The sequence below is a fragment of the Diceros bicornis genome, chromosome 17, assembly GCF_020826845.1.
Source record: "Diceros bicornis minor isolate mBicDic1 chromosome 17, mDicBic1.mat.cur, whole genome shotgun sequence".
NCBI lineage: Eukaryota > Metazoa > Chordata > Mammalia > Perissodactyla > Rhinocerotidae > Diceros > Diceros bicornis.
Window position 1 is genome coordinate 50,288,304 of NC_080756.1, and position 59,665 is coordinate 50,347,968.

Below are 59,665 nucleotides of genomic sequence, written 5' to 3' on the forward strand. Positions count from 1 at the left end.
AATTCATGGAGGATTTCATATGTGGGGTTCTAGGTGACTGGTGTCTCTATTACATGAACATGGCACCACTGGTAAAGGTCCCTCTCATCGTTTGGGAATAGTGTTTGTGTGTGGGTGTCTGTGTTTTATTACTTTAATAAATCCCTAAACTGTTTTCCAGAATGGATGTTAAAGGCTGAATTGTGTCGCTTTCAAATTCTTGTGTTAAAGTGCTAACCCTCCAGTACCTCAGAATGTAGCCGTATTTGAAGACAGGTCTTTAAAGAGGTAATTAAGTTAAAATGAGGCCGTGTGGAAAGACAGAAAGAGGGCTGCTGTCTGCAACCCAAGAGAGGGCTTAGAGAAACCAACACGGCTGATACCTTGACCTTGGACTTCCAGCTCCAGAACCACGAGAAAGTGAAGTTTTGTTGTTGAAGCCACCCAGTCGGTAGTATTTGATTATGGCAGCCCTAGCAAACTAATACGGTACCATCTGTACCATTTTACATTCACAGCAGCAATGTGTGAGAGTTCCCATTTCTCAACATCCTTGTCAGCATTTGGTATTATCACTGCTTACATTTTAGCTCTTCTATAATATGAGTATGGTGATATTTAATTGTGGTTTTAATTTATATTTCCCTAATGGCTAATGACGCTGAATATATTTTCATGTGCTTATTTGCTCTGTATATGTCCTCTCTGGTGAAATATTTGTTCATGACATAAATTTTTTGATTGGACTGTTTTTTTGGTTGTTTTTTACTTTTTGAATTTTGAGAGTTCTTTATGTGATCTAGACATGAGTCCTTTGTCAATAAGTGATTTGCAGATATTTTTCTCCCAGTTTGTGGCTTGTCTTTTCATCCTCAAGTCTTTTGTAGAGCAAATTTTTTTTTAATTTTGTGTCCAATTTATTGATTTGTTTTTTTCCTTTGTGAATTGTGCTTTTGTTGTCATGTCTAAGAACTCTCTACTTTGCCTAGGTCTTAAAGATTTTCTTCTCTGTTTTCCTCTGAGATAATTTTTGTATAAGATGTGAGGTTTAGGTTGTTCATTTTTTTGCCTGTGGATGTCCAATTATCCCAGCACCATTTCTTGAAAAGACTCCTTACTTAGTTGCATTGTTTTTATACCCTTGCTAAAATCTAGTTGGCCATACTCATGTGGATCTATTTCTGGGCTCTCTATTCTGTTCCATTGGTCTAGTTTGTCTATCCCTCCACCAATAACACATTGTCTTGATTACCACAAATCTTAAAATCAGGTAGAGTGGTTCCTCCCACTTTATTCTTTTTGAAAATATTTTTTAACTATTCTAGTTCTTTTGCCTTTCCGTGTGCATTTTGGAATAAGTTTGTCTATTCTACAAAAAATCGTGCTGGGATTTTGATAGGAAATGTGTTAATTCCATAGATCAATTTGGAGAGAATTGACATTTTGAGTCTTCACAGCCATGAATGCAGTATGTTGCTCCATTTATTCAGATCTTTGATTTCTTTCATCAGTATTTTAGTTTTCAGCATAGAAATCCTGTACATATTTCATTAGATTTATACCAAAGTATTTCATTTTGTTTTTAGTTATTGCAAATGGTATTATGTTTTTAATATCAGCTTCTACTTGCTCATTACTAGTATATAGAAATACAGTTGATTTTTGTATGTTGGCCTTGTAGCCTACAAATTTACTGAACTCACTTATCAATTCTAGGAATTTTTTTTGTTTTGATAGATTCTTCAGGATTTTCTCTGTAGTTAGAAAATAAGATTTTAATCCTGTTATCTGCAAATAGGGACAGTTTTATTTCTTCCTTTCCAATCTGTATGCCTTTTATTTCCTTTTCTTATTTTGCTGGCTGGCTAGGACTTCCAGAACTATATTGGCTAGGAATGATTAGTGAATATTCTTGCCTTGTTCCCAATATTAGGAGGAAAGCATTCAGTCTTTCATCACTAAATATGGTAGCTGTAGGTTTTTTTAAGATGCTCTTTACCAATTTGAGGGAGATATCTCTATTTCTATTTTGCTGGGAGTTTTTGTCTTGAATGGGTGTTGAATTTTGTCAGATGCTTTTTATGCATCAGTTGATATGATCATATGATTTTTCCTCTCTCTTTAGCCTGTTAATATGGTGGATTACAATGATTGCTTTTCAAATACTGAACCAGCCTAGCATCCCTGGAATAAATGCACTTGGTCATTGCTATGGTCGCTGCCCTCCCCACCCCCCCTGCAAAATTCATATATTGAAATTCTATTGCCAATGTGATGGTATTAGGAGGTGGGACCTTTGGGACATGCACAGATCATGAGGTAGAGCCCTCATTAATGGGATTAGTGATCTTATAGAAGAGGCCTAACAGAGATTCCTAGCCCTCTACCATGTGAGGACACAGTGAGAAGTTGCCCCCTATGAACCAGGAAGAGAGACTTTACTAGAACTCCACCATGCTAGTGCCTTAATCTTGGACTGTCAGCCTCCAGAACTGTGGGAAATAAAGTTCTACTGTTACAAGCTACCAGTCTGTGGTATTTTGTTATAGCATCCCAAACAGACTAAGATACTCATGCTGTAAAATTTTTCAAATATGTTATTAGATTTAGTTTGCTAATATTTCGTTGAAGATTGTTACATCTCTGTGCATGAGGGATGTATTTTACTTTTTTTTGTACTTTTTTTTTGTAGTTTTGATATCAGGGTAATACTGGCCTCATAAAATGAGCTGGGAAGTATTCCTCTTTTATTTTATGTAAGAAATAATGAGAATTGGTGTTAATTTTTCTTTAAATGTTTGGTAGAATTCTTCTGTAAAACCATCTGAGCCTAGAGATTTCCTTTTTGAGAATTTTTAATCAATAAATTTAATTTAATAGTTACAGGGCTGTTCAAATTATTTCATATTGGATGAGTTAGTTGTTTGTGTTTTTTGGGAAATTGGTCCATTTCATCTAAGTCATCAAATGTATGAGTGAAGAGTTATTCAGTTCTTTCTTTATTTTTCTTTTTTGTCTGCAGGAAAAGGTAGTGATATCTCTATTTTATTTCTGATATTCTCAATTTGGTCTTTTCTCTTTTTTTCTTTGTTAGTGTTACCAGAGGTTTTTGACTTTATTGATCTTTTCAAAGAACCAGCTTTTTGTTTCATTGATTTTTCTCTGGTTTTCTGTTTTTTATTTCATTGATTTCTGCTCTTTATTATTTCCTTCCTCTTGCTTTAGGTTTATTTTGCTCTTCTTTTTCTGGTTTCTTAAAATGGGAGCTTAGATTATTGATTTGAGACTTTTCTCCCATTCTACTATAAGCATTTAATGCTATAAATTTCCCTCCCAGCACTGCTGTACCTGTACCCCACATATTTCAAATGTATTTACATTTTCATATAGTTTAATATATTTTTTAATTTCTCTTGAGACTTTCTCATTGTCTCATTTATAAGTGTGGGTTTAATTTCCATGTGTTTGGTGATTTTCCTGTTATCTTTCCAATATTAATTTCTAATTTTATTCCATTCTAGTCAGAGAACACACTGTATGATTTTAATTCTTTAAAGTTTGTTGAGTATTATTTTGGTTTATGGCCCAGGATATGGTCTATCTTAGTGACTGTTCCATGGGATCTTAAAAATAATGCTGCTGTTGTTGTGTGGAGTGTTCCATAAATGTCAAGTAGATCCTGTTGATTGATGGTGCTCTTAAGTTCTTCTATATTCTTGCACCAATAGACCTTCTAAGAATGTAGATCCCGTGGTTTATGCTTCATGAACATGATACTGCTGAGTTTTGGGGGAGACCAAAGAAATCTTCAAGGTCATATACTGACTGAGTTTGTCAAAAGATCTAATTTGAGCCAGATTGTGTGAAGAAAGGGCAAGATCTTAGCACCTCCCTCAATTTGAAACTTGCGTTGTGGACTTGTGCAGACCTAACCTAAACCTATCTTAACTCCTTCAAAAGTTTAAGAAACTAGGTGGGGCAAAATGACAAAAAATTTGTGGAAAAAAAGTAAAGAAATATATCATTAACTTAGGAACGTTTTATCTTTAAAGTTTCTTGCATAAATTAAAAAAAAAAAAAACATGAAGTACCAACGTTCTTATTATTGTTTTAAACCTTCGCAGCAGTCCTGGCTGGTAGCTTTTGTTGCCATTTAGGAATTGAGAAAGTTGTGGATCCAGCTCACACAGATTCATTATGAGGCTCAAACTCACAGAAATGAAGGCTACAGAGAGAACAAGCCATGGAATCAGAAGATCTAGGTTCAAGCCCAAAGCTCTCACAATCTTTAACCTCAAGCTGTTCACGCAACATCCTGGTTTCAATGTCTTTGAAAGGAAAGGAGTTGTATGTATCAGTGGTTTCAACTTGGGGTCAGGGTGACGTCATTTCAGAAATATCCCCAACCCTCAACTCTAATGTGCCCCTATCTTTTTGTGTATGACTCTATGAAGGTCACACGTAAGGATGGCACCAGAGAATAATATTTTGCTGGCTGAGATTTGTAATCGATATCTGTACATAATTGTAGGGCAAAGGTTTGTGGAGACAACAGACAACATGTAGTGTGGCACTGTGTGGGTAACAACAACATTGTGCGGTAAGTACAACTAACTGAAACAGGTAAGGGAGAAGCCGAACGAGAATCAGACACTTTGCTCTCTGCTTGCTTACTGTCTGTTTGGAAAAGTCTGTTTAAACTGTGATACTAGACCCTTTTTGACAAGTCTGGTTTAAGATAACCCCGAAGTTGTTGAAAGTGAAATGTACTAGTAATGGTTAAGAATTACTTAAGTCATTTCCTTAACAGACTTTGAACCTCTCAGGCCTTTTCCTCCCACTGTTCCTCAGCTTAGTCCTTCTCCTCTTCTTCCCTCTTAGACATTCACTTTAAGGTTAAAATATTGCTGGTGCCATGTGAAATTGTTAATCATTTCCATCATCTCCAATAAGCAGCGATTGATGGATATTGAGATAGCTGTTCTTAATTATATCAACATCACCTTCCTTTACAGATGTGACTGCAGTTGGAAGGTTTTACATACGCCCAGGAAGAGTTTCTCAATGCTTTTAATTTGCACTTCCCAATCTCATTAATCACAATGGCCCAGCATGTGTACTTGTAATTTAGAGTGGTCAGAGGGTTTGTGGGGTTTTTTTTCCTACCACAACTCTCAGGGATAAATTCCCCAACGTGAATAAGGAAACAGGAGAAGACTCAGTTGTATAGTTTTTCTCCTGATGCTATGCTAGTGATTCCAAGTGAAGTTATTTAAATGTCAGGTAATATAGTTACCACTGAGAGCAGTCTTCTCTCTATTCTTTTAATCATTCATTCTAATTAAAAAATCAATTTAAATCAATTTTAAAAAGTGAGTACACACCCCTGATACATGCATATTTTTAATACATAAACTCCGTGTATGTATATATGAGTATGCACTCATAGCATATGTTATAAAACATAAAAAAGAAATTAAAGATGAAATATGTTGCAGAAAATGTTTATTAATGTAACAAACTTCTTACTAAGATATTTTAATAATTATCAGTAAGATGATTTAAAATGTTTCATTATTTGTAAAAGTATTGGCTTAATATTTTGTCATATGTGATTTGAAAATATGTTTCTCTGTTCAGTTTAATTTGATAGTTGATTTCAATGCTGTAATAAGTGAAAGAAAAATATGAGTCCAAATGGAAGAAAAGAATTTTGCCTCTACCAGGATATGTATATTTCAATTCCATCTACCAATTATTTAAGTGATTTGTTGAAATTTGTATAGAAAATTTCCATCTGCCTGGTATCAAAACAGTTTATGTAAACTAGTTAGAAATTGTTACATAACAATTGCTTTCAAAATAAATGGAAACTAATCATTCACATAATTTTTAAAAAGGTTAGAAAATTCTTTTAAGTTTTATAAATATTTAAATATGAGAGAATTTATAGGTGAGAAATTTATCATTTCACTGCCAAAACCCTAGATAATGAATTGTAACATTTCCAAAAACCCATTTTCAAGCCCCATAGCAAGAATTCTTTTTATTCAAAAAAGTTCCATTTTTACTCATTGTGAAAACATCATTTTTACCTTGAAGGTATTCAATTTTTCCAAAGCTACCTATTAGTAGCATGCTCCTGCCAGTCGCTTATCAGAGAAGAGATAGCAAATTCAGGAGACCTGCCTTTATATAAAAGGAAAATAAATAATATTTTAAATATGATGACTTGTTTAAGTATTTTAACAGATGATAAACAGTAAGTCTCTAGGACAAACAATTTTAGTTATTACTCTCCTTCTCATTCCAAGGTATTGCTAAGATTATACTATTTAGTTGTTTTGTTTTTATAAAATAAACCACATTGATATCATCATAGATTGCATTATGTTAAACATGCATGAACAAATGCATCTTGCGAATTATCAACCCCTTTATTTCAAGTAATTGCCCTTCTTTCCGCAGGATACTTCGTCTCCCAAACATGATACAGATCCTCTGACATATAGACTCAGAATGTGCCATCGTCACATCGTGCCTCTTTTTTTTTTGTTGTTGTTAATTTTTTGTTTATTGCAGTAACATTGGTTTATAACATTGTAAAAATTTCAGGTGTACATCATTGTACTTCTATTTATGCATAGATTACATCATGTTCACCACCAAAATACTAATTACAACCCATCACCACACACATGTACCAAATTATCCCTCTCACCCTCCTCCCACCCCCCTTCCCCTCTGGTAACCACCAGTCCAATCTCTGTCCCTATGTGTTTGTTTATTGTTGTTATTATCTACTACTTAATGAAGGAAATCATACGGTATTTGACCTTCTCCTTCTGACTTATTTCAGTTTGCATTATACCCTCAATGTCCATCCATGTTGTCACAAATGCCTGGATTTCATCGTTTCTTATGGCTGAGTAGTATTCCATTGTCCATTGTGTATATATACCACAGCATTTTTATCCATTCGTCCCTTGATGGGCACTTACGTTGCTTCCAAGTCTTGGCTATTGTGAATAATGCTGCAATGAACACAGGGGTGCATGTACCTTTACAAATTGGTGTTTTCAAGTTCGTGCCTCTTTTATATGAAAATTTAGTGAATTTTAATGAAAACTTACTTTCACATATTTCAAGATAAAAATATAAGCAAATCTTTGCATTTTCCTCCCAATTTACATATATATCACTAATGTAACCTAAGTACCAAGCATTGTAAATACATTATCTTTGACTTTTACTACAAGACATACTACTTCTCTTTTGTTGTGGTTATATGAAGCCAAGTTGGCTCCGACTCCTGGCGACCCCTATGAATGAGTGATGTCCTCAATGTCCTGTCCTCAGCAGCCCTACTCAGCTCCTGTTGACTCAGGCCTATGGCTTCCTTTACTGAGTCAATCCATTTCATATTTGATCTTCCTCTTTTCCTGCTGCCTTCTACTTTTCCAAGCATTATTGTCTTTTCTAAAGACTCCTGCCTTCTCATGTGTCCAAAGTAGGACAGCCTCAGTTTTATCCAGTGATAATTCAAGCTTTATTTGCTCTAGGAACCACTTGTTCGTCTTTCTGGCAGTGGAGTATCTACTGAGCTCTCCTCCAACACCAAATTTCAAATGAGTCCATTTTCTCCTGTCAGTGCTCTTCGCTGCCCAGCTTTTGCACCCGTACATAGTAATTGGGAAGATGAGAGTGTAGACAATCTTGGCCTTGGTCTCTAATGACACTTCCTTACACTTGATGATCGTTCCTAATTCTTTCATTTCTTCCCTTCCAAGTCTGTCATCTCTTGATTTCTTGGCTGCAGTCTTCATTTAAATTGATAACTGAACCGAAGTAAACAAAATATTTAACAATTTCATTGTCTTCATTGTCTACGTTAAAGTTGTGTGGTTCTTCTGTAGTCATGAGTTTTCTCTTCTTGATGTTCAAATGCAGTCCTGCTTTGGCACTTTCTTCTTTCACTTTCGTCAGAAGTCCTTTAAGTCATTGCTGCTTTCAGCCAGTGAGGTGGTACCATCAACTTCTTTATTACTGATGTGGAAAATAGTGGCTCTAAAAAATTAATATGCCTGCATTCTTCAAGCTAATTAATTCTAGCTACTTTAACAAACAATCTTAAATTTCAGTGGCGTAAATAATACATTTTTTTTTTCTTGTGGACGTGTTTGGTTGGGTGGTTCCCCTGGCAGTTTTCCTCCCAGTGGCTAGAGAGGAATAAAGTTTCCTTCCATGCTGTGGCTCTGTCATCTTTAACACATGGCTTCAGCTTCTCGTGCTGTCACCCAGCCAGTAGATGGCGATATGAGAGGGCAAGTCTGCTTCAGACCAGAAGTGACACATCACTAATGCTCATGATCCGTGGGTGGGAGCTAATTACATGATTGTACTTAGATTTAAGAGGGCTAAGAAAGTAGTTTAATTGTGCCTAGAGAGAAGAAATAGGTTAGATGAGCAGAACCTACCACAGTCTCTGCCATAATTCCAAAGCACGAACTGTTAAGAGGTGAATCTGGGTTTCAATCATGGTCTGTCTGACTATAATATCTATACTTTTCCTTTATGCTACATTGTAGTGCAAGGCAAAAGGAAGCACCTACAAAAAGGCTCGCTGGCTCTTCATGATGCACTTTGTAGGGGCACAGCCATGACGGAAACAGGATCCTCCACTTTGCTCATTCATAAAATTTACTATTTATTAGTTCACCAAGGGTTGTTTAATGCTAAGTTTACAAATGTGATTGGTTAGAAATGATATTTTAATAATCTAAACTTGAAAATTCCCTGAGTTTATTGATATTTTTCTCCTCCCTATTCTAGAATGATTTAAGATGACTTACAACAATATGTGTGACACAAAAAAGATAAAATAAGTGAAAAATCAATAAGAGAATGTGGTAAAAGGCAAATAAAGTAAAAACTGAAATAGAACACAATATGTTAGCCATGAAATCCTATACATAGTAGAGTGAGCAATGAATTTGGTTCTGAGATCTGTAGCAAGTTTGGTTCTAAGGGGGAAATATAGCTATAAGGTGCATTGCACCTATAAGAAGAATCAAACAATTTGCTTCAAAAACATGTACAACTGCACCTCATACTTAAACCAGAAGGAAATATAACCCATGGATCATTGATTCATTTGTTCATCTATTTCACAAATATTTATTGAGTGACTATTGTATTCCCGATACTGTTTTAGGTTCCAGAAACACATCTGCAGACAAAACAAAATCCTGTCCTTATGTGGTTAAGGAAGAGAGACGATAAATTAACAAGTAATTTTTCAGTATGTTTGGGGCTGACAAGTCCTAACAGGAAAAAAACAGTAAGGGTGACAGATGCGCTGAAATGCAGTGGGTGGAGTGGTAAGGAAAGGCTTCACTGCTAAAATGACATTTGAGCAGAGAACTGAAGAAGTGAGGGGTTAGCTGCGCAGAAATCTGGAGTGTTCCAGGAGCAGTAAATGGCAAGGGCACTGGCCTGGGAACATGTTAAGAGTTTTTGAAAGACATTAAGAAGCCAGGGAGATGTGGTCAGAGAGGTCCTGGGGATCTTGTGTGATGTAATAATAACAACACAACGTGTTCGCCTCATCTGATAAAGGCATATTTTCCCCTGGGTGATGCTGAATGCAGTTGACAAATTTCACTCTTTTGTTTTTCTTTTTCTGGACTCCGTTTAGACCACTGCATTGTTGTAACATAAATGAGTCCTTAATGGGATTTGGGTTTCCTAATCTCAATGCATTTCTTAATCACTTCTTAGAGAATTGACTTATATATATATATATATTTTATATTTGTATTTATAGAATATATAGACTATATATAGAGAGACTTTAGTTATATATATTTTTTAAAGTTGATTTTTACTAGCAAGTTTTAGAAATTTGGATACAAATATGTATTTAATAAAGCATTTAATTTGGAAAGAGAAGACCTTGATACAAGTCTTGACCCTGCAGCCTACTTTCTGTGTGACCATGGACAAGCCACAACCACTGAGTCTCAATTTCCCCATAGTACAATAAAAAATACAGGTTCTTCACACTATCTGTCCTTTCTGCCTCATAAAGCTGTTACAGGGATCAAACAAGATGATGAGTCTGAAAGTATTTTAAGATTTCAGTTTAAGACCATTACTTTTTCTGATCTTCCCATATTTGACAAACCTGTTCCAGGCTCTTTGATAGGGTCTAGATATAGTGATAAATTGTGGTCTCTGCCCTCGGGGAGAGCATAGCCTAATAGAAGAAACAGACAAACTGTTATGAATGAGAACCACTCTGGGTGCTAAGAAGACAGAGAAGGATAGTCCGTGTAGGAGAGGATTAGAAGTAAAGGTCAAGAAACACTTCTCAGAGGTGAGCTGAATCCTAGAGAACCAAGAGGAGTTATTAGGGAAGTTAGAAGGGGAAGGATATTACAGGCACAGAGAACAGAGTATGCAAATGATTGTGGGGTGAGAGAACTTAGTTCTTCTTGTTTATTTTTCGTTGTTATTGTTATAGAGAATACGAATGGTATGACTGGAGGATACTGAGAAGTAGAAAGAAATAAAGTATTTATGGAGATGTACAATCATTAAGAGATTTCATTCTGCAATAATTTAGATTTTAAATGGGAGAGGTATTACCTGGTAAGACTTGCTTGTTAGAGAGATCGTTCTGGCAGCAATCTGAAAGATTAGAGGGAGAGTGAGACTGAGGAATGGAGGCCTGTTAGAAGACTCCTACAGAAATTCAGGCAGAAAAGAGGGGGTGAACTCAGACAATGGCAAAGAGGAAAGAGGGATGATAAAGAGAGATTTAGAAGGTAGAAGGACTGTACTGGATGCCATTCGATGGGGTGGAATGGGGTGAAAAGGGTGGTAAGCATCAAGGCAGCATTTCCCAGCTTTCTGATTTGTACAGTTAAGTGGATGTGGTACACTTAAGTTGAAGCTTATAGCCCCTTAGGAAGACAGGTAGCTTTTTGGAAAATCGTATTCAAAGAGTGTTTATCAACTCATATCAATCTTTAAAGAATTATTTAATAGCATATATTAAAACTGTTCTTTTTACTGTTATCAATGAGATAGGAAGATATTTTTTTAAAGGCTTTTTTTTTTTTAAGTCAACTAGTAGTTGACCATATCTCAATAACATAGCCAGAAAGGTGTATGTTGAAGTTTTGATTCAGAATTATTTTTAATGTTTTGCCTGAAGGGGACTGAAATAAACAAGATAAAAATTTTAAAAGTTAGGTGTACAACCCACTATAGATTGCATAAGTATGGGTTAATAGAAATCTAGGTTATAATTATTAATAGCATCAGATAATAATAGGGCAATTAACATTTATGTAGTGCTTTTGATCTTTAAGAAGTATTTTCAAGCATATTTTCTTATTTGAACTACTTAACAATTCTACGAGGTAGATATTTTCCATCTTCATTTTACAAATAAATAAATTGTGGGTTAGAGAGGTTAATTTTTTACTTAATATGAGGAAAAACTTTGCAACAGTCAGAGCTGTTATGAATGGAATGAGCTGCCTGGTAGCAGGTCCTCAGTACTGAGAAAGTTTAGACAGAGCTGGAGATGTTCTGCTGTGGGAAATGGCTCCAGCAGGCAAGAATTTGGACCAGGTGAGTTTTCTGTGTTCAAGGACTAGAGAATCATGTGATGTGAAACTTGACGAGGACCTGGAGCTAATCTACTCCACCCTCTTCATTTTACCAGTGAGAAGACTGAGGCCCAGAAAGGTTGACCTGCATGCTGATGTAAGCTACGGAACCTAGCTGCAGGCCACTGATCTCTCAACCACACTGAACGAGTCTATGAGAATCTTGGGGAAGGGAGGAAAAGGGGAGGCAAGAAATGAGTGGAGCATGCGGTTGCCATAAGGTCTCAAATCATCATATTTCTCCCCATGGGGAGTATGAATGTTCTTTACCAGAGTAAAAGTAATTGGCAAGTGAGATACTTCTTGTATGGTCAACAGCGTTTATCGACCTCCTGCTATTTGCAGGAAACAGGTAACACAAAGAGGTATGGGATATGGACCTTATTCTAAAAGCTCTTCCAAGCAATGTGTGGTAGGGAGAATAATGCCCCCTCCAAAGAGTCCACACCCCAATCATCAGACCTGTGACTATGTTACCTAATGTGGCAGAAGGGACTTTACAGATGTGACTAAGGTTATGGGGCTTTAGATAGGAAATTATCCTGTGCACCCAATCTAATAATCACATGAATCCTTAAAAGCAGAGAAACTTTGGGGCTGGCCTGGTGGCGTAGTGGTTAAGCTCGCGTGCTCCGCTTTGGTGGCCCAGGGTTTGCAGGTTTGGATCCCAGGCGCAGACCTATGCACCACTCATCAAGCCATGCTATGGTGGCATCTCATATACAAAATGGAGGAAGATGGGCATGGACGTTAGCTCAGGGCTAATCTTCCTCACCAAAAAAAAAAAAAAAAAGCAGAGAAACTTTCCCAGCTGTGGTCAGAGACAGAGAGAGATGTGACAATGGAAAAGGGGTCAGAGAAATATACATGTGATATGAGCAGGACTAGACTGGCCGTTGCTGGCTTTGCAGATGGGGAAAGGTGTCCATGAACCAAGAAATATAGGAGGTCTCTAGAAGCTGGAAAAGGCAAGGAAACCAGATTCTACCCAACAACCTCTGGAAAGGAACACAGCCCTACCAACACCTTGATTCTAGCCCTGAGAGACCAGTGTTGGACTTGTGGCCTCAGAACTGTATGATAATTTTGTATTGTTCAAGCCACCAAGTTTGTGGCAATCTGTTACATCAGCAACAGAAAACCAATACACAATGTAAAAAGAAACAATGTACACATGGAAAGTTAAATACTCGTAATCAACGTTCCCTAGGACTCAACCACCTGGGGTAAACATGAGGTCATACTGATGGTGTTAGCCCACGCTCTTTAGTCTCTGCCTTTAGTTGGTTGCAGAATCTCTGGTTTATCTTAAAAACTCTTTCCTCAGCTGTCCCTGGGGGTCCTCAAGGCAGTGGATTACCTCATACATTTTCACCAACCCAAACCCCTGCTCCTACATAGAGTCTACCATTTTCCTTCTCTGGCTTGGATTCTCTCTGCTGATGTCTACTGTTCACTCTATGCCTGAGAAGGCCCGTGTAGGTGCTGGGCATTGCTGCAGCAACTCTACTGCTGACTCGATTTATATCTTCCATCCAAGTTGCTGTTTCCCTGTGCCGTGCAAGCCTCCCAGGGTCCTGTGGAGCTCCCTTCCACTGATGGTCCCTGCTGCCCTCCTAGGGTGAAGCTGGGCTGCATTTTCAGATAAAGTTGGAAGAAATCTGTCTGCCTTAGTTTTGTGTTAAATTCCTCTGAAACAGTTCCAAAGCAATGTTACCCAAGGTCTAATATAGTTCTGTTTCTTTGGTTTTTTTTTTTTTGTGTGTGAAATCACTCTACCAGTTGTACTTATAGTCTCCTTTTCCTAGGACTCAGTTATAAGTCGTGACACCTCAGCCAAAAGACCCTAAGAGACAGACACAATGCTGAACACCAAGCTGTTCTTGTTATTAGGCAAAGCCTTCATGCCCTGACTCTCTTTTTCCTTATAATGAACAACTTCCCAGGGATTTCTCCATGCCTCATGTACATAGATTCTAGGAGCATACACCCCACCAGACTTCAAGTTGGGATTCCTCCTTACCATTGTAGAATCATACAAGAGAGTATACATTAAATAACATGTGAATGGATGGCTGTTATAGCATTTAGAGGAGAGCAAGATCTGGAGAAGTTTTGTGCAGAGTAAACTGCAGAATGAAGAGATCCCCAGTGTATATTTCAGTGTGACTTCCTACTGTTCAGCACTCAACATGGGCAGAGCAGATAAGGGGCATTCAATAACTGCTTATTGAATTAATAGCAAGGCAGAAATAACCATCTGGCAGGGATGGTGAGACTGAAGCATTGCTGAAAATGAGTCAGAGGTCTAGAAATTTGAGACAGAGGTAATAGTTGAAATGATAAGAGAATGAGCACTTGGAGAGAGAAGAGACATTTAGCCACCTATTCATGAGTATATGTGTAGGACCTCCTGTTTATGCCTTCTGTTTAACTAGCACTCTACCTAGCATGTACTTAGGTGTTTCTGTGTCTGAGCATTGCTATTTCCAGTGTTTTCTCTAGCTCAGAAATTTTAAAAATTCATCATTTATTTGAATTGCTCAATAATATTGGAAAATAAATTTTTGCCTCTCCTTCATTATATTTTGTTTTTTTAAAAATTCTTAGGTCATAGAGATGATGATTTCTATCACTATAATGGCTCCTTGACAATAACTAGATTTTTAAACAAAATTCTGTGTGTCAGAACATGGTGCTGCAGGAATTACAAAAATGAGTAAGCCAGTCTCTGCCTTCAAGGAGCTTACGGTGCTACGGGAAGTAGAGCAGGAGATTATATAATATGAAGTTCAGATCAGTTTATTTGGCTTTTATTAATCAATTATGACATAAAGGATGGGAAGAACAATTGACTGAGACTTCATCCTTTTTTAAAAATTGAGGTAAAATTCATATAACATAAAATTAACCATTAGCCATTTTAAAATGTACAATTCAGAGGCATTTAGTTCATTGTATTTTAACAGAGCTCTGAAGGAAATCAAAATTTCAACAGAGAAGAGTCTAGAGAGCTGAAGCACCTCAGTCTCTAAATACTCCATATTACGTTGCACCCCAATTCTTTTTGTTCGAATGGATGCCCATTTCTGCTTGGCATGCTATCAATGCTGAATAAACTGGTCACCTATTCAAGTTATCTATGACATATTTCTTTAATAGAACTTGTATTAGGTGTTAATATCTAATTTGGAATTCTTCCAGCTGTGTATTTTCTTTATTGTTCCCTATGACTGTAAATTCCATGTGGACAGGTAACATAACTAGCTTGTTCACTGCTACATCCCTAGAGGAGAGCCCAGCACGTAACGGGTATTTAAAGAGCATATGCTATTGATTGATTACCTACTCCTGGGATTTTTATTTCTACTTATTCCTTATAGGTTCCCTCATGTCATAGCAGCGGCCAATATCTTGTACACGCAGCAAAGGCTTGGGGTTACAAATGTCCCTGGAGGGGACTAATCAAGCTAAATGAGAAATCCCGACCATTTTGAGCACCAAAGAAGGCAGCTGCTACGGAGTCGGACACGAGGTGGCGCTGTTGCCCTCATTCATGAATTTCCCTTTTCACCTGGCCTGGCGTCTCCCTATACCTGACCATCTAGCAATCACTAGAGAAGGAAAAGAGTAAGTAGATCAGCAACAAGTCCAGCTTTTACAGTTTCAGCAGAGGTTTCCTGCTGGCTGGTATGTGGTGAGTCCCGGAAACCTCAATGCCCGCAGACTTCCCTTTGTGGGGAGCCCGCCCAAACTCCATCCTTTGCTGGCAGCCACGCCCCACAGTGGGAAGGAGGGACGGAAAAGCATTTCCTTGAGGCTGGCACACCTTCCCTACCCAAACCGGTCATTTCTTTCTTTCCTTCTTTTTTTTTTTTTTTTTCTTTTCCTGGCTGGACCAGTTCCATCTGAAACCCCAGTGACCCGAGGAGGGACACGGTAGTGAACGGGGATTTGGGGGTACGGAGCGTTGGGAGGGGGATAGCAGGGATGCGTCTAAGGGTGGATTTTTGACATTTGGCCAGAAAACGAGGGAGGAGGTTGGGAGTGAGACGGTTGCGAGCGGCTGTTGTATATTATGTGAACAAACAATAATCACCAGGTGTATTAGTCTGTGTTTCTTTGGAACCAGCATCTGGTGGGTTTTGGCTTCCACGTTTTTATGACAAGAGACTAGACCTGCCTCAGCAGTCTTGGCAGAGAGAAGAGCAGCAAGAAAGCCTAGTGGTGAGGGGCCTCTGTGTATTTCTGGGGAGGGAGCAATCAGGAGAGTAGAGATGGAAACAAGCAGGGCACAGGAATTACTTGTCACGGGGCTACCTAGTCGTTCAGATGTGTGGGCTCACTGCTCTCAGCTTCGTCATGTGTGAAGCATAAATAATAATATAATTACCTCACAGGGTCGTTGTGATATTTAAAAGAGATAATATCTGTAACCATGCTTAAAAACTGTACGTGTAATATGCTGTTCCTTGGTGACCTAATTTGTTTTCTTCTTAATCTGTCTCCTCTTTTTCTGTGTCTCTTTCCTTTCTCACTATCAATGCCTCAACCTCTACCCCATTTTGTCTCCTTTCTTTCCCTTTCATTTCTGTGATCGTGGCTGCCTTCCGTCACGAATCCTCTCCCCATCTGAGTTTTTCTTACATTTCAGACCAAGCTTTCTTGCCACTACTTAGAGTCATCAGTAGTTGTGGAAATAAAGGCTACTGTAATGTGTGGCACAGCCACACTGAAATGCACCTGGACACAGGGCTTTGTGCTGTCGACCTCCTTTACCCTCCTCAGTACTCCTCACAGCCAGCTATGGGCCATCCAGGTCTTCATGAGACATGACCAAGTATTTGCTTCAGTGAAAATCGTATTCTTTTTTCAGTGCCTTCATCACTGTGTTAGTTTGCTAGGGCTGCTATAACAAAGTACCACAAACTGATTAGCTTAAACAATAGAAATTTATTCTCTCACAGTTCTGGAGGCTAGAAGTCTGAAATCAAGGTGTTGACAGGGTTGGTTCTTTCTGAGGGCTATGAGGGAAGGATCTGCCCCAGGCCTCTTTTTTGGCTTATAGATGGCAGTCTTCATGTTCACATGGTATCCTCCCTGCATATGTGTCTGTCTTCAAATTTCCCCCATTTTTAAGGACACCAGTCATATTGGATTAGGGCCCACCCTAATGACTTTATCTCTGTAAAGACCCTATTTCCAAATAAGGTCACATTCTGATGTACTGGAAACTAGGACTTGAATGTAAGAATTTTGGGTGGCACACTTCAACTCATGACAATTACTAGTTCTCTAAGTATGCACACATTCAATGTTAGTTGAGCATCCCATGTCTTTCTGTTGTCTTCTGCAGAAACTGTTTTCCCACCTTTCCCAGCCCCTCACAACCAGCTCCTGCAAGCATGTGCTCCAAACTTCTGCTGGGAGTTATGTGATTCTGCAGCTGTTTTGTTTTAACCTGAGTTTGTTAGTTTCCTATTGCTGCTCTAACAAATCACCACAAACTTGGTGGCTTAAAACAAGGCAGGGCAGCTTCAGACCAGACTGGCTGGATTTGTGGAATCTGCCTATAAAGCTGATGGAAAACAAAGTAGTAACGATAGATTTTCAGCCTTCCTTTAGCCACCCACCTCCTTCCTTGAACCGCAAGTGTCTGTGGTCTTTCCCCATAGGTCTCAATGCCTGACCCCTTTAGCCATACTTGGGGCTGGTATCTTAGTATGAGTCAAAATGAGTTCTGGTGGAGGAAGAAGGAAGAAGCAGAGTATTCACTATAATATTCTTAAAGCCCTGCAGTGCCAGCAATGAAAATACAGCGGGAGTATAAATGCTCTAACTTTCGACACATATGAGTTAGAGATTTCCAGAAGCTAGTCCAGACACATGTACAGCCCAAAGGACCAGCAGGCAGAAGAAACTATGAAAGTATATGCACATTATGAATTCCAAGAACCGGGATCTTCCTCCTCATTCTCATCCCTACAAAACTTAACTGAATTAAAAAAGGGATCAAATATCCAGTCAGCCTTATGAATGACGGAAAATTGTAGTGAAAAGAGCGCCAGATGGAGATTCAAGACGCACGATGCTAGTCGTAGCTTACATGCTAATTAGCTGTTGGAAGACAAATAAACTCTGTGCCTCGGTTTCCTCATCAGTAAATTATGGAGGTTAGGGTTTTTTGTTGCTTTCGAAGGGCTCTACTGGTCATACATGTTTAGACTTCTAGGGCCTTTGTGGAGCTCATGTTGCATTTCATAGTGTGCTTGTCAGAGAGAATAAGAAATGGAAGACAGGGTTGCTGTTTTTACTATTTTTGTTTTGGTTTCTGTAGCAGGGCGGTGTGACTACAGTGGCACAGAAGATATGGGTTATGGAGTGGTTACTTCCTTTACAGTGTGGGAAGAGAATGGCATTTTGACACAGAGTTGAGCCTCTGTGTTTGCATCCCTTCTTGAAGCCCAAGCAACTCCCATAACACCAAGTGACCTCGATGTCACTCCCTGTCTTTCTTGTCCTCACCCACGTCCCACTCTTAGGATGGTCCAATAATGGATTCATCATCAGGAGGTCTCCCATCTGATTATATTGGATTTATTTTCTGACCCTAGGCAAGTCACCTTTTCACTTTAGACCTGAGTTTCCACGTGCAATATGAAATTGGTAAAACAGCCATGGATTCTTCTCAAGTGGCTTTCTATTATAAAAATGAAGATAACTTTGAAGAATATTCTGGTTTTACAGAATTGGGAAAAAAGAAATGTAGATAAACCAAATGTGATTTTATAATTGTCTGTAAACCCATCCCCTTTACCACAACCATATTTATCTTTCTAAGTCTGCTCTTCTTGGGCTGATATTAAAATTGATTATTTTTAATTCACTGAGTTAACATTGACTGGGAAATAGAGGCAGGCTGACTTAAAAATGAAAGTATGAGCTCAGGTTATCTATAAACAGATGGGCAATAAAGATTTCATTGTATCAGCAAGGCTCTAACTGGTGACAGGTTGTGGGTTTATAGATATTCAGATAGTGTGTGAGATAAATTATTCACAAAAAGAAATTCATTGAACTCTGGGATAAAACTCTCTATGCTAGATGGAAATCCCCTTATCTTCACCTGAGTTATGGGGTTTAACAGAGATATTGGGGGCTGCACGTTTGTGGCTTTTATTTAAACCTCAGTCAAACATATTTTGGGTGAGTACTCAGGGAGCAGTATTCTCTTTAGGTTAGATATGTAGAAGCATTTATGTTGATAGGAATTTAACGAGTGATTCTTTGGACACCTTCTCTATTCCTAACAATTCACAGCAACCTGAGAAATTTAGACCAACTCAGGGCTGTCAAAGAAAATAAACTGGGTCCTGACACTGAGAACTACAGAATGTAATGCCCTACATTCTGTACTTATCCAGATATGAGAAAGATCGGTAGTGGCCTTATATCATGCCTTGGTATTTGATATGGATAGCATGTCTGGCGAGACTCCAGGAGGCATGTATTATCCAACTTGTTCTAGAACTGATTTTCTCAGAGACACAACATTCTGTGGTCTTACCAAATCATACATAAATTCTAGTTTAACCTTTAAAGGCCATGGAACTATAAATATTATCATCAACAACAAATGAGACTTGTACACCAAAAACTACAAAATATCATTGAAAGAAACTAAAGAAGACCTAAATAAATGGAAAGACATCCTATGTCCTTAGGTAGGGAGACTTAATATTATTAAGATGCCAGTACTCCCCAAATTGATCTATATATTCAATGTACTCTCTCTCAAAATTCCAGATGTCTTTTTTTTTCAGAAAAGGTCAAGCTGATTTTAAAATTCATATAGGAACACAAGGGACTTAGAATATCCAAAATGATCTTCAAAAAGAGAACAACGTTGGAGGACTCCCACTTAATGATTTTAAAACTTACTACAAAGCTATGGTAATTAAGACTGTGTGCTACTGGCCTAAGGATAGATATAGGACCAATGGAATACAATTGAGAGTCCTAAAACAAACCCATATACCTATGACCATTTGATTTTCTACAAAAAATTCATTAGGGGAAAAAGAATCCTTTTAACAAATTGTGCTGGAACAACTGGATGTCCACATGCAAAAGAATGAAGTTGAATCCCTACCTCACACCATATGCAGAAATTAACTCAAAATGGATCAAAGACCTAAATGTAAGAAATAAAACTATTAAATTCTTAGGAAAAAACACAGGTGTAAATCTTCATGATTTTGGGTTTTTTAGATACGACACTAAAAGCTCAAGCAACCAAAAAAAAAAATAGATAAATTGGACTTCATCAAAATTAGAAATTATTGTGCTTCAAAGGACACTGTCAAAAGAGAAAAGATAACACACAAAATGGGAGAAGATATTGCAATCATATATAAAATATGGGTTTAGTATCCAGAATACATAAAGGACACTTAAAACTAAACAATAAAAAGACAAATAGCCCAATTAAAGAATGAGCAAAGCATTTGAATGGACATTTCTTCAAAGAAGACATACAAATGGCCAATAAGCACATGAAAAGATGCTCAGTATTATTAATCATCAGGGAAATGCAAATCAAAACCACAATGAGATATCATTTCATGTCAATTAGGGAGGCTACAATAAAAAATACAGAAAACAACAAGTGTTGGTGAGAATCATTAGTGGATATGGTGAAACTGGACCCCTTATAAATTGCTAGTGAGAATGTAAAATGGTGCGGTCACTTTGGAAAATAGTTGGCAGTTCCTCAAAATTTAAACAGAGTTACCTTGTGACCCAGCAATTCCATTGCTAGGTATATACCCAAGAGAAATGAAAACATATGTTCACACAAAAACTTGTTTCTAAATGTTCATAGCAGCATTATTCATAATAGTGAAAAAGTGGAAACTATTCAAATGTATATTAACTGATAAATGGATAAACAAAAAGAGGTATATTCATACAATGGAATATTATTCAGCCACAAAAAGGAATAACTTATGCTACAACATGGATATGATGGGTAATTTTATATATTAACTTGACTAGGCTAAGAGATGCCCAGATAGCTGGTAAAATGTTATTTTTGGGTGTGTCTGTGAGGATGTTTCTGGAAAGATTAGTATTTGAATCAGTAGACTGAGTAAAGAAGATCTTCCTCCCCAGTGTGAGTGGACATCATCCAATCCACTGAGGGCCAGAATGGAACAAAAAGGCAGGGAGGGTGAATTCTGTCTCTTTTCTGGGGGTGGGACATCCATCTTGTCTTGCTTTCCAATATTGGAGCTCTGGGTTCTCCGGCCTTCAGACTCCTGGGTTTATACCAGTGGCTTCCGGTTCTCAGGCCTTTAGCCTCAGACTGAATTATACTACTGGTTTTCCTGGTTCTCCAGCTTGTTTCCAGCTGGTGACAGCAGATTGTGGGAATTCTCGGCCTCCATAACCTCTTGAACCAATTGCTATAATAAATCTCCTCTTTTATATATATTTATATAATATTAGGAATTAATAGGAATAAAATTAATGGGAATTAAAATTAGGAATATAATTTATATAATGTATATTATATTTATATATAACCTATTGGTTCTGTTCCTCTGTACAAATTGTATGATTCAATTTATATGAAATGTCCAGAATAGGCAAATCCATAAAGAGAAAATAGATGAGTGATTGCCAGGGGCTGGGGGGAGAGGCAATGAGGAGTGACTGCTATTGGTACAGGTTTTTGTGAGGGGTGGTGAAAATATTATAAAACTAGATAGGGGTGATGGTTGCACAACTTTGTGAATATACTAAAAACCACTGAATTGTGCACTTTAAGTGTGAAAATTTTATGGTATGTGAATTATGTCTCAATTAAAAAAACAAAAGCAATATTAAAGGTAATTCTAATTTTGCAAAATAAAGTTTTCAAGAATCTACTAGGGAGTCAGACCTGACGGCCTAGTGGTTAAAGATTGTTGCGCACCGCTTGAGCGGCTGGGTTCACTTCCTGGTGGCAGAACCACACCTCCCGTCTGTCAGTTGCCGGCTGTGGGGGTGGCTCACATTGAACTAGAATGACTTACAACTAGGATATATAACCATGTACTGGGGCTTTAGAGAGAGAGAGAGAAAAAAAAAGAATCTACCAGGGAGGCAGTATAGTACGACATAAGAATACAGATCCTAAAGCCACACGACCTGGGTTGGAGTTCCAAATCCCTGCTTAGGAGCTGTGTGATCTGAAGCAAGTTACTGTACTTAACCTCTCTGTGCTCCAGCTTCTTCCTCTGTGAGAACTGAATGACTTATTATAGGTAAAGTGCTTAGAACAGTGCCCAACACATGGTAAGCACTATATAAATGTTTGTCACTTTAGCTATACGCCATAAAAAGTACTAGGCAGTAATGAGAAACAAAAACCAGTATCAAGGAAGCTGTGCTGGGCATAAATGTCAGTTAAGGACATTTAAGCAGAGCGGGGGGAGTCCAGAGCAGATTGCTTCACTTGGTTTATTGTCTGACCTCTGCTCCATGCCGACTCGTGGAAAGACTCTGGGTTTAGTGGAAAAGAAGGGAGAGAGACTATAGATCGAGGATACGATACCTAAATTTAACCTTCTTACTTGGGTCCTGGAAAAAGGCCCAAAAATATGTTAGAGGAGGCATAGAGAGGAGGAAACCAGAGCAGGGATGGTGAACAGTACTTAACATATTTGTGTTCTTCGATTTACGTGAATATTAAGCAAACACTTTTGAGTTTTCCTCTGGAGTTTAGACTTTAAACTCATGATCTTTGTTCTCCTATCCCGTCTTTGTTGGGATCTTTGTTGCTCTTTCATTTCAAAAAGTAAGATCAAACAAATCTTTAAAGTTCATGTCACTGCCACATTTTTATTCCCAGGACAAATCAAGAAGCCAGGAGGGTAGCAGGTGTTTCTAGCAACATTCACATTCCTTGGCCTTAAACTGCTGTGGGCATCTTTGTAGGGGCACACTTACAGTTCTTGATTTTTCTGTAGATCTCGCTCTGTTGACAGACAGCAAATAGAGATTCTACTAGAAGAACTGGATTCCAGGGCCGGCCCTGTGGCTTAGCGGTTAAGTGCGTGCGCTCCGCTGCCAGCCGCCAGGGTTCGGATCCTGGGTGTGCACCAAGGCACCCCTCCTCCAGCCATGCTGAGGCCGCGTCCCACATACAGCAACTAGAAGGATGTGCAGCTAAGACAGACAACTATGTACTGGGGCTTTGGGGGAAAAATAAATAAATAAAATCTTTAAAAAAAAAAAAAAGAAGGACTGGATTCCATACCCATTTTGAAGGAATGATATAAGGTATTAAATTCCCTACTTAAAAGGATAGAGAAAAACTCTGTTGTCCACCTTTCCTCTGGTTTTACACTTCTGAATTCTCTTCTATGTAAATATAATTTATATATCCTTGGTTTCACCACAGTTTTGCTTTCTTGGATACTCTCCAGTGGCTATCAATAAATAATTATAATGCCTTGTATTTTTAGTCTTGTAATGCCTTGTATTTTCACAATTCTTTACAGACAGCCCTCTGGCAAGAGATGTTAATTGGCTTGCTTAAGGTCACACACAAGAAGTTGCTGATCCAGGGCCATAACTGAAATCTCCTAATTCCTTTGCCTGTATTAGGAAAGGATTATTTCCTTTCACTCTTCATTTCTCCTACAACTTTCTATTGAGAAATAATCTAGGTGAGGAAAATACGGTGAATTTTAGGGAAGAAAGCAGCTGAAGTCAAAGTGAATGTTAATGCCAGGGCCTCATCATACTGGAGTCCACGCTGGTATAGAAATAGCATTACTAAAGTTCATTGGATCTCAAATTTTTCTCTGAAGTGCATCTCACATCACCTCTCTTTAGATGCATTAATGTTTCTCTCCCTAAAAGTTAGTAGTAGTGATATATGAGAGAAGAAAAAGTATAATCAACAAATAATAGAGCAATGAGTAGAGTTGGCTTGAAATTCTGTGCAATACCAAAGCCTGAACAACAGCTTATCCCCCAATCCTTTACTATAGAAAAGGTTTAACTGTGGGTAGCAGGGATACCTCAGAAGAGATGGCGGTGGGCATGTAGAGGGGCAGTGGAGGGGGCAGGGAGGGTAGAACATGATCTTGGATTTCTGGAATACTTTTATTCTAAAATGTTCAAGTCCTTTCATTTATTTTGTCTCATTTGCCTTGTCAGAATGTCTCTGGTTAGGTAGCGCAAGGATTATGATCTATTAGTTATAGATTAGGAATTAAAACCCAAGGAAGGGGCCGGCCCCACCGCTTAGCGGTTAAGTGCGCGCGCTCCGCTGCTGGCGGCGCGGGTTCAGATCTCGGGCCTGCACCGACGCACAGCTTCTCTGGCCATGCTGAGGCCGCGTCCCACATACAGCAACTAGAAGGATGTGCAACTACGACATACAGCTATCTACTGGGGCTTTGGGGGGAAAAAAAATAAACAAGGAAGCAGGGGCCAGCCCAGTGGTATAGTGGTTAAGTTCACGTGCTAGAGTTTGGCTCCCTGGGGTTCACGGGTTTGGATCCCAGGCACAGACCTACACACCGCTCATCAAGGCATGCTGTGGCGGCATCCCATATACAAAAAGGGGGAAGATTGGCACAGATGTTAGCTCAGGGCCAGTCTTCCTCACTAAAAAAAGCCAAAACAAAACAAAAAAACCCAAAGGAAGTGATAAAACTTGCCCCAAATGACATAGAAACAAGGAAAGAGAGAAAGAGAATACTAAAACGTTGCTGCCAATTTAGAACTTTATTTATTAAGTTAGAGCCTGGTGAATTTCCTCTGTATTAATTAAGAAAGGAAGGTAATGAGGATTTAAGGCAGAGTTCCCAAACTTGACTGCATATTGGAATTAACCTTGGGAGGTTTAAACAAAACCCCGGTACCTGGTTCTCATTCCCAGAGAGTCTGATTCTGACTTAATTGATGCATCATGGGCATTGAGACTTTCAAAACGCTCCTCAAAGACAACCACACTGGTTTAAGTTTTGGGAGTTAGAGTCTAGGAAAAGCAGTCTAAAATCTGAATCTAAAATAAAAGTGGATGTGGTGTTGTAAGTATATGATTTTTTTTTTTTTTTTTTGCTGAGGAAGACTCATGCTGAGCTGACATCTGTGCCAGTCTTCCTCTATTTTGTATATGGGTTGCTGCCACAACATGGGTGACGAGTGGTATAGTCTGTGCCTGGGATCTGAAACTGCCCCCTGGGCTGCCAATGCAGAGCACACTGAACTTAACCACTATGCCACAGGGCTGGGCCCCATGTATATGATATTTTAAATTCAACAACTATTTAGCAATGTTATAAAAAAGAGCAATAGAGTTGAGAATTTAAGATTTAAAAAAAACAGATACCTTGTAGAAGAAAGGTGAGAAAATTGTAGTAGAAGCCTAGGTAAGATTTACTGTAAGGATACATTAAACTTATGTCTCAGGAAATAATTCTCTTATTCTTGTGTGATACTCAGAAATATGAGTATTCTAATTATGTATTATGATATTGATGCTGCATAGGATGAAGATCTTATCCAAAAGGAGAGGTCATTTGAAGATGTCATAATTTGAAGAATAATAATAATAGTAATTATTATAGGAATATTTTTATTTCTATAATAGGAATAATTAGTAACAGCTACTATTTACTATGTGCTAGATCTTGTTCTAAGTATCATTTAATTCCTACCACGACTCTTGGAGTTTGATAATATTGTAAGCCTAGTTTTAACAGTTGAGAAAACTGAGGTTTAGGAGAGAGTAAGTGATTTGCTCAAGAGTGCACAGTTAATTAACAGCAGAGGTGGGTACATTAGACTTCAGAAAGGGGCTGGGCTATGCTTCTGAGACTTTAATAAAAGCTGAAAGTGAGGTGAAACCTAGGAATATGCCTTTTTGGCCTTTATCGTGGAAGATTTAAAAGACCTTAAGGAAAGAAGTGTCTAAAAACAGCACCTTGCTCAGGCATACAAGTTCAGAGCAGGGGAGTAAAGGGCAAAGGCAGATGGCTGAGGTGGGGCCAGCTGTTGGGCTGCGGTGTGGCTATAATAAGATAAGAAGCCAGCTATAGCAGAACTGCAAACTACTCCTTAGGAAAATACACACCCACACCCTTCACACATCCACGTCCACATCCGCACACACACACACACACACACACACACTGATTCTGCACTTTGTGCTCACTGAATTTGTTTTCCAACTATTCTCTCCTAATGTTTAGCAAGTCTTTTGGCACTTTCATTGCATTGCACCTCTGTTAAGAGGAAAGGGATTTTATCCACATTTGTGCCAATGCTTTGAAGGAAAGCCACACTCTCTTGAGACCATTATTGTGGGGCAGTTGTAAGCAAAGTTAGAGAACCTCAAGTAGAATGTAATTTGCAGGAACGCTAAGTTGGAACCCTTGGTCTGAAAGTAATTATGTTACACAAATGAATCCTTGCTGGAAGAGGAACCGGTATCTACCACCTTTGAAGGACACTTTTACATTCGCATTAATTTCATTAGAATCCTCTGAGGTAAGTGGTCATGATTATCTCAGTTGTATAGATTAGGAAACCAAGATGCTACAAGGCTGAGATAAATCCATCCTGCATACCTAACTCTGTAATTCTTTCTACTATTCCGCAGTCTGATGGCGATGATATATTGACTTTGTTCCTGGCAGTTCCAACTTGACCCTCTCTCAGGTAGAAAAGATAGTGCCTTTAGCAAGCAACAAGGAAGAACTTGTTAAACTCCAGGTCTTCACCTTGACTGTAGACCAAGAGAACCCTTTTGAAGCCATAAATCTTGATTTAGTGATTCTACTTAGTCTTTAATTCTGATCACTAGTTCTTGAAGAAGTTTTTTTCCCCTTTTCTGTCACTCGCAGCCAATTTTTTTCTTTTGATGTCTCTGCTTTCAAATTTTTCTGCCTTAAGCTTTTCTTCCTTTCCATTTTCTTATTTTGAAATAATTGAGGCTTAATTCAGACAATGTGGAAAACAAAAAGTAGAGGAAAAAAATTATTCTTACTGCTATCATTGTTGCTGTAACATTCTGATATGCTTTTCTTTGGGGTTCCCCTGCACAAGTGTTTTCCTCTAACCAATAAAATTGTGCCTTCTATATATATACATACATATATATATTATCTGCTTTTATCACCTAACCTAACATAAAAAATTCTCCATTTATTAAAAATTTTCATGAACATAAAATTAATATGTTTATAGTATTCCATTATACAGCTATATAAAAATTTGACATCCCTCTTTGTATTAGTGAGGGTTCTCCAGAGAAATAGAATCAACAAGATGTGTATGTGTGTATGTATATCTATGTATCTCTGAATCTATGTATCTATATCTGTTGAGATTTATTTTAAGGAATCTGTGGATGCTTGGCAAGTCCAAAGTCCTCAGGGGAGACCAGCCGGCTGGAGACCTAGGGAAGAGTTGTAGTTTGAGTCCAAAGGCAGTCTGCTGGCCGCATTCCCTCTTCTTATGAGGAAGTCAATTTGTTTCTGTTAAGATCTGCAAGTGACTGGATGAGGCACACCCACATTATGGAGGGTAATCAGCTTTAGTCAAAGTCCCTGACTTAAATGTTAATCTCATTTAAAAAATTCCTTGATAGAAACATCTAGAGTAACGTTAGACTATATATCTTGATAACTTGGCCTGGCCAAGTTGACACATACAATTAACCATCACACTCTTCTTGATGAAAATTTAAGTTTATTTCTATTTTAATTTTTTTATTGCAGAAAATATCAAATATTTACAAAAGCAGAAAAAATAAGTAGGATGGTAGGATGACTACCCATGTATTAATCACCCAAATTCAACAATTTTCAACACGTGGCCAATCTTGTTTCATTTATATCTCCACCCACTTCTCCTTCTCCAAGTCCTGGGATTATTTTGAAGCAAATACCTATTTCTGCTTTCAAAAGAAATAATATATATGTGATCAGAAACATCTTCCATTAAAAAAAAAATCCTCTTATAATTGACTCTAGGAGAGAAATTACTGACTCAAAAGTATGAATGTCATTAAGGCTCTTTTTTTAAATTTATTTTTTCCCCCCAAAGCCCCAGCAGATAGTTGTATGTCATAGCTGCACATCATTCTAGTTGCTGTATGTGGAACGCGGCCTCAGCATGGCCAGAAAAGCGGTGCATCGGTGCGCGCCCGGGATCCGAACCCGGGCCGCCAGCAGCGGAGCACGTCCACTTAACCGCTAAGCCACGGGGCCGGCCCATAAGGCTCTTTATTTACATATTGCCAAATTTTTTCCATAAATGTAGGAATTTAGATTCACTGTCAATGTGGAAGAGTGGGCTTTTTATTTTATTTTTATTATTTTTTTCTTTTTTATTGCAGTAACATTGGTTTATAACATTGTATAAATTTCAGGTGTACATCATTATACTTCTATTTCTGCATAGATTACATCATGTTCTCATGTTCATCACCCAAATACTAATTACACTCCATCACCACACACGTGCCTAATTATCCCTTTCGACCCCCTCCCTCCCTTCTTCTCCTCTGGTAACCACCAATCCAATCTCTGTCTCTATGTGTTTGTTTGTTGTTGTTTTTGTCTACTACTTAATGAGTGAGATCATACAGTATTTGACCTTCTCCTTCTGACTTATTTCACTTTGCATAATACCATCAATGTCCATCCATGTTGTCACAAATGGCTGGATTTCATCGTTTCTTATGGCTGAGTAGTATTCCATTGTGTATATATAACACATCTTCATCCATTCGTCCCTTGATAGGCACTTAGGTTGCTTCCAAGTCTTGGTTATTGTGAATAATGCTGTAATGAATACAAGATACAATGTATCTTTACGCATTGGTGTTTTCAAGTTCTTTGGATAAATACCCAGCAGTGGAATAGCTGGATCATATGGTAGTTCTATCCTTAATTTTTTGAGGAATCTCCATACTGTTTTCCATAGTGGCTGCACCAGTTTGCACTCCCACCAGCAGTGTATGAGAGTTCCCTTCTCTCCACATCCTCTTCAACACTTGTTGTTTCCTGTCTTGTTAATTACAGCCATTCTGACGGGCGTGAGGTGATCTCTCATTGTAGTTTTGATTTGCCTTTCCCTCACGGTTAATGATGTTGAACATCTTTTCATGTGTCTGTTGGCCATCTGTATATCTTCTTTGGAGAAATGTCTGTTCAGGTCTTTTGCCCATTTTTTAATTGGGTTGTTAGTTTTTTTGTTGTTGAGATGCATGAGTTCTTTATATATTTTTGAGATTAACCCCTTATGAGATGTAGGGTTTGCAAGTATCTTCTCCCAATTGTTAGGTTGTCTTTTCGTTTTGTTGATGGTTTCCTTTGCTGTGCAGAAGCTTTTTAGTTTGATGTAGTCCCACTTGTTTATTTTTTCTATTGTTTCTCTGGCCCTGTCAGACATGGTGCTTGAAAATATGTTGCTAAGACTGATATCAAAGAGCGTACTGCCTATGTTTTCTTCTAGAAGTTTCATGGTTCCTTGTCTTACATTGGAGTCTTTAATCCATTTTGAGTTAATTTTTGTGTATGGTGTAAGATAATGGTCTACTTTCATTTTTTCACATATGGCTGTCCAGTTTTCCCAACATCATTTGTTGAAGAGACTTTCCTTTCTCCATTGTATGTTCTTGGCTCCTTTGTTGAAGACTAGCTGTCCATAGATGCGTCGATTTATATCTGGGCTTTCGAATCTATTCCATTGATCTGTGTGTCTGTTTTTGTGCCAATACCATGATGTTTTGGTTACTATAGCTTTCTAGTATATTTTGAAATCAGGGAGTGTGATACCTCCAGCTTTGTTCTTTTTTCTCAGGATTCCTTTGGCTATTTGGGGTCTTTTGTTTTTCCATATAAATTTTAGAATTCTTTGTTCTATTTCTGTGAAAAATGTTGTACAACTTTGATAGGGATTGCATTGAATCTATAGATTGCTTTAGGAAGCGTGGACATCTTAACAATGTTAATTCTTCCAATCCAAGAGCATGGAATATCTTTCCATTTCTTTGTGTCTTCTTCAATTTCTTTCAGCAATGTTATATAGTTTTCTGTGTACAGATCTTTTACCTCTTTGGTTAAGTTTATTCCTAGGTATCTTATCCTCTTTGTTGCAATTGTAAATGGGGTTGTATTCTTAATTTCTCTTTCTGCTACTTCGTTGTTAGTGTATAGAAATACAACTGATTTTTGTATGTTGATTTTGTGTCTTGCAACTTTACTGTATTCATTTATTACTTCTAAAAGTTTTTTGGTGGATTCTCTAGGGTTTTCTATGTGTAAAATCATGTCATCTGCAAATAGTGACAGTTTTACTTCTTCCTTTCCAATTTGGATCCCTTTTATTTCTTTTTCTTGCCTGATTGCTCTGGCTAGGTCTTCCAATACTGTGTTAAATAGGAGTGGTAAGAGTGGGCATCCTCGTCTCGTTCCTGTTCTTAGAGGGATAGCTTTCAGTTTTTCACCATGGAAGATGATGTTAGCTGTGGGTTTGTCATATATGGCCTTTATTATGTTGAGGTACTTTCCCTCTATACCCATTTTATGCAGAGTTTTTACCAGAAATGGATGCTGTATCTTGTCAAATGCTTTCTCTGCATCTATTGAGATGATCATGTGATTTTTATTCTTCATTTTATTAATGTGGTGTATCACGTTGATTGATTTGCTAATGTTGAACCATCCCTCCATAAGAGTGGGCTTTTTAAAATAGAGCTCTTCAGAGCATCAAAATTCTCTCTTTCAATTTTTTTTTCCTTAAATGGATAGGCAAAAAAATTGCACTTTGTTTTTATTTTAATGTGTATTAAGTAATTACTAGTTAAGTTGAACATCTTTAATTTTACTTCACCCTGCTTCCATGTTTGTTAAACATCTGGTTTGGTGAATTGGTTTTCTTTTGTTTTTCACTTTCCAGTACCATTTATGTATTGACTTCTTAGTAATTTTCTTATTTATTACTATAAAATTTCTATATTTTTATTCATGGATTGATTGGATGATCTTTTCTTTGTGATTTTTTTTTCTACTAGAAGGAATATTTTCTTTTAAACTTAGCAAGTCCTCACCATCCAATATAATTTATTTTCATTTATTTATTATTTTGTGAGGAAGGTCAGCCCTGAGCTAACATCTGATGCCAATCCTCCTCTTTTTTTGCTGAGGAAGACTGGCCCTGAGCCAACATCCATGCCCATCTTCCTCTACTTTATATGGGAAACCGCCACAGCATGGCTTGACAAGCAGTGCACCGGTGTGTGCCCGGGATCCCAACCGGTGAACCCCGGGCTGCTGCAGCAGAGCATGCACACCTAACCACTTGCGCCACTGGGCTGGCCCCCATCCAATATAATTTATACTGTTATTTTTTATGTTTCTTAAAACATATAGTCATTTTTCTAACTTAAATTTGTTTTTGCATAGGGATGAGGCAAGGATCTAAATTATTTTTGGCAAATGAGTAACCCATAAGATGCATATTATGCATAATCATATAATGCATAATCAATCTCAGTAGTTCTCAACCTCAGCTATAGTTTAGTATCTCCTGGGAAGCATTCCGTTTTTTCAGTGCTGATAGGTAAAAACATGACTCATGGGATTCATCATCATTATAATCTCCACCAGGCGTGGGAGTGGCCCCAGCCTTGGTATTTTTTAAAAAGCTCCCTAAGAGATTCTAATGTACAGCCAGTTTGAGAATTTGCTTATTTTGTTTCATGCTGACTTCTTTAGATTAAAGTCCCAAATATGTAGTTTATATCTGGGATATTTATGTCTTCTATTAGTCTTTCTGTTTTTCAGTGTCATTGTGTGTGAGTGTGTGTGTGTATGTTTATGTGTGTGTTAGGCTTTGTAATATATTCAGGCCTAGAACATGCCCCTCCGCCCCAAAGTGTGCTAGTACCCTTCCTCATCTTGCTGGAGCCCTAAGTTTCCAAACAAATCAGCCATATAAGTCCTCCCTGAACTCCTTATCTTAGTCCTCTCATTCATAGTTAAACATCTTAGAAAAGTGACCTAAACACATTTTTCTCTCTATCCTCAACTTCTGTTTATCCCTGAACCACCCCACTCTCTGACTCTGCTACTGCCCTACAACTGCTCTATCTATGACCATGAGTGATCTTCCTTTTGCCTGTATCCACTGGTGACGTTTTTCTCTTATCTCTCATTAGCTTTAGGGCCAGTTGTCTGAGTGAGTGATTTGAGATAAACTAACTAGGTTGTAGAGGTAGACTCTAGGTAAAGGTGAACTGTTCAGTTATAGAGTCAAGTGTAGGCAAGCATAAGAAACTTGGGTTTTTAGTGTGATGAGCAGAGCACAGAGGCGAGAGGTCCAGGGGTACGTGAGTGGGAATGAAATAGAGTGGGGATTTGGTGATGGCCATTATTCAGGCACCAGGCCAGCAGCGGTATTTATCTAGGGGGGTGTTTCCATTTGTAGCAGGACCTCAGTAAGCAGATTATAGAGCAAAGGTTCTAATCTCATGAAAAAGGGTTGGTTTAGGCAGAGAGGACAATAAGGCCCTATCCACCTGTGAAGCATTCAGGATAGGGCTCCAGATTTGACAATGCTTGGATGGATATGAAGCATGAGTAGCTGGAGGACAGACCTTGTGAAAATGGAGCAAGGTTATGTCTTCTCAGATTGGGGAGTATGGTAAGAATGGAGAGAGGGGAGCTGAGACTATTGAGCTCCTTACTGCCTCTTTCAAGGCTGGTTCAGGAACTGGGTGAAAATTTAGCCAGCAGATAGTAGTATCAATGGAATCAGCTAGAAGGAGTTGAGAAATTTAGGGACAGAAGGTTAATTAATTAACTAATTAATTAATATACCACTGTCTAGCATTCTATCTGTTTTTATACCTTAGTTCACAGCATTATGCTCTTTGATCCATCTTGTTTAAATCTCCCTTCCTCAACATGATTGTAAAATTCAAAGACCTCCTAGCAGGTGTAATACTTAGGCTGTCAAATGACACCCAGTTGATGTATGAAGAGTTTTAAAACCCACATTAACTTTATGGTTACTTTAACTCCCTCTTCATATGCAGGACTACATATACTTAGATCTACAAATATTATACATATTTCAGTAATAGGTTTTTTGTTTTGTCTTGTTATTTTCAGTTATATATGCTTACCTGATTGGTACAGCTATGTGACTACCTCCCAACCTGGGAGGCAGGTGAAGAAGGGAGGGAGGAAGAGAAGATTCATATATATTGATTGTCTGTAATGGGCCTGGCACTGTACTAGGTATGTTACATAAACTATCCCATATAACTTTCAACAGTCTCTAAAGATAGATATTATTGTCTCCACTTTACAGATGGAAAAACAGAGGCTCAGGAAGTTAGGATAACTTATACACAGTCATGATGAATGGTAGCACTGAGAGTCAAATAGAAGCCCAACTCCAAAGCTTCTTCTCTTTCCACTACCCCATAGGAAATTATAGGCAGGGTAGGGAGAGGAAGGAAAACTTGTAAGATTCTGGGGCTGCCACGATATGGATAGGAAGATGCAGGTCCAAGGGAGCCTTCAGAATTTGAGAGAGGCGAGGTGGAATAGTTGGTTGAGGGGACTTGTTGGTTGGCCTGCCCCTTTTGTTTTTTTTTTTCTTTTTTTTTTGTGAGGAAGATCAGCCCTGAGCTAACATCCGTGCTAATCCTCCTCTTTTTGCTGAGGAAGACCGGCTCTGAGCTAACATCTATTGCCAATCCTCCTCCTTGTTTTTACCCAAAGCCCCAGTAGATAGTTGTATGTCATAGCTGCACATCCTTCTAGTTGCTGTATGTGGGACGCGGCCTCAGCATGGCCGGAGAAGCGGTGCGTCGGTGCGCGCCCGGGATCCGAACCCGGGCCTCCAGTAGCGGAGCGCGTGCACTTAACCGCTAAGCCACGGGGCCGGCCCCTGGCCTGCACGTTTTCTGATTGATTCATTTCCTGCTGCTTTCTGTAGTTCTTTACTGCCCTCAGGAGAGAAACAGGTCTCCTGGTCCCTAAACTAGGAAGAGAAGGAATGGCAAGGTCAAGTGATATGCTTCTGGATGCACCATGAATCACCTACCAAACCAGAATTAGAAGTTCAAACCTCTGACTCTGTTATCACAGCACCAGGTCAGTGCTAATTCTACTTCCCGCCACTCCCAGCCACTCAGCTCTGAAGCACGCTGACCCACTCCTACAGAGGGGAGTCTGCAGTTTGCTCCTGGCTGTGCAGAATGAGATAGTTATGTGTTCCCAGAGGTGTCTTTTTCATCTTGCCAGGCATTTGTTTTTGTTTACCTGGGATTACATTCTATGTATAGAATCTTTACAAGGACACACCCTGTATGACACAGCACTAAGGTAAATGGCAGCTGAGTTGATTTCCTGATTGTGAACTCTCCTGTCCATTTGTCTCTCTGCCTGCCTGGGTCTGGGACTCATTTATCAGAGAATGAGAAAGTGTGTGTATGCGTGCATGTGTGTTCCTGAAATCTTTTGTAGAGACTGTCTTCCTTCTGTCCTCCTTGGCGGTGGCCCTCCTCTCTGCCAGAGGGCAGTGTGCTAGAATAGGCTGGGCTGGAGGAGTGGCCAGAAAACAAAATAGATCTCCTCACTTATGGGGGGAAGCTGCCGAAAGATTTTTAAAGTACCAGAAGTCTCCCCTTAGAAGGAAAAACTGAGCAGGATGAGTAGCAAAAAAGGGGACTGATCCTTGGAAATGTAATGTGACTGACAATAGTAGGAACAAGGTGTTTGAAAGGAGCCCCACGCAGCATGTGCAGGCGTCTTCTGGTGTGTTAATCAGGTAGGAGAGAGGAGACACAGACGATCAGAGGCAATTCTGTTTAGAGGGGGTGGCGGTTGTGTGTTCTCGGCTTTTCCCTCTTATTGATAGCCCTTATTCCGGGCTGGGGACATTGTTGTTGATTAATAATCCCAGGAAGACAAAATAGTCAGCGGGAAAAATATCTAATTTAAGATATATTATATATGGGCTTTTGAAGTTTGAATGTGGTAGATGTAGGATTATGGAATCGGGAACTTGAAAAATAGAATGATAATTGTAATAAAAATAAAATGAATTTATATAACACCTCAAAGGAAATAAACTGTGTTCATCTATGTAATCATTTTTAAAATCTGACGCTGCTTGTAGGGCTGGTGAGCACTGCATTCCTTCCTAGATGTTACGGAGCCTGTCTTGCAATCCTTTTGCTCCTCTACAGAACAAACTTTTTGGGAGGAGCCAAGATACAAATTAGGCTTCCTCATGTCTACTGTATATCATCTGTATTTCAGGAATTCCTGCAGACAGGTAAAAATAACAAGCCAGAAAATCTGATAATGCTGTCTTATTGTGAAAAGATCTTTGTTTAAACAGGGTCAGGACTCGCAGGCACCACAGCAGAGCTTCTTTTCCAATCGTCTCAAAGTGCATTTCAGGCTCCGGGTCTCTAGGAAGGTGGGGGAGGGTAGAGATCAGAACAATCACAGTCCCTCTGTATCTGAGAAGAATGGGAGGACAAGAGATTCCATCTGGGTAACCCCCTCTCTTCTCCACCTCATCCACACTAGGAGATATCGCTGGGCAGAAGGCGAGTTATCTACACAAGTCTGATTCTCTGGAATTAAAGAGGGTCACCCCTCCGGTGTACCCTTCCATTCACTCTTTGTTCTCTTATGGTTTTGCTTCAGTAGAAAGGTGGAGCCCGGGGCCCTGCAAGTCGGAGCATGGTGATCCTAATTCTTAGGCCAGTGCTCTGCCCCCTGGGAGTTCTGGCCCCTTCCTGACTCTCACCCTCTCAGAGAAAGATTGCTAGTCCTGGAAACTAGGCCCTTTCCTTCAAACAGCAGAAGATAAGAAATAGGATTGGGGTCAGATCCAGGAAAATGAGCAAACAAAGAAAATGATCCAAGATTTCATAATCTGGTGAGTACTGGAAAAAAATTCTGATTCTAGCCTTATTTTCAGAATACACTTTGAAGACAGACGTGCAGATGTTGTCTGTGCCCCATCAGACCTTAGAGAACACATTTACAGGAAGATTCTATTCACTTGTTTTTTCCAAATTATGGTATATTTGTTGGTGCAATTTGGTTTCAGCATTATGATTTCCATGATTCTTTTGGATTCTGACATAATTTCTTCTTGACACTATTGGTCTTGTCCCTTTGAGACAAAAGTACAGACATGTAGTAAAGTCATTGAAATATTGGGTTTGTAATTAAAAAATCAGGGCATGAAACCTTGCTCTGCCATTTACTTGTTTTTTTTAACCCTGGCTAATTCAGAACTTAATCTCTTCAAACCTCAGTTTCTTCCTTCATGTGAAAGTGCCTAGTATAATACCTGGCACATTATGGTTGCTCAATATATGTTTATTGGATGTGAAAATAGGAAGGAGAGCTTGTTTTTCAGAATGTTGGAGATAAGTAATTCTGGAATTCTCTAGATCTGAGCAGTTCTTTCCTATCTCATTTCCAATTTAACGTGTCCATTCCATTAAATGAGTTTTTGGCTAGAGAGCTCAAGGATTAGGATGAATGGGGAGGAGAAGAGAAGGCTGAGCGACTGAGTGAGAAGGCAAACTGTATCAGTCTGGGGTGCTACCTCCATACGTTTTCCCTTCTCACTTTAAGTCTTTGTGTCCTCTGCCCCATAGCCCATAGCCATTAATAACTCCCTTAACCCAGTGTGGTGCCCATCTAGGCAGCAGGGACACCTGTCTATATAAAAAGACATGGCTGGCAGATCCACTTGTGTTGATGTGCAGGTGGTAAGGTTGAGGGTGAGGCTGGCATAATGGATATAAACACACCTTGTGGTAACAGGACCAGATGTTATATGGAGGTCATTCAAGGAATTTCTCACAACAGACAGGCAGACAGAGTACAGGAGAATGCATCTAATTTTTAGAGTTCTATCTGTAGATGTATTTTGGTAAGAAGAGTTTCTTCTGGACACTCATGGGTAAATTGCTGGCTATATCTGGGACACTATTTCGTGCTAATTGAACAGAATCCTCACTAGTGAGAGTTGTGTTATTGTTGCAAATAGAACTGTCTTTGCATGTAATAAAACGATGCAGAGATACAGCGTAATATTATGCTTGTATTGTGAGTACGAGTAAGAGTTTGGACAGTTAATATTAATATTTAGTTCAATTCTAGATATAATCATTAATTTCTATGGTCTCCAGACTACAGTCTTGCAAAGATTTGGGGTAGACTTCACTCCTCATTTCACTCTCATTCTCTCCCTATTTGCATCTCTTTCTTCATTGTGCTGTTTTCCCCTCTAGATTCTCAAATCAAGAGGGAAGCTAAACTTTTTAATTTGCTAACAGAAAGTCAGAAGCAACTGAGAAGAAAAAAAATAGGGAATGATAACCACAAGTAAGGCAATAGTATTGTTTTAACTAGAGCCCTGCCTAAAGAGATTTGGCACTGTAGATATGTGTAAATGATAGGCAAGCTGTGTACATATTTTCCAACCATCAAATAGAGTTATCAGAATAAACAATTTCACAATTTCACTGGACTCTTAATTTCCAATGCCCTGAATTTAGTAATACATGGCGCTAAAGAGAGAACTTGAAATCTGCCAACTGTTTATTCATTCTCTGAGTTAGCTTTGTATAAAAATGAAATTAAATGTTTTGTTTAAAAATAAGTGATAACACAGCAAAAGAAAATTAGACCTGCTTAAGGACTATAGGGGAGGTAGATCTTCCCCAAATAATCCATGGACCACTATTGCTCAGACAGGTGCTTTGATCATGAACTTGAGCACTGGAGCAGGAGTCTTGGGTAGGAGGGGAGCCTCTAAAAATAGTTTGAGAAACAATGGCATGAAAGGATAAGGCATGTGGGATAACATTTTATATAGTTAAGGATTTTACAGTATAGTTAAAAAGTGTTAGCTAACATTTTTTTTAAACGCAGTGAGAAAACTATTTAGATATAATTGAAAGAGAGTTTTGGTCAAATTGTACAGAAATGTTGCTCAGGAACAGTATTCTAAGAGTTAGATGGGTTAGAATCTAACCCATAGGAATAGTCATCCGAGAAGGTTTTGGCATCTAGGCATGCCTTTTCTCAGCTCAACACAGAGTGGGCAGGCAAAATCATGTGGTAATTGAATATTAATTGCAGGGAGAAAAATGATGCAGACAGCAATGTTGTTGTAACAAGTGAATATGGGCATGTTCTGATATAAGTGCTTTGGTGTGCGCTGTGTGGTAAGGTTTCCTGTCCAGGCTTTCATGAATACGTGGGTAAGCCTGGTGTGTATACCTTAAAAATTCTAGACTCATTTGGTGTATCCCAAATGCCTCTAGCCAAACTGTAATCATTTTAAAGAGCTTATTGTACAAACAGCTGGAAAACAATTTATTGAGCGAGCCTCTCCACACTATACACTTATTTCCTTGTTCCAGCATCCAATTTCATTGGGCTGCTAGGTGTGAATAAGCCTAGCCTTTTTAAACTATCTATGCACAAATAAAACTGATGGTGAGGACCTTGTTCAGGAAATGCAGCAGCAGGTCAAATTGTATCCAAAGGTGAGCGCTCTGTAATAAGTGTGATATCCAGGTGCAAGGGTATAAACATGGATTTGAATCATTGGCTGTAGGTGTGTTTGGCCATGTGCCTGTAGTTGAGGGTGGCCCACCATGAGCAGTTCTATGTGGGGACATGTGCACACAGCTTTACAGGACTTCCTTCAGTATGTATTAGTGGGTGTGTAGTTTGGTTTCTGGGCAGAGCTCACAAGTTTGAGCTGTCTGCTGACTGCCCCTTTCTTCCACTTGTACTATGGTAAGAGAGATTATGCTCACAGAATCTACTCCCAGAGTGCCAAACTTGTTTAACTGGCTGCTCCCTGAATGAAAATAATTATGTCTGATAATGCCCTGAAAAGGAAGTAAGAGGAAAGGAAAATAAGAAGGAGAATGGCAGTGAGAAACTTTCGAATAGCTTTTGAATTCTCCTTGCTTAGCTAACGCTTTGTTTTTAAGAGCTTCTCCTTCGCTCCGCCCTCTCAAGGCTCTGTTTCTTGCCCAACTACAAGGGCTTTTCTTTCCATGTGGTCCTGTGGAATTGTGGAAACTTTCTCAACTATTGTTCACCTTGCCTTTTTGGCTTACTAACTAGATGAGATGGACTTTGCTGTCTTATTATTCATTGACTTCATAGATCCCTTGCTATGTACAAACCCACAGATAAGAATTTCCCTCTTCTCTTTGCAATTTTCCTCCTTCTGGCTATTCCTCTGTTTACTTGGGCTTCTGTCAACCAACCACACACCTGTCTCCCTTCTGAGTTGTAAGGGAATTGTTTAACTCTCACCCTCCCATACGAGCTCACGGAGCTCCAGGAGTAGTGATAAGGGGGCTTGGCTGGAGCTGGGAACCTTCTTGACATGTGTTTCAGGCACTTAGAGACTCTGCTTCAATAAGTAACATTGTGGTTATTAGTATCAATAATAAAATACAATATGTAACGTAATAGAAGACAGCATAATATGGCTAATGTAACACATGTACAATACAGCATATCATAAAAGCTACAATTCTGATTTTTAAAATTTTACCTCGTTTTCAAATCACTATAAAACTAGATCACATATTTAGGATAACTAGACAGTGGAAAATCAGCATATTTTGTTTCAGATCAATCAGAATTAAAGAAGTAGGCTTTGCTGGCCATAGACCCAGGGGAGACTTGTTAACCAAAGGCAAAACAGAGTTTGTAGAAATATGGAAGAGTGGTAACATCAGTTCTCTTCGGAAAGAAAGAACCAGGTTTTTGGAGGTGTAATTTCAAATATGTGCTGATTATAGAGAATTACAGGTGAGACACATCAAGAATCTCTGGTCAGGTAAACAAGAAACTAGTAACTATAGTCTACTAATAGAATTGGGAACTGGATAAATGGAGAAGGATGGGGTGGGAGAGATTTTTATGGTATATCATCTTACATTTTTCTTTTTGAACCATGTGAATATATTTCCTTTCTGTTTAAGAAGGAGAGAGCGAAAGATGATGGCTTGGTTCTGACACTCCCTTCAATCTCTATATTGGTAAGAATGAGTGTCTGTGTTTATCTACATATGATGGGCAGGGGAAGCTCTTTGGAGCTGTGAGAGCTGCAGAATTAAATAGTTTTTATTGATAAATGCTGTCTGTTAATTGGTTGTGAGAATGCCATAGGGGGATGTTTCAAAGAAAGAAAGAAAATGCATAGCTCATCTCTCTTGAAATGTGCCAACTATTTATTCGTTCCTGAATTAACTTTGTATAAAAATGAAATTAAATGTTCTGTTTAAAAAATAAGTGATAACACAGCAAAAGAAAATGAGACCTGCTTAACGACTATATGGGAGGTAGATCTTCCCCACAAAACCCATGGACCACAATTGCTCAGACAGGCGCTGTGAACATGAACTTGGTTATAGTAGCAGGAGTCTTGGGTACGAGGGGAGCCTTTCAAATAATCTGGGAAACAATGGCATGAAAGGATAAGATCAGATCAGGGCTATACTTGCTGTATAATAAAAAAGAGAAAAATGCCAGGAAAAAAATGTTCTTCCAGCTTGAATATCAGGTAGATGGATAGAGATGAATTGATGGCTCAGAGAGTTCCAGGTAGGCAGGTGCTTAATAACTAGTGATCTATACAAAGTTTAAAATTCTGAGTGTGCTGTTTTATTTTTTCAGAATGACTCAATCCTTGGGAATTATTCTCATCTGTGCTCTGTACATTCTCTGTGAGTCAAGCATAGAAGTGGACAGCTGTCTGGCAATGGGAGATGAGAGGGGCATGACACGAATGCTACTGGAATGCAGCAGTCTCAGTGACAAGTTGTGTGGTAAGTAGAGATACAGATGTCTATCCTCCGATTTTAGGACGATGGAGATTAAGATCTGAATAGATTCTAGAAGGAAGATGATTTGATTTCTAGTAGAAATGAAGAGCATGGTGATAAAAGAATAGGGACCAGAGGCCATTGTCTATGAAGGGGATCAAGTACCAATCAGAGATCCAGATGTGTTGCTTCGTCCTTCTTAGTAGGAAGAAGATAGAAGAGACCCAGAGCACATTTGATGAGCTAAGAACAGGACACTGGGGTTTCTGATTAGCGATTTGTTCTGAATACTGGTTCCATTGAATGGAAGTAGAGGGGAAGAAGGAAGAGATGATCATTTCATGTATGATGAGCTGAGGACTGGTGGGTAGAGGAAGTTGTGTGGACAAGGTAGGCTGCTTATTCATTCTCTTCTTTTCCTGCTTGATTTCTTACCCAGTTGTCCAGGAGCATCAGTATGAAATCATCATTGTCCCAACCTTCCTGGTTGGCATCTTCCTCATCCTTCTTGGGGTCATCCTGTGGCTTTTTATCAGAGAACAAAGAGCTCAACAACAGTCTTCTGGACTCCGAGGTAAAGCTCAAACTGGGGCTGGGCAGAGGCTCAGAGAAGATGGAGATTGCAGAAAATAAGACCCAAGTCTAGAGGTCTAGGTCCCTGCAATGGGAGAGGAGATATGGGTCCCCACCTATGCAGTTGAAAGGGTAGTGAGGTCTTTTCTAGGAAGTCATGAATAGAAACTCAATATATGCTTGTTACCTGAAAGAAGATTAGGCAAGAGGCCTCACATGACCTGTTTCTGTCTTCTTTGTCCTATTGCAATATCACATGACTGTCTACGGATTGGGGAGGAAGACTTAGTGGGTAAAGCCCAAGGCTTTGTTACCAGCCTTGAAGGATGACATTTAACTCTATAAAACATTCTAGACCTACTCTGTGCCCCTGAAATATATGATGAAAAGGGATAGCCTTCCTAACAGTCTTTGAAGCATTAGGTAGGAGATGATAATATGCTGTTCTGGAGTATCACTGAGCATATAATGAAAGAGAATCAGCTCATACATGAAACTAAGAGTAAAAAGAAGGAGAAAAAGTCCTCACTGTGATATGAAACTCTATAGTGACTGATGCCTAATCCCTCCCTAAATTTTATCCCAATTCTCTTATAATTCACTCTTACGGAAAAACTTCTCAAAGATGTTGTCCTAAATTCACTCTCACTACTTCTAATTTTCACATTCTCATTTGAACATACTAAAATAAGGCATTTATCCTCACCACTCCATCAAGACAACTCTTTCCAAGATCACTAATGACAGCTATCTTGAGTCCTTATCTTACTTGACCTGTCAAAAGGATTTGAAACCATTTTGGACTTCCTCTTTCTTGAAATGCCTTTTTTCTTTTAATTCTACAGTCACTTCCTAAATGATCTCATTTTCACTCTTATGGATTCAAATACTTTCTCTATTCTGATTATAGTCCCCTTTGAACTCCAGATTCTTATATTAAACCATTTACTTTGCAGTTTGGATCTAATACACATCTCATATGTAATATGTCCAAAACAAAGGTCCTAAAATTCCGTCACAAATGTCCCCTCCCAATAGTCTTCCCTCTCTTAGTAAACAGCAAGCCCAGACTTCTATGTACTCAGTCTAAAACCGTGAAGACATCCTTGACTCCTCCTTCTCTCACACTCCATATCCAATTCTGTAGCAAATCCTGTTAACTCTACCTTCAAAATAAACCCAGGCCACTCTCACCTCTCATAGATCACTGTAGTGCACTCCTAACTGGTTTCCCTGCTTCTGCCCCTATCCCTTTATAGTCTATTCTTCTCAAAGAAGCAGAATGATTCTTTTAAGGCGTAAGTCAGTCTTGTCAATTCTCTGCTTGAACCACTCCCCCAGTAGCTTCCCATCTTACAATGAAAAAAGACAAAATTATTATTATTACTTTTTAATTTTTATTTTTGTGAGGAAGATCAGCCCTGAGCTAACATCCATGCCTATCCTCCTCTTTTTGCTGAGGAAGACTGGCTCTGAGCTAACATCTATTGCCAATCCTCCTCCTTTTTTTCCCCCAAAGCCCCAGTAGATAGTTGTATGTCATAGTTGCACATCCTTCTAGTTGCTGTATGTGGGACGCGGCCTCAGCATGGCTGGAGAAGCGGTGTGTCGGTGCACGCCCAGGATCTGAACCCGGGCCGCCAGCAGCGGAGCGTGTGCACTTAACCGCTAAGCCATGGGGCCGGCCCCATAAAATTATTCTAATGGCCTTACATGATCTGGGCCCTCTCTGGCCTCATCTCCCATAACTCTCCAATTATCCCACTTGGTTCCAGCTGCACTGACTTTATTACTCTTCCTCAAATATGCCAAGTATACTTCTTCATCAATACCTTTGCACTTCTTGTTCCCTTTGTCTATAATATCCTTCCTGATAGCAATACGGTTTGCTCTCTAAGTGCTTCCAGGTACTTCTCAAATGTCATCTTATTAGAAAGGCCTTTCCTGACCTTAAAACATAAAATAGCATCACTGATGCTTCTTATTCCCCTGTTTTCCTCCATAACACTCATCACCTGGTATATTATTATCAGCTTCCCATCTCCTACCTCTAGAAAGTAATCTTCATAAGAATCCAGACTTTGCCTATACACCTAGAACAGAGCCTGGCATGTAGGAAGTGATATTTGTTGAATAAACAGATGAATTAATGAATGAATGGAGATTTAATAAGAAGAATGAATCTCTTTTCCAATGGAGAAAAGTTGGCTAAGAAAGGGGGGAAGTACCAGAAGACGTCTTTGACTGAGATTCTAGGAAACATGGAATAATTTGACTTTGGGGATAACTTGAGCAAGAATAACCATAGCTTAGGATTGAGAAGTTATCCATACTTCCTCTCCACCTTTGGAAGCCATTATTGACTTAAACGATAGTTCCTACTGGCAGTTATCACTATTTTCAGGTATCTGTGGTTTGAGTACCTATTTAGGAACTTCCTTATACTCATACTCAACTGTAATCCTGAGACAGAAAAGAATTGTCATTACCACTTTCCAGAGGTCCACCTTGAGTTGTCTCAGAACTAATGTGATTATTATAAAAGTTCTACAAGGTTGGTATTGATGCTGGTTCATAGAGAAGCATCAGAAGGTATCCCCACATTGGCCAGAGAAAAAATTTCTAAAGAAACTTTCTCACCAGTTTGCTCCAGGGTCTGCTTTCCTGGAGTCCCTAGGGTAGAGAAAAGATGGGTGGTATCATCTCTTTGTTCTAGGCATTGCCCCCATGCCTCCATCAAGGAGCCTAAGCTGGGAAGCAGCAGGACATGGAGGAAGTGTGTTTGTGCCACTTAAGGAGACATCGGTGGAAAGCCTTCTACAGACTACCACACATGCCCTGGCTAAGCTGCAAGTGCCCCGGGAGCAACTCTCTGCTGTTCTGGAGCATATCTACAATGGTAGTTGTGGGGCCATCTATCGAACCAAGATGTGCACTGGGGACCCTGCTAAGCCCAAGAGTGTCATCCTCAAGGCTTTAAAAGGTAAAAGGAGAAGTGTTAGACTTCCTTTCCCCTTTTTACTTTTCCACTGTGAACTCCTAACAGTGAATGCTAACAGGCTTTGCAGATGTTAAGATGTCAATCAACAGATAGTTGTGATTATAACTGTGTGCAGAATAAGAAGAGAATAGAAAGTGAAAACTCAAGACAGAAATCTTATTCTTGGGGTCTTTCCCTAGCTCAACCTTGCTTATTGAGGCTGTTAGAACTGATTTTTCCATTTTGGATATTACTTGGATGAGGATTTCGAGGTTGTTTCTTCATTTTTCTTCACTATTGGATATCTTTCCCTAATACTGTATTTCTCTCTTTTTTTTTTTTTTGCTGATACTCATCATATAGGTTCGTAATGGTGGATAAAACAGCACAAAGAGGGGCCGGCCCAGTGGCGCAAGTGGTTAAGTGCGCGCGCTTAGCTGCAGCGGCCTGGGGTTCTCCAGTTTGGATCCCAGGCGCACACCGACGCACCACTTGTCAGGCCCTGCTGTGGCGGCGTCCCATATAAAGTGGAGGAAGATGGGCACGGATGTTAGCCCAGGGCCAGTCTTCCTCAGCAAAAAGAGGAGGATTGGCATGGATGTTAGCTCAGGACTGATCTTCCTCACAAAAACTACAACAACAACAAAAAACAGAACAAGGAGAGGATAACCAAGAATATTAATCAAAAAGCCTAGACAGTGATAATATTTAATGTAAACAGAACATTTGTCTATTTAGATAGATAAAATCTTATCCACTTCTAAGACCTATGATTCTACATTACCTTTGACAAAAGATCAATGACATTGAGGATGATCTTCTAATTGGTTCCCTTTCTATTTAGTTTTTGTTTACACTCACTCCCCTTTGGAGCCTTGGAAATTATCATCTAAGGTTGCTTCCTATCTCATACCTCCCATTTTATTGGTGATGCTCTGACTGCTCACTACTCATGACTCTTCTGTCCTCCACAGAACCAGCTGGGCTCCAGGAGGTGCAGGATTTCTTAGGGCGAATCCAATTCTATCAGTATCTGGGGAAGCACAAGAACCTGGTACAGCTGGAAGGCTGCTGCACAGAAGAACTGCCGCTCTATATGGTTTTGGAGGACGTGGCCCAAGGGGACCTGCTCAGCTTTCTCTGGACCTGTCGCCGGGTGAGCAGTAGGGTAGAGTCATTAGGAGAGTCATTAGGAAGGGAAAGCTTGACCTGGCTGATTAGCTGTGCACATGTCAACTAGCCTGACAAATGACAAAGTAGAGAGACATAATAGCATAACAGAAGGATTGAGTATCACCATTCAATAGACTTTTTATGATGACAGAAATGTTCTATACCTGCTCTGTCCAATATGGTAGCCACTAATCACATGTGGCTATGCAGCTCTTGAAATGTGGCTGATGTGAGTGAGAAACTGAAGTTTTAATTTTATTTAATTTTAAGTAATATACATTTAAATAGCCACATGTGGCTAATGGCTACCATATTGGGCAGTGCAGATTTAGAGTACGGACTTTAGTCTCCACCTCCTACTAGCTGTGTGACTTTGGGCACATCATCTCTCTGAGCCTGAGTTTTCTGAATCTGTAAAATGAGAATAATAATAAGTTATTATTAAAATTAAAATACATTATGTATGTAAAAACATGGCAGTGATTGCTACATAGCAAGCACTCAAAATGGTAGCTGTTATCATGATAATTACATAACAACTATTGTTAGTACTGATTGTAATTTTGTTGTTAGTGTTAAGTGTGCCTTCCATTCTGTGACATCACCTTTAGTATGCCAGGGCTGATTTGAGGAGAAATTCAGCTAGTAAGTTTTTGTACCTCAAACTCATATTTTAAAAAAGTAAAATGTTCAGAAATTTCCAGACTAAAGTGCAAGTTCTTTTTCTTGCAATTTCCCTACTCCTCAATGTATTCTTTCTGAAGTGCTACACGTCGCCCGATTGCTTCCTCACTTGTTAATGAACAAGGTCAATATTGATCAATCCTCTGAAATATGCTGATTATTTTACTACTAAATATGTATGAAAAGGGACCCTGTTAACATCTTCCATTCGGTGATGCAAAGTGGACAATGTTCAAGTCTTTAGGCATTTTAAACCTTTTTAAGAGTTATCCATCTGTAACTTGTTCTGTGCTCTAACCTCGTTAGCTTCTATTTTTCAAAACTATGCTTTTCTTCTAGATTATCTTCACATGCTTTTCTCGTTACGCCAAACTTCTCCCTTCTCTTCTTTGTATAGTCAATGTCCACTCAGCCTCTGATCTCATCAAAAACTTTCCTTGCTCCTCCAACTGCATTAGCTCTTTTCCCCATCAACATATGCTCCCTTTAACATTTCCTTCATGTGCTTATAGATATGTAATCATATATTTATGTACGATTACTTGATTCTGATCCACAATCAGACAAACAAAATTATTTGTTTGCTACACTTGAAGTTCCAGAAGGCAGCAGACGTTTATTTTGCTCACTCTTGTATTCTGAGTTCCTAAGATGGATTCTGGCACATAGTAGGCGTTTAGTCAAGATGTGTTGAATTAATGTGCTCAATTAATCACTCTCTCTCTCTCTCTCACTCACACACACACACTGCCCCAGGAAAATTACTGCTTTATTCAGTGGATAATCTTATTTATACTCGTCTGTCTTACCTGCTATTCTGTTCTTTATTCATTCTGGTATTCATCTATATTCTTTATTGTTTTTCCAGTCCAATAAAGCATGGTACTTCTTTGCATATCTGACACTGTCTCATATCAATCTGTCCTTGTATCTTATAATCCCTATGTTTTGTATCTTTTCCTTAGCTTTGATGTCTGCAGTTAAGAATATCACTGCCACTATTTTTTTTTTTTAAATCTGTTCATGTCATTTTGATATAATGCTTTTTTTTTCTGTCTCTTTAGGATGTGATGACCATGGATGGCCTTCTTTATGATCTCACAGAAAAACAAGTATATTACATTGGGAAACAGGTCCTTTTAGCTTTGGTAAGGCTGGGAAAAATAACACCAGATGATAGGGGCTTTTCTTTTTAGTCTGGTATTTGATGTCATATTTCTCATATTTATATTCCCAAGAGAGGTATATATTATAAGAAAATCAGATGGAAATTAGGGGACAGAAACTCAAAAACTGATAAATTATTTTCAGTTCTTTCTTTATGAAATTATTTAGATAATATACTACAAGATTGGTAATTTTAAGGCAGAAAGTAGTCAATTTAGGGTTTTTAGAAGGAACAGGAAGAATTTTAAAAGGTTTCTCAGTCTTAAAGGTCAAACACAAGGGCCAGGAACTGTATGTCCATTTACTTGATACTCTTACTTCCCCATATACGCTAATATTAATAGACGTAAAAGAGGCCAATAGGGAAGCAAGTTGGGAGAAGATGTGAGAAGAGAAACTGAATGGGTGAAAAGCTACATAACCAGAAGTATACAATTTTATACCTGAAAAACAAGAAATACTAGTTCAGAATGTGTTTGGTTGGAGACTTGCTTTGTTACTGAATGTGACAGGAAATACATGTACTTTAAAAAGAACAAGGAACAAGTGAAAGAGGAGGAATAAGGGGCAACAGTGAGATCATTCCTTTATTTTAAACCAATTTAAATAAACAAGTAAGAGAAAGAACACAGGGTTTAAGAGAAAAAATTTACCTTTACCAGAATTACTCAGGAAATTTAAATGACTATTTCTACAAAATTATTTAGATAATTGTATTTAAAATAGCATTTGCTGGGGCCAGCCCAGTGGCGTAGTGGTTAAGTTCACGTGCTCCACTTTGGTGGCCCGGGTTTCACGGATTTTGATCCCGGGCGTGGACCTACACATCACTCACCAAGCCATGCTGTGGCAGCATCCCACATACAAAAAATAGAGGAAGACTGGCACGGATGTTAGCTCAGCGACAATCTTCCTCACCAAAAAAAATAGCATTTGCTATAGAAAATCAGGGGTCTCTGAAGCCACTATTTTAAGTACTTGATATATCTTGCCACCTTGAAATGTGATATATACCATGGATCTAAATGAAATCAGGGAAATCTTAGAAAAAAGAAGCAGCGAGGTGAGAAAAGGGCAGTAATCAGAGTTGAAGGTCCCATGGAGCAAGGGAGCGAGCACATCATATAAATGAATATACCTATAGTGTCTGGAGGGCCTCGTTGGCGTGTCCCTTGATAAAGTTAAGGTGTCAGGATTCAGCCTACCTTGTATTCTGAACCATAATTGCAGAGGTGCCCCATAGGGATGCACTGATCATGCTGATGCATTCATCAGGGCCCTAGGTTACCAGTTACAAGGCAATATCATACTATTTTTTCTTACTTAACCTCGAAGTCAATACATTTTTTAACTCTTCTCATTACAGTATAATTTCTTTGTTCTAAAACCTTAGCAGAGATAGAAAACTGCTAGTTACTATTTTCCTTCATCATCAATGATTGGAAATTACTACCTTAACCTTTTTGTTTTTCTATACTATTCTTGTTTAGTAATCATAGACCTTAATCTCTAGCTCTTCAGTCATGTATAGCTTTTCAACTTCTCTATATGCCTTGAATAGCTTGATGTCAGGGGAAATGAGTCCTGCAAATCTATGTTGTCCAGGCACAATGGTTTTCAAATGTTTTGTTGGCTGAGCTAGAATCATTTTGATATTTCTTAAAAATATAGATTACCAGGCTCCTCTTCCTGGATTTTGGTTAAATAAATCTGGGTGAAAATCTTATGTTTTTAAAAAGCTCTCAGGCAATTCTGATTTGGAGCCAGGCTTAAGAATTAGTAATAGAATTGATAGTAATTCCTAAGAATTAGAATACCTGGTTCTGGTCACTACCACTTAATAACTGTGTGGCCTTGTGGTAATCATTTGGATTTATGTAAAAGATACTTCCTTAACTTACCTCATCTAGTTATTTTAGAGACAAAATGAGATGCCATAAAACTCTACATAAATTCATGATTATGACACTCAATTTTGCTATTGTATATTACCTTGTTTTGGGGACTGCTGCTAGAACTTGAAACCTACTCCCTCTTCCAGTATCTAGCTGGGTCCTATCTGAGAGGAATGTGAAATCAGGCAGGGGTTAGGGCTTGACATAGTGGGGGTGATTATACTTTCCAAACCCAGTATTAATGTTATTTGGATTATTTGCTCAGTTTGATAATCCTAAACGCAATGCAAAAATGTCTCATTCATTATCATGACTTGGAAGTGGTATGTCATTATTAATGAGACTTGTTGAGAGTAGAAAATGTCCTTGTCTTTTTGAGGATTACTAGGACTGCTTCTCCTTGTGTGTCACCCAAGCCATGACCTCAGATAGCTGATCCATCTTTGATCTTTTGTTGACAGGAATTTCTCCAGGATAAGCATCTGTTCCACGGGGATGTAGCAGCCAGGAATATCCTGATCCAGTGTGATCTTACTGCTAAGCTCTGTGGACTGGGCCTGGCTTATGAAGTCCACACCCGAGGGGCCATCTCCTCTACTCACACTGTACCTCTCAAGTGGCTCGCCCCAGAACGGCTCCTGCTGAGACAAGCTGACATCAGAGGAGATGTGTACGGTTTGCTCCTGCCCTCTGGATTTCTCCCCTTCTTGACCTAGGTGTCCTCTAGTCCCTGAACATGACTGCGTCTGTTGTCAAGTATGTCTACAAATGAAATCTCCACTTAGAAGTCACAGACTCTCAAGCAGAAATGTGTGTGATGTGACAGAGCTCATATTTGGCATCTGGCTGCCATCCTTTTTAGTGCCTTTTGAAGTATTCCTTCTGTATTAGATTAGCAGCTTTAATTAGGAAAGCAAAAAGAAAAAGGAAAAAATTATTCACACCAATATCCAAAGACTTAATCTAGTAGAGTCCCTTTTATCTGAAGGAGGTGGGTCTACTTAATCAAAAATTCAGTAAAACCAGGAATTATTAAAATAAAAAGAAATATATATACCTCAAATAATTTATTTTAACTTAAAACATATAAATGGATATTTATTTATTGATCTTTTGGAGGAGGGCCAAAGCGTTTTTTATGAGGATGGACCTGCTAAATGAAGTTATATATTGTTTTTCTTGTATAAATACCATCCATAATGAATTATTTTTGAGTTTCAGTTTGGGATGATTCTAAGTAGAGTGAGAAACTTGAAAACAATTGTGAAGCAATTTGACTGCAGATATTTATTGTTATTTTTCCCAAATTTCTACAGTTGTCTCACCCACACAGTTTGACAACACTTTCCTTTTAGCAGCTTATTTTTATAGAATATTTTCAAAGCATTCAACCTAGTTTTCAGAGAATGAATACTTTTTTGCGTTTATATTTAATCAGCTTACATAATATTTAATTGGTTACATAATTGCAGTTATACATATGATTGGCATAAACAGGATTGTAAAGAATCACAATTGACTTTTGGTAACCATATAACTCAACTGCTTAGAGAAGCACATAGATGTAATATAGAATATTTTACTAGCCATGAATGTCATGGGCAGCAGAGGAAATTTAGAATGTAAGTTAATATGGTGAGTCAATTAAGAAACTTCCATTGCTGCTTCACTGACATCTGCTTTTCAATAGAGGTCTGGGTGTAATAAGCTTAACTGGGAAATATTGCTCATTTAATGATGATATTATAGAATAGTGAAATATACATCTCACAAATCCAATTATGTATAAAGCTTACTCTGTTAATATTTTTCCCAGGTTTGGGCAATTAGATCTACTGACGAAGTAGTAGATAAAAGATAAACCTCGCTTGGCCTTGTGCTAAGCATAAAAGCTGGAATTTCAGCAGGAAGGAATGGAAAGGATGAAAAAAATGCAGAAGGCAATTTCTCTCTGTTTGGGTGAATGTGTCTGTGTGTTTGCATAAACATACACACAATTTAGCAAATAATAGTAAACATCCATTAATGTGAAATATAGAAGAAAGAAGACATAAATCCAGTCCTCAAAGAGACTATCTAGTCCCCATAAAGACTACAAGGGCATTAAAGAGAAATGTTTTCTAATGGCACTATTATTTTGCTTGTTGTATCAGACAATCTCGATTCCCCTTCACTGCCTTCTTTATGGGGTTCTTACTGAAGGCCTCTGATATTTAAGTGACCTCTCCTTAGGAAAGGCAGAAATAGAATTTAAGTAAATGGCTTTGTTTCCTTTACAGCTGGTCCTTTGGAATCCTGCTCTATGAGATGGTGACTCTAGGTAAGGAGGATCCCCAAAGTAGTGTGTACCTGTATGCAAATAGGGGAGGATGTTTATTTGGGTGGTGGATGATAAATGCTATGAGAAGGGGTTTCAGTACAATCTCTGAAGTTTGAACTGGCTGACATGGAAACCAAGCTGGATTTCTGAAATAGTCTTGTAAAGTTGTGATTCCCTCCATTTCTCATTTCCTTCCTCCTGCTCCTTTTAACTTCCTTTTGTTTTCTCTTTCTTTGTTTTCCCCAACACTTTACCAATTCCAAGGGATGTTTTAAAATCCAAAGAATGATTCTAAGAGTGATTTTGCATAAACATAAAAATGTTGTCTTCAGACTTATTAATCCATTTGATGAGAAACTATAGCACATTCCCACATTTGGAGAGTGGAGGGCAGGACTTATTTCTCACTTTGCTTTGTTACTTTCCTAAAGACTCAACAGTCTACTAAATTATCAGATTTTTTCCCCCAAAACACCCTTTTTCCAAAATTCTCTAAGTTATATCTTTTCTTGATCACTTGGTGATCACTTGGAGCAACTATATTGTATCTAGTATTTTTCCTATGGCTATACCTTTTGCAGGCAATTATCTCAGATGGATGGAGAGTAGTGTTAGTTACAGTTCATATTCTAGAAGACCCTAAAGTTCTCTTGCTACTATCATTCTTTCCATACCAACAGGGGCACCACCATATCCTGAAGTCCCTCCCACCAGCATTCTACAGCATCTCCAAAGAAGGAAAATCATGAAGAGACCCAGTAGTTGTACACACACAATGTAAGTGGCTTTTAAAGGCCTACTCTTCTCTCATTCCAAATCTTTTTTGCTCCTCATCAATCATGCCCTTTTCAAAGTGGCTCAGATGATCCCCAGCTGTCCTTTATGTGGTAATGTACAGCCTTAGACCAAACCTATGCAGTAAAACACATCTGTTCATATATCATATATATGATACAATTTTGAGGCAGCCACTGAGAACTATATTAGGAATCTAAGTTTGATAAAGTTTAGTTCCTCTGGAAGCTTCTACAACAGGTAAGAAGTAGACCAAATCCAATGCAAGTACAGTAGTGTTTTATTTGTCTAATTGTCAGCTCAGTCAGAGACTGCCAGCTGCAGTACTAATATAGCTGCCATAAAAGCCATTGTACTAGAGTTACTCACTGGCTCTTATTTAATACTTAACTTTTAAAAATTATTGACTATCTGGTTTCCCAGCTCTGAGCACATTAGAAACCAATCAGAAGAAGGGGGTAGGAGAAAATTAGACAGACAGGAAAAGGAGTATTCAATATTGTCAGCAGAAAGGTCAGTTGGTGAACCAACGTGGAGGCAGAAAATGAAAAAATTAAAAATTACACACAGGGATGAATGGATAAAGAAGATGTGGTGTATATATATACAGTGGAATACTACTCAGCCATAAGAAAGAATGAAATCTTGCCATTTGCAACAACATGGATGGACCTTGAGGTTATTATGCTAAGTGAAATACATCAGATGGAGAAAGACAAATACTGTATGATTTCACTTATATGTGGAATCTAAAAAACAAAACAAAGGAACAAATAAAACTCATAGATACAGAGAACAGATTGGTGGTTGCCAGAGGGGAGGGCGGTTGGAGGTTGGGCAAAACGAGTGAAGGGGATCAAAAGGTACAAACTTCCAGTTGTAAAATAAATAAATCACAGGGATGTACAGCATGATAACTATAGCCAATAATATTGTATTGCATATTTGAAAATTGCTAAGAGAGTAGATCTTGAAAGCTATCCTGACAAGAAAAAGAAAAAATTATAACTTCGTATGGTGACAGATGGTAACTAGACTTATTGTGGTGATCATTTCACAATGTATACAAATATCAAATCATTATGTTGTATACCTAAAACTAATATAATGTTATCTGAGTTATACTTCAATAAAAAATTACACAGAATTTTACAACCAATAAAGTACAAAAAGGAATTGTTACAGAACATTAAAAAAGGTTAAATGATTTATAAGAAGGCAGGAGAAAATAATATTAATATAGATATCTATTAAAATTGTTGCTATTTTGTAAATTTTTCAGCATTGAAATGGTCAATTTCCAGCACCTGGGTTTCCCAATAATAAATAGTTACTATATAAAGCATATTATAAATGTTAAATATCATAACTATGTATATTTATGTATATATATACAACACACATACACACACACACATAGTGATACTGGTTGGGTATACTAGAATGAAATTGCTGACAAATATTTCTTGTAGGCTTTCTATGTGTAAAAGGCTATCCTTGATACTGTGGGGAGACACTCAACTGATAAAGTGCCTGATCTTGAAGAACTTAACATTTGGATGAGGAGATATCTGAAAGAACATGAAAATCCACATAAAGTGTGAGGCAATAACTAGAATGATTAAAAGCTCAGATTCATTCAGAGTCAAAAAGGCATAAGTTCAGTCCTAATCCTGCTACTTTACTGTACACTGTTTACTTATCTTAAAATAGGTACAATGATAATCCTACCTCAAAGATATTGTGAGGCTAAAATGAAATAATGCAGGTTAAGTTCCACTACCATGACTCATATAATAAGTTCTTGGTAAATGTTAGCAGTGTTATTAAAGTAGCATCTTTTACAGAGTCTCATGGTACAGCACTAAAGAGTGTGGGCAGCACAGTGTGGGCTGAAGTTTATAAGGGAAGGTTTCACAGAGGAATTAAGATTTAAAACAAAACTGTAGGAAGCAATGACAATGGAGAAGATATTGAAGGAACTGGGCATAGCATGAGCAAAGACAGAGTTGGGTGTTAATGACCACATCTAGGGCATAGCAAGACACTGACTTGGCTGGAGGAGACAGCTTCAGTTAGGCAAGGCCTATGTGGTAGAGAAGCTAGGGGGTAGGATAGCGACTTCATATAGCAGGCAGTGGGAAACCACCGTAGGGTCTTGAGCAAGGATGAGACATGAGACATGATGAAAAGTGTATGAAAACAGACTACCTTGTAAATTCTTGGTAAAATGGATTGAAGAAAAGACAGATTAAAGGTGGTAAGTACTTTTATCTAGATTAAGGTGATTTCCTGGAGAAGCTAAATAATAAAGGAGGGAAATGACCTGGATTAATGGAAGGAAACATCTAATTACATTATCCAAAATTAATATGAATTATATTACTCCATAACTTCTTATTTTCCTGGCTGTAATGTAGCTTTTACTGGTAGATAAGTAATAGCAATGGTCTAGAATGCTGCAAGTTAGTAGCATCTAAAGATGAGAACGCCTAACTTCTGAAAGAGTTTTTGGCAATAGAATGAAAAAAAAAAAAACTTCTGTCATACTGATTGTAGTTTGAGAAATCTTCAGTCATTCCTATTATAAAAAGGGCCCTGTTGAGAAGAGACTTAGTACTGAGGATGAGAAGGAATATTATTCTCTGGGAAGAATATGAGATACAGGACAATGAGAAGTAGATTAAAGAATTGCAGGGTTTTTTGTTAAGGTGTGTTAGGAGAGAAGACATGTTCCTCAAACATTTGCCTCGTCAAGGCATCAGTTTCTCTTGTTTCCCTTTCAGGTATAGTCTTATGAAGTCCTGCTGGCGCTGGAGTGAGGACAGCCGCCCTTCAGTTAGAGAACTACACTCGCGCCTAGAAACTGCTGCTCGAACTGCAGATGACAAGGCTGTGTTGCAAGTACCAGAGTTGGTGGTGCCTGAACTGTACGCAGCTGTGGCGGGCATCAGCGTGGAGAGCCTCTCCTACAGCTACAGCATCCTTTGAAGATCCCAGGGCAAGAAACATTTATGGGTGATCACATACTCTTGGAGCCAATTCCTCCAAGAACAGAGAATAGACTTTCTAGTGGGACATAATGAGAGAAATGGGACATGGATCCTGGATCTTCCCCTACACATTCCCTAGATACCTGACATGATGCTATAGGAGGCTCTACACACCATATACCCTTGAGACTGAGAAATATAGTTTCATTTCTACTGTCCCAATCCTAAAGACCCAGGAGAGAAGTGGTGGACAGTGTCATTCCAAAGGAGGTTTTAGAAATCTGCAGTGTTTGTTGCGGCATGGCACAAATAAGCTGGTCCCTCCCACCACAGGCTAGTTTCCTCCTGAAGCATGCTTTTTTATCTAGCCTATTATAAGGTGCAGAGAAATTGCAATCAAATGAGGGAATAGAAAGCCAGTAAAGAAGTTGATTAAGAGAAAATTAAAGGTTTTACTTGCTGAGGAGTATAGATGTGGACCAAGTTTATCCTTCAAAGAGAAGGAGGAGGAAGGACGTAAAGTTCTTCAGTTCTGGTCCTATCATGCAGGGCTAGAGGAGAACCATGAAGGAAAACTTCTGAGTTTCCTCTTGGCTATAGATAAGAGAAAGATGGTCCCCTTTTCTCTAATTCTGAGAGACGAGTACCTTGTCGGTACTACTTTTAACTAGAAGCTGGAGGGGTCAATTCATGATTAAGAACATTCAACACGTCTTGTTCATCAGGCTAGCTTCCTGGTCCCTATAAGACTAGGGAGATTGAGCCTAAAGAGTTAGTTCGGTCAGCGATGAATATATTATGTGTCTATTAAATAAACAGGAAATGTGGAAACCAAGCAAGAATGCTTAGTAAGACAGAATGTCTTAAACAAGGGCTAGAAAAGGATGTATTCTGAGACAGAAGGCTAGCAGCTTCTGATTTGCAATCATTTACTGATGTACTGTGAAATTTATTTCATTAAATTAATATTTATTGAGTAAAAATAGGCTTTTCTGGTATACGGCTTCCAAAATGTCTACAATAGGGAGGATAAAAGTAAATAAATGGAAATTAATGGCAATAGAAAAATTCAAGAGACAATCTACATTGTCAGAAAAGGGATTCCTCACGTGTAAAATGGGGATAATATATACCTCACAGGGTTGTCATGAGGATTGAATGAGAGTATGTATTTGTACAGTATTTGGCACATAATATGTGCTCAATAAATGTTTTCTTTCCCCCTTCCTATCCTAGACTCTTTCACATCTTTTTCATTTAAAACCTACTATGGCCAAGAACAGAACCTTGGTCTGTCAATCACACTGTAAGGCAGTCATGCCTAAAGCTGATGATGTGGTGCACATACCACATGACTAAAAGGATAAAGTCATCATTTTTGTGTGAGCTTCTGGATGATGATAGTAGTCTCCTACCATTTCAAAATACTGAAAATAACATCATGATGACAATTCAGTTGAACATGTGGTCTGTGATTTTACAGAATACTCTGGGTATTCTGGGAGGGACATCTAAGGCTGCTGCTGTAGGAAAGATGACTGGCCATTGAAAATTTTGTAGAAGTCAGAATCCTGATGGAGTCATGATGAGTCATCCAACTGAATAATGATTCTGGCACTGTGGGAATACCACAAGGACCAATCAGGATTTAAATGGTGAGTGTCAGTAGGGAGAAGGGAGACAGAGTGGCTTGGCACAAAGTCCTGTGGAATCTCATTGTTGCTTCTCGACTGTTCATTTAAGTCAAATTTACAAAATATTTATTTATTCAAATATTTTTTAAAAAATTAAGTGTTAAGGCCAACTGTGCCAGACACTGTGCTAGATATTAGATAAACGAAACAGAGCTTTCGATTACAGTCTAGAAAGAGATACTATACACATACTAGTGTGGGTATTTGTTAATCACAAACTGTGGTAAGTGCTATGAAGAAAACGTGGAGGACAGTATAAGGGAGTATAAAATGAGGCCCTCCCTGAAGAAACGGCATTTAAACTGAGACCTTAGGGATGAGTAAGTTGGCCTGACAAAGAGTGAGAAGAGCCTTCCAGGAGAAGGACTCTGTGTGAAAACTCTGAGGAAAGAAAAAAGCATAGTTTATTTGAAGAACGTCAAGGAGGTAAGTGGGCTGGGCGCAGAGTGAGGTGGGAGGAACGTGGCGCATAATGACATGGAGCACTGCTCTTTCATATTGTATGTTAATATGAGTTTTGGTATGAGGGAAAGAAGCAGATAAGCTATTTTAAATTTTGACCTGTAATTTTTTTTTCTGGATATAGGTCTGGAAAACTGAATACAGTAATTGCTTATTCTAAAAAAACTGAGTTTTTCCCTCACTTGGCCAGGCTTTTTCCAAAAAGGGGATTACATTTCTGGCATCTTTGACTTATCAGCTAAACCAGCTATTTCCAAGCTAATGAATGGAAAAGAGAATTAAAATATTTACCATTTTATCATGTTGAATACAGGTTAGGATTTGTTGTATTGTTTTGATTTTCCCCTACCGCAGTCTTGTTTTTCCAACCTATGATTTATTGTTAAAAAAAAATTTCAGCACATCTAGGAACTGAGCAAACACCCACCTGGATACCGTGTCTAATTGAAAATTGACAATGTAGTTTAACTTAGAATAGTCTGAACTAGTAGTTTTCAAATCATGCTCATACGGAACAGCAGTGTTTTTCATGGTAGATTTAGGTATTTTGTTATTAAAATTGAATAATAAAAGTTTTTTTTTCACCATTTTTAAAGAAAAAGTAAGTTTATGGGTAGACTCTTCTTAATCATAACCTTGCTGTAATAGCTTTTATGAAATTTTTGCCATAACTCATTTAAACAAAGAAATAGATAGCAAAAACAAACCTTGCTGTAATAGTTTTTATGAAATTTTTGCCATAACTCATTTAAACAAAGAAATAGATAGCAAAAACACTGGCAGACTGGGAGGATAGCCTATTATGCTAATTTAGCACACTGTTTTTATTTGTTTTGGACATAAGTGTTAGTGTTTATGCTATTTGTTAGATGCATATAATATTGTCATATGCTTGAAAAAATTATTAGTTTGAATAATGCAATTAAATATATTATCATGTCATAATCATCTAGCAATAGCTCTAAGTGCTCACCATATATGAATATATCTGAGAAACAATGGTGTGGAAATTTTGGTGTTTCTGCATGGTGGTGTTTCTCTTTAAAAAAGTAATACCACTGAATGGTTAAAAAGACATATATGGTTAAAATTCCACAGGGAAGTCTATTATAGAAGAGAGGAGAGAAAGGTGGGAGGATGGAGTAAAGGTTGAAGTAGACCATTTCATTCTGACATTTAAAAAATTTTAAATTACCTTAGAATGTTGTTTTAGATCATATAATATTCTTGATTTACTACTCTGATCCATTGAATGGAAAAAGATAGTCCTGACTGTTTTTGTCTTGTAAATACAAAATCAAAACTATTCAAAAGCTACTGATAAAATAATAAAAACAAAAAACTATCTTCTCTAGCGTTTATCACAGGAAAGTCAGAACATTTTTCTGAAAACTGTAATTAGGAATGATTTGATAATTTTAAATAGTGAGACAAAACAGATGTGAGGACAGAACAGCCATGAGAGATCAATGGAAGAGAGAATTTTAGACACAGGAAAAATCAGCAGAAAGTTTTAAAAGACTAAATTAACAATTATAAGAAAGAATCATCTCTGACCATAGCCCTCTGACTTGATTCATCACCGGAAAGCAATAAACTAAAAAACTCTAGTTGGAAACAATTATTTTGCCAATGAATATTATGTATTTGATTAAATCATTAAGCCCTAATTTCAGCTGAAGCTGGAAATACATTTATTTCTTAACTACTTCACACGGGTGCTTTGAAGCTGACCACCGATAGGTTGCATTAGCAAAGGTGGAAATAGTTCTTAATTTGGCTTCATTTAAGCAGCTCAAATATTTATTTTCATAAACAAACTGTGGTGACACCAGTGTTGAAGCCCTACTTTGAAGTCTACAGTAACTGAGATTGAGATGTCTCAGTGTTCAAAAAATATTTTCACTATTTCCAGCTCAAGTAAAAGTGTACGAAATGGTTCTTATATAACTGCACTGTCCACTACAGCAGTCAGTGGACACATGTGGCTATTTAAATATTAATTTAAATTCATACAAATTAAGTAATATTTAAAAATAAAAAAATTCAGTTTCTCAGTCTCACAAGCCACATTTCAAGTGCTCAGTAGCCATTCAGAACGTTTCCACGTCTCTGCAACATCCAAAAAGAACACAAAACACAAACGCTTTATCCCTTTGCAATCCTTACAGTGATACTAGATACCAGCCCTGCTGGTCTCGTGCTTAAGATTTGGTGCTCTCACCGCTGCGGCCTGGGTTCGTCTTTCCGGTCAGCGAACCACACCACCCATCTGTCAGTTGTCATAGTGTGGCAGCCGCATGTTGCTGTGATGCTGAAAGCTCTGCCACCAGTATTTCAAACAC

The 59,665-nt window shown here is 38.4% G+C and overlaps 1 protein-coding gene across 12 annotated transcripts; it reads left to right on the forward strand.

Moving 5' to 3' along the window:
* Nucleotides 1-15,531: 15,531 nt before the first annotated feature.
* STYK1 (serine/threonine/tyrosine kinase 1) lies at nucleotides 15,532-56,394 on the forward strand. Of its 12 annotated transcripts, none has more exons than XM_058558760.1 (13): nucleotides 34,149-34,517; nucleotides 35,408-35,642; nucleotides 38,152-38,277; nucleotides 39,742-39,798; nucleotides 40,436-40,587; nucleotides 41,024-41,158; nucleotides 43,874-44,140; nucleotides 45,112-45,293; nucleotides 47,059-47,142; nucleotides 49,518-49,726; nucleotides 51,336-51,376; nucleotides 52,057-52,153; nucleotides 54,958-56,394. In XM_058558760.1, the coding sequence occupies exons 5-13, from the start codon at nucleotides 40,437-40,439 to the stop codon at nucleotides 55,160-55,162; spliced, it is 1,371 nt and encodes a 456-aa protein (XP_058414743.1). In that variant the 5' UTR covers nucleotides 34,149-34,517; nucleotides 35,408-35,642; nucleotides 38,152-38,277; nucleotides 39,742-39,798; nucleotide 40,436; the 3' UTR covers nucleotides 55,163-56,394. The 12 variants fall into 12 exon arrangements, with proteins under 12 accessions (XP_058414747.1, XP_058414750.1, XP_058414753.1 ...); XM_058558761.1 differs by having other exon boundaries at nucleotides 39,745-39,798; XM_058558758.1 differs by lacking the exon at nucleotides 38,152-38,277.
* The last annotated feature ends 3,271 nt before the right edge of the window (nucleotides 56,395-59,665 follow it).

What these genes read in the sequence shown, in the direction of transcription:
- STYK1 (XM_058558764.1), top strand. Translation starts at nt 40,437, where the DNA reads ATGACTCAATCCTTGGGAATTATTCTCATCTGTGCTCTGTACATTCTC. An exon ending in ACAGTCTTCTGGACTCCGAG is followed by an intron (nt 41,159 to 43,873) that starts GTAAAGCTCAAA and finishes TCTTTGTTCTAG; the next exon opens with GCATTGCCCCCATGCCTCCA. An exon ending in AGTAGTTGTACACACACAAT is followed by an intron (nt 52,154 to 54,957) that starts GTAAGTGGCTTT and finishes TTTCCCTTTCAG; the next exon opens with GTATAGTCTTATGAAGTCCT.